The sequence below is a fragment of the Oncorhynchus masou genome, chromosome 1, assembly GCF_036934945.1.
Source record: "Oncorhynchus masou masou isolate Uvic2021 chromosome 1, UVic_Omas_1.1, whole genome shotgun sequence".
Lineage (NCBI taxonomy): Eukaryota > Metazoa > Chordata > Actinopteri > Salmoniformes > Salmonidae > Oncorhynchus > Oncorhynchus masou.
In genome coordinates this window covers 20,647,818-20,719,556 of record NC_088212.1, presented here as the reverse complement: position 1 = coordinate 20,719,556, position 71,739 = coordinate 20,647,818, and the positions used below count along the sequence as shown (strand labels likewise).

Here is a 71,739-nt window from a genome sequence, read left to right as displayed (position 1 = left end):
CTTCTCCGGAAAGTAGATGGGTGTACAATGGTCCCACTGTTTTCTGCCAATTCTGAGCTGATGGCACTGCTGGACATCTTTTGATTGCGAAGGGAGTAAGCACGATGTGTCTTTCATCTGCTGCAGTGAGTTTCCTTGGCCGACCACTGTGTCTATGGTCCTCAACGTTGCCCGTTTCTTGTGCTTCTTCAAAAAGAGCTTGGACAGCACATCTGGAAACCCCTGTCTGCCTTGACATGTCTGTCTGGGAGAGACCTTACTGATGCAGTATAACTACCTTGTGTCTTGTTGCTGTGCTCAGTCTTGCCATCGTTTACTGTCAAAAGTCATACACTGTCTTCAGCAACCTCACCTGATTAGCAGAGTTTGGCTGTTGCTCACCCAGTTTTATTCCCCCTGTTTCTCTGTTTAAGTTAATGATTGCATTTCAACCTACATATTGAATTGATTACCATTAGCACCTGTTTGGCATTTTCACACCTGCCTAAAACTTTTGTACAGTACTGTATGTACCAATAAAGTGTGTCTGCTGACGGTGTGGGACACACCTGCTGACTCATGATTGAGTCACCTGAACACGCAGGTAAGACAGGACCTCCCCCTGCACCAGAACATAGGAACACCTGCGCGTGCAAACACAACACATTTTCCTCTCTGACATCAACGCAAATGCAACCTAAACTCACAAACACATCATTAAAACAGTATCTTGCTTTTAAAACACACCTCAAAGTGATTGGTTTAATTTGAGGAACAAGTTCAACAACAGGTTGAAACGGAGTGAAAAACATGTTGTTTCAAAGCCTAACAACTAAAATGAACAGCGCTTTCTAAGGTGATGACTAATTCAAAACACCATATGCATATTAGAGCTTACGCATCAGCATAGGCCTATGTATGAGCTGATTAAATACGGATTTCTTTAGACCTGGCCAAAATAAATTACAGGTTTATTATGATTGTGTATATTAGACTTTTTAAAATGTAGACGTTCCAAAGGCGCGCATCAATGGCTTGCAAGCATGCAGGCCTGGAGATGCTAAACATGTTTATGATAATTAAGGGTAAATTACCATGATAGAGGCAGACTTTTGCATGACAATAACCGACTGACAACATTTCATGACCGCCACAGCCTCATCTCCAGCCCTCATTTAACTTGCAAGAGAAACACACTCACATAAAACAGACAGCGGCAGGATGCTAAAGGGGAGACATTGAGAGAGAGCTTTTAGATATGATAAATAATTCACGTTCAAAGTCAGTAGGCCCACAGCTTTTTTTAAGCACAAGCCAAACACATCTCATATAGACTATGACCTGTGGGTCAACCACAGGTAAATCACAGTCATGTGGTGAGTCAAGTCTATAATACCTGTGTCAGAAACGATGTATGGGTTTCGCCACTCTAAAAAAAATATATATATATACAGTGCCTTGCGAAAGTATTCGGCCCCCTTGATCTTTGCAACCTTTTGCCACATTTCAGGCTTCAAACATAAAGATATAAAACTGTATTTGTTTGTGACGAATCAACAACAAGTGGGACACAATCATGAAGTGGAACGACATTTATTGGATATTTCAAACTTTTTTAACAAATCAAAAACTGAAAAATTGGGCGTGCAAAATTATTCAGCCCCTTTACTTTCAGTGCAACAAACTCTCTCCAGAAGTTCAGTGAGGATCTCTGAATGATCCAATGTTGACCTAAATGACTAATGATGATAAATACAATCCACCTGTGTGTAATCAAGTCTCCGTATAAATGCACCTGCACTGTGATAGTCTCAGAGGTCCGTTAAAAGCGCAGAGCGCATCATGAAGAACAAGGAACACACCAGGCAGGTCCTAGATACTGTTGTGAAGAAGTTTAAAGCCGGATTTGGATACAAAAAGATTTCCCAAGCTTTAAACATCCCAAGGAGCACTGTGCAAGCGATAATATTGAAATGGAAGGAGTATCAGACCACTGCAAATCTACCAAGACTTGGCCGTCCCTCTAAACCTTCAGCTCATACAAGGAGAAGACTGATCAGAGATGCAGCAAAGAGGCCCATGATCACTCTGGATGAACTGCAGAGATCTACAGCTGAGGTGGGAGACTCTGTCCATAGGACAACAATCAGTCGTATATTGCACAAATCTGGCCTTTATGGAAGAGTGGCAAGAAGAAAGCCATTTCTTAAAGATATCCATAAAAAGTGTTGTTTAAAGTTTGCCACAAGCCACCTGGGAGACACACCAAACATGTGGAAGAAGGTGCTCTGGTCAGATGAAACCAAAATTGAACTTTTTGGCAACAATGCAAAACGTTATGTTTGGCGTAAAAGCAACACAGCTCATCACCCTGAACACACCATATCCACTGTCAAACATGGTGGTGGCAGTATCATAGTTTGGGCCTGCTTTTCTTCAGCAGGGACAGGGAAGATGGTTAAAATTGATGGGAAGATGGATGGAGCCAAATACAGGACCATTCTGGAAGAAAACCTGATGGAGTCTGCAAAAGACCTGAGACTGGGACGGAGATTTGTCTTCCAACAAGACAATGATCCAAACCATAAAGCAACATCTACAATGGAAAGGTTCAAAAATAAACATATCCAGGTGTTAGAATGGCCAAGTCAAAGTCCAGACCTGAATCCAATCGAGAATATGTGGAAAGAACTGAAAACTGCTGTTCACAAATGCTCTCCATCCAACCTCACTGAGCTCAAGCTGTTTTGCAAGGAGGAATGGGAAAAAAATGTCAGTCTCTCGATGTGCAAAACTGATAGAGACATACCCCAAGCGACTTATAGCTGTAATTGCAGCAAAGTATTAACTTAAGGGGGCTGAATAATTTTGCACGCCCAATTTTTCAGTTTTTGAATTGTTAAAAAAGTTTGAAATATCCAATAAATGTCGTTCCACTTCATGATTGTGTCCCACTTGTTGTTGATTCTACACAAAAAAATACAGTTTTATATCTTTATGTTTGAAGCCTGAAATGTGGCAAAAGGTCGCAAAGTTCAAGGGGGCCGAATACTTTCGCAAGGCACTATATCTGCCAATATACTGTTTTACAGCAGGGAAATTAAAGTCACAAGTTTTCACACAGTTCTCATACATTGTCATCCAAAAAAACAATTGTCCAAGAAATATGCTTCAAATGTTGATTTCTTACATTGTGACAATGACACATCATGAGAATGGTGTCCAGAGAAGTTTGCGATGACCTCTTTCACCCTGTGTTGAAAATCAGTCAATGGAATTGTCGCCCGATATCCATTCATTGGTAACAGAGACAGTAGCTGCTTCAAACAGAAATCAGTGTGTAGCATATGAATCAGATTTCCAAAACAGGGAACAGGGGGAGGTCATAGAGGACAAAGGGATGAAGAGAGGAGGAGAGAAATCAGGTCAGTGTGTCCAAGAAACAAAAACCATTGTCTACCATAGCAATAAAATGGATTGTGGAATTTATAATCCAATGAAATCATCTGAAGATGTTAATGTTTTTTCTCCAACTATTCCATCTCTCTAACCCCACCTCCACCCCACCCCTCTCTAACCCCACCCCCATCTCTCTCTAACCCCACCCCCATCTCTCTCTAACCCCACCCCCATCCCACAACATGCATCCTCTATCGTGGGATAATTCGATCAAGCCTGATTCTGTTGTGCTTTTGACGGAATTCCATTTTAAATCTGATTTTCTGAAACAGTCACGGGTGACAGTGTGCGTGTTTCCACAGGACTGTGGTTATTTTTTGTATGTGTGTGTGCAGAAGGAACAAGTAGGCTAAGATGAGGAAAATGGCACAACACACACACACACAGGTAATATGTGTAGGAGGGAGATCAGCAATAGAAGTGAATGGCTACAGTCAAATGGATATGAGATTTGCAGGAGAACCACACAGATGGTAGCAGGCATACATGTTTCTCAGCCCCAGCTACAGTATGTCTGTCTGTATGTCGGCTCGTCCCTGTATGGAAATGGTTTCCTGTTTAACTTTACTCTCAGACCTGTCCCATGGGGGCAAGGGGGCCTACTATATGGAGAAACACTTATTCTCGTCAATGTCATCACAGTGGCAATTTGGGCCCGAGTGACCTCTGTGTTAGTTATCCTCTTCCGGTTTGTGTATTTGAATGTTCCATCCTTTCTCTGACTCATTTGTTTGTCCCTTTGATTTGTTTTCATGATGCAGAAAATAAGTCTGGATTCACATTTATTCCCCCCAAAACTGTGCATAAACAATACGTAGCCTAAACATCTCACATACGCTCGGACACACATAAAAGACTCAGCTAAGAATGAAGGACAGGACAGAGAGGAAGGGTAGAATCTATAGAGGGAAGCGCACCCTGTCTGTCTGTCTGTCTGTCTGTCTGTCCGGGACCCCACCTGGGAACTAGAGCAGAGCTGCCAGTAAAAGCTTGCAAGAGAAAATAAAACGGGAGAGGGGGAAGTCATAGAGGACAAATGGAGGAGAGAAGCGAGATCTGAGGGAGAGAGAGGAGTGTTGGAGACTAGAGGTTATGTGGGGATCGATTCACTGATAGATGGATGGATGGGATGGCCAGAGGGATGGGGAGAGGATCTGATGAACAGAAAACCATTGCCTTGGGGGCGGCCGGGTAGAAGGTTGAGGAGAAAGCCCCTAGCCTACACATTTTCAAACATCCTTTAATGTAACGACAAAGAAATGCTTTCTCCACTTCGCTTTCCAACTAAGGATGTTTAAGCCACGGTGCGAGCTTTAGGTGGAACAATTGTCAGCAACTCTTGGTAGGACACATCAACGTCAAAAACAGCCACTTACTTGCAATCTCACTCCTCCACTATCACATCTGTCCTCGTCCCTCGTCCCCTTACTCACCGTGTCCTGAGTGCATGCCAGGCGGCGTCCACATCAGCGTACAGGTTCTTCTCGGAGGGTTTCCCCGAGCTGGCCCCGTAGCCCGAGTAGTCGTAGGAGAAGACGTTGCAGTTGATGCGTGAGCCCAGGCCGATGTAGAAGCTGCTCATCTGGCCCAGGTCCACCGCGTTGCCGTGTGAGAAGAGGAGTGTGAAGCGGGCGTTGGGTGAGCAGCGCACAAACATGCACGCGATGCGGTTGCCGCGTGAAGTGCGCGTCATGAAGCACTCGATGGCATCCTTCTCACGCGCTGAGTATTGCCAGTCTGCGCGCTCAGACAGGTGCAGGGTCCAGCGGCTCCCGCTCTCATCACACATGAGGGTATAGGTGGGCTCCGGGGGCAGGAAGGCCAGCTTGGAGGTGATCTTGCTGGGGCATGGAGGGCAGCAGAACAGACAGCACAGCTCACTCAGGGACAGGTGGTTCATCCTCAAACACTGCTGGGGGAAGGGGGAATGAGAGGAGACATTACCATTCACCATTACTAATAGGGTATTATTGACATGGCAAATTCAATAGCCTACATTAGCTTTATCTCACCAAGACTGAGGACAAATGAAAGAGGGTTTAAGGTATGTGTGTGCGGTCTGTACGTGTGGTTAGGTTAATTGTCTCATTTCCAGCCCCCGCAGTTATTGACAGCCATTTTGAAAAATATGCTCAGACACACACCGACACACAGCTGCGACTCACGGCAGTCTCGACCACTGATGCATGCCTCCCACAAACAGACCAACAGACTGAGCCACATATGTTAAAGCCTATAACCAGACTTCACCTCAGCTTAAACAGAAACTCCTTATCAGATATAGTCTTATCTAAACACGTTGAGGCTAAAAATGTGTTAGTGCTTCGGGACTCGAGCACGAGAAAAAGCTAGAAAATAGCTTTACTGTGTTTAGGTTACTAGGCTCATCCCCATACTGTTTTTATTTAATTTACTTTTCTGCTCTTTTGCACACCAATATCTCTACCTGTACATGACCATCTGATCATTTATAACTCGTGTTAATCTGCAAAATTGTAATTATTCGCCTACCTCCTCATGCCTTTTGCACACAATGTCTATAGACTCTCTTTTTTTCTACTGTGTTATTGACTTGTTAATTGTTTACTCCATGTGTAACTCTGTTGTCTGTTCACACTGCTATGCTTTATCTTGGCCAGGTCGCAGTTGCAAATGAGAACTTGTTCTCAACAAGCCTACCTGGTTAAATTAAGGTGAAATAAAAATAAAATTTAAAAAAAGGCTGGGGTGCAGCGATTCTCGAAGGTTCTCTGCCCACCCTGTTAGACATATGGACAAGTGGGAAATGCACATGAACTCCTCTTAAGCCTGCCCTTAACACAGAGCTGGTTTTTACATACTCTATCGATTCCCTTCTGCATGCATGGCCTCCCTTGGCCCCGAGATCATTCCACAGCTATAGCACTGATAAGCATTTATTCTGTCTGCCTCAAAGTGTCAATCCTAAATTCAGGTCCATTGCTATATAATGCTTCATTCTATAGCTAGAGGACTTCTGCTTTCACCAGGAGTGATAAGTATCATTTTTTGACTTCATCTGTTGTCTTCATCTGTTGTTGTCTAGTACTATATTTTTGCTAGCTAGGGCCATCTACTTGAAGTGCTGCCTGTCTTCCCAGTAGCCTACTTGGTATGTGAACTAATGCACAGAACGTTCTGTTGATCGTTGACACATCAAATAGGATTAAGGGTATAGGTCGACCGATTAATCGGAATGGCCGATTAATTAGGGCCGATTTCAAGTTTCCATAACAATCGGAAATCTGTATTTTTGGACACCGATTTGGCCGTTTTGTGTGTGTGTTTTTTTAACACCTTTATTTAACTAGTCAAGTCAGTTAATTAAGAACACATTCTTATTTTCAATGGCGGCCTAGGAACGGTGTGTTAACTGCCTTGTTCAGGGGCAGAACGACAGATTTTTACCTTGTCAGCTCAGGGATTCAATCTTGCAACCTTACAGTTGCTTACTTACAGTTACACTTACAACCTTACAGTTGCTCACTTACTAGTCCAACGCTCTAACGACCTGCCTCTCATTGCACTCCAAGAGGAGTCTGCCTGTTACGCGAATGCAGTAAGAAGCCAAGGTAAGTTGCTAGCTGGCATTAAACTTATCATATAAAAAACAATCAATCAATCATAAAATCACTAGTTAACTACACATGGTTGATGATATTACTAGTTTATCTAGCGTGTCCTGCGTTGCATATAATCGTTGTGGTGCGCATTCGCGAAAAAGGACTGTCGTTGCTCCAATGTGTACCTAACCATAAACATCAATGCCTTTCTTAAAATCAATACACAAGTATATATTTTTAAACCTGCATATTTAGTTAATATTGCCGGCTAACATGAATTTATTTTAACTAGGTGTTCTCTTGCAACAGAGTCAGGGTATATGTAGCAGTTTGGGCCGCCTGGCTCGTTACGAACTGTATGAAGACTATTTCTTCCAAAACAAAGACAGTCAACTTCACCAAACGGGGGATGTTTTAACAAAAGTGCATTTGCAAAAAAGCACAATCGTTGAACGACTGTACCTAACCATAAACACCAATGCCTTTCTTAAAATCAATACACAGAAGTATATATTTTTAAACCTGCATATTTAGCCAAAAGAAATCCAGGATAGCAGGCAATATTAACCAGGTGAAATTGTGTCACTTCTCTTGCGTTCATTGCACGCAGAGTTAGGGTATATGCAACAGTTTGGGCCACCTGACTTGTTGCAAACTAATTTGCCAAAATGTTACGTAATTATGACATAACATTGAAGGTTGTACAATGTAACAGCAATATTTAGACTTAGAGATGCCACCCGTTAGATAAAATAAGGAACGGTTCCGTATTTCACTGAAATAGTAAACGTTTTGTTATCGAAATTATAGTTTCCAGATTCAACCATATTAATGACCAAAGGCTGATATTTCTGTCTTTTATTATGTTATAATTAAGTCTATGGTTTGATATTTGATAGAGCAGTCTGACTGAGCGGTAGTAGGCAGCAGCAGGCTCGTAAGCATTCATTCAAACAGCCCTTTCGTGCGTTTTGCCAGCAGCTCTTCAAGCATTGAGCTGTTTATGACTTCAAGCCTATCAACTCCCGAGATTAGGCTGGTGTTACTGATGTGAAATTGCTAGCTAGTTAGCGGGGTGCGCACTAATAGCGTTTCAAGCATCACTCGCTCTGAGACTTGGAGTAGTTGTTCCCCTTGCTCTGCAAGGGCCGTGGATTTTGTGGAGCGATGGATAACAATGCTTCGAGGGTGGCTGTTTTCGATGTGTTCCTGGTTTGAGCCCAGGTAGGGGCGAGGAGAAGGACGGAAGCTATACTGTTACACTGGCAATACTAAAGTGCCTATAAGAACATCCAATGGTCAAAGGTATATGAAATACAAAATGGTAGAGAGAGAACTAGTCCTATAAATACTATATTAACTACAATCTAAAACCTCTTACCTTGGAATATTGAAGTCTCATGTTAAAAGGAACCACCAGCTTTCATATGTTCTCATGTTCTGAGCAAGGAACTTAGACGTTAGCTTTTTTTACATGGCACATATTGCACTTTTACTTTCTTCTCCAACACTTTGTTTTTGCATTATTTAAACCAAATTGAACATGGTTCATTATTTATTTGAGGCTAAATTGATTTTTATTGATGTATTATATTAATTTAAAATAAGTGTTCATTCAATATTGTTGTAATTGTCATTATTACAAATAAATAAAATAAAAAAAATTAGGCTGATTAATTGGTATTGACTTTTTTTGGGCCTCCAATAATCGGTATTGGTTGACCTCCAATTAAAGGGGCAGGGCAATTTGTGACTGTTGTGGTTTAGGTAATCAGTAACAGAGGCTGTCTCGTCGTCAAAACTAAGAACGTCGCCGAAACGAAGACAGCTCTGCTGAGTTATATGAGGAAGAGAGGAAGGCTCCACACCACTCTCTCACTTGAATATCTTACCTAGTTACTTTCAGATCCCATTTTGCTCCATTGTAGCTTTGGCAACTATGTGTGTTTTCTATCCCAGTTTGCTCCTCTCCCTGTAGGCTTTACAGATGCTCCCCACCCCTTGGCTGAAACCCTTCTAATTTAGTGTACCCTGCTCGCAAAACCCATGTGGAATTCCTGGTCTCCGACAGCGTTTGGAACTGCCTATCTGTGGTCAAGAACGCAGAGTTCATCTTAGCCTATGCTAGACCTTTTGGTCCTGATGGAGACATGGAACACCCTAGAGAATACTGCTACTCCAGCTGCTCTCGCTTCATCTGGCTAGTTCTCTCTCATAGTCCGAGCGCATCTGGTCATTGCGGTGGTGGCACAGGGCTGCCCATTCCTCCTAAGCTGAGATTTTCTATTTTCTCCACTCAAGCTTAACATTGTTGTCATCTAACACCCACCATGTGCCCTTAGAGAGAGTTCCTTAACGAGCTTGAGCTCATTTCCTGACAATGGCTTTACTGCTCTTCGTACTGGGCGACTTCAACCTCCTGATGTCTGCCTTCGACTCATTTCTTTTCATCTTTTTATTTCTCCTCCTTGCCTCTTGACCTCACCCATCCCCAGTCCCTTCCCACTCAAAGCAGGCAATACGCTTAACCTCATCTCTACTAGATTCTGTTCGGCTACTAACGTCACGGCAACCCCCCTTCAGGTCTCAGATCACTAAATTGTTTCCTTTTCTATCTGCTTCCTCAACCCTAGCCACTCAGGTTGTCATGCGCCACCACAATCTTTGCTCCCACTCTCCTCTTCTATCCTACCATCTCTCTCTTCTGCTAAATCCTTCTCCCCCTGTTCCCCGATTCCACCTTTTCGACCCTACTATCCTCATCCTATGACTTGCACTGTCCCCACCACTCCTGCTCCGTGGCTGATTGACTCATTGCAAGCTTACAGAACAGAGCTGCAAGGAGATGAGAGAAAATGGAAAAAACTTCTCTTCCTCTGTAACTGCTGCTAAAGCCACTTTCTATCACTATAAATGCCAAGCTTTTGCCTCGAACCCTAGAAAACTATTTTCCATCTTCTCCTGCGACTAGTGACGCCCGACAACCTGCCAGCTTGACCCCCAGCTTGACCTCATCCACTCCTCCAGACCATGTCTGGAGACGTTCTCCCATTCCCCATCGCTGACCAACGGCCTCTTACTTCAAAATAGCCCGAGGCACTCCTCAAGAAGCCAACACTCCACCCCTCTGATGTCAAAAACTACAGACCGGTATCACATCTTTATTTTATTTCCAAAAACACATGCCGTCTCTGACAAACCTCTCTTGCTATCTCGCTCAGAACAATCTTCTTGACCCTAACCAGTCAGGCTTCAAGACTGTTGACTCAACCGAAACTGCTCTGCCGGGGCGGCAGGGTAGCCTAGTGGTTAGAGCGTTGCAAGGTTGCAAGTTCGAATCCCCGAGATGACAAGGTACAAATCTGTCGTTCTGCCCCTGAACAGGCAGCGAACCCACTGTTCCTAGGCCGTCATTGAAAATAAGAATGTGTTCTTAACTGACTTGCCTAGTAAAATAAAGGTAAAATATAAAAAATTACATTCTCTGCGTCAAGGAGGCTCTCCACACTGACAAAACTGACTTTCTCTCCTAGGGGAGTATTTTAAATAATCCCACAGCACCTCCCCTAGCACTCACTTGTCTTTCTTGCAAGCAATCTGGTCATCCAGAATCAGAACAGGTAAAGTTCTACCCCATGGAAGCGCACACATCTTTTTCATGACTAGTCAGTCAACACATCTATAAAAGCAATTTCGATTCTAGGGGACCCCATAACGTTACACATCAGCTAGGGTTTGTTTTAGAGACTATCCAAAAGGCCTGGTTATAGACATCCTGATACATTTAACTACAACGTTAGTTTACGGTGGTAACTGGAGATTTATCAACGCCTGTCAAGTAGTCTGATTAATCAGGCTGTAATACACAATTAATTGGTATATACCGCCTGATTAATCTTTCTAGTCGGGGGTGCTTACCAGAAATTATTCTTAACGATTATATATTAACGTTAAATAAAATAAATCGTAGGGCCATCTTTGCCAGCCTATGATGTCTTAAATGTAAACAGTGGTCGGCAAAGGTACAGCAAACACGTCGTTGTGTCACGGATGTAATCGTTGCTCTGAGTAAAGTAACGGATCGCCAAACGACTTGTGGGAACTCCGTCCCCCTTCTTCACGCGAAGTGATTGAGATGCATAATATCAAATATGTTTACGCCACACCCCTAAACGAAAGAGAAGTACTTCCTAACAGCCAATCATTGACGTTATTAATGAGCTAATAGTCAATAGAACATTTTTGCTAGTAGCTAGCTAGGCTACCCGAAGAGGATCACACACATACCTGGTAATGTTGCGGATTGTAGTTAGTATTTCGATGATTCTGGCGAGTAACTTAGCTAGCTAACTGCCGTAGACAGATAACACGTACACGTAGTTAACGTTAACCAGGCAGGTTGACTCGAAAATGCCTTAGCTTATCTTCCCTTCGTCCACTCTGGTTAGCAGGGTAGCTATGAATCTGTCTACCCAAACCAAGCTCCAACTATTTGACACTCAGTCTTGTCCATGTGGTCCGGATATTAACTTAAATGCCTCCACAAGACACATGTAAACCAAATATGTTATATAATGTTGACTTCAGTCACAGGTTCAATACTTGTAGCTAAACCACTGTTGCTTGCTGACTGTCTTCTGTACCGAAAACGGGGAAGAAGAAAAAAACATCGAAACCGTAGTGACGCCAGTATGATTGGATTGGCTTATAAGAAAGCCAATTAGAAACAACTATTTTCTAACAAAGGCCAATCAGATTGCTCAAGGCGTTACCTCGGTGTAGAATGACGTAATTATTTATTTTTTTGCGGACTGGGATAAGGGAAATACGTTATCTAAAAGAAAAGTGTCAATACGATATTTCAATTAAAACAATACTATATTCACATATGGATTTTTATGCTATCAAACGTTGATATTGAGATTTTAAAGAGTTAAATTGTAACTCTTTATTCGACGTTACTCATGACGAGGCATATTCTTCCGGGTTATTTTGTCGTGCCATGTGTTGTGGGATCTGAGTTCTGATTTTAGCAAAATGAGTTCTCAAAAAGGCAACGCTTCTCGCTCGCGAGGACAGAAACACCAAAACACGACTGCTTACAAGAACGACAAATATGGAGCAAGTGTTCAAGTAAAGGTACGGTCTATGACTGACTGGCTAACGTTAAATAGCCCCGTCATTAGTACAAGACATGATGGCAGTATGTTAGCAAAACAGTTGGCTAGCTAGCAAACCATTTGGTTTCATTCTGTCTGTCAACTATGTCTACCATCAGTATTGATAATGCTGGGCTGATTTTAGGTCTGTTTTACTTTTCCCTGTGTAAATCTGGTGCTGATATTGTTGCAGATAGCAAACTCAAAGGTCCACGACGGGTTGTGCCAACGCTGCAAGGAAGTTATTGAGTGGAAAGTCAAGTACAGCAAATACAAATCCCTCACCCAACCCCGAACATGGTTAGTACGTTACACACACACACACAAAATATATGCACTCAGTATCGTTTGAGAACGTTTTGATCCAATAGAGCCAAATCGAGGTAGGATGTACCAAGGTGCATGCATTTACACCACGTATCTATGGTACACCGTTTGGGTCTTTGCGTATCAAAAAAGATAACTCATAACACAATTCTATTATAGAATGTTGTGTGTGCTGAATTTGCATGTGCAAGCCAAGCGCCACAACAACTATCAGTAGCACTGCCAACGCTGTACAAACAAGCACACACTGGTTGTTTTCAGGTTGGATATTCACACTTGAGCCAGACTCCAAATAAGTATGACATTTGGAAAAATTGTGCACAACATCACACAGGTCTTATTTTCACGATTTGGACATTAATTTCCTTTCTAAATCTATTAAACATGTGGAAATGTGAGCAGCATTTTGTATTCCCAGTTGAATTGGTTAATGAGTGTAAACAAAGTGAGAACTTTTAACATTTGAATTTCAATAGCTCCTTGGTCATGTGACCTGACTTCTGACAAGGTTCAGAATCTACACTCAGTGGGCCTACACATTGCACACCCTTTAGTTTGTCCATTGTCACCTCGCATGTTTTTACATTAATTTTTCAAACTTTGTCATTTCAACAGCTCCTTGGTCATGTGACCTACTGGACTCAACCAAGGTTCAGAATGTCCACTGACTACCATTCTATATTGCACACCCTTTTGTTTGTCCATTTTCATCTCACACAATTTTACATGAATTGCCTGCTCTGTTCCCCTGAAGGACTTACACCCCATTCACTTGGGCCTTCTCCCTGGGGCCTTCCTGACTTCCAGGCAGGCCCCCATTGACCTGGTGACCTCTGACTCCTGGCCTCTAGGCCTACACTCCCTGCCCTGAGCCTGAGAGTGTTTTGCTTACTCCCTGGAACTACAGACCTCCACACCTGCTCTCCCTACCCGGTCAACACCCCTCTCCCTTGGCCTTACACGGACCCCAACCGTGCGCCATCGTGCATACATTTATTTTGTCCCTCTACACCAAACGCGATCATGACACGCAGGTTACAATATCAAAACGAACTCTGAACCAATTACATTAATTTGGGGACAGGTCAAAAAGCATTAAAGCATTATGGCAATTTAGTTAGCTTGCACTTGCTAGCTAATATGTCCTATTTAGCTAGCTTGCTGTTGCTAGCTAATTTGTCCTGGGATATAAACATTGTTGTTATTTTACCTGAAATGCACAAGGTCCTCGACTGACAATTAATCCACACATAAAACGGTCAACCGAATTGTTTCTAGTCATCTCTCCTCCTTCCAGGCTTTTTCATCTTTGAACTTATATGGTGATTGGCATCTAAACTTTCATAGTATTACTACACCGACCGGCAACACAGTTGTCTTTCAATCACCCACGTGGGTATAACCAATGAGGAGATGGCATGTGGGTACCTGCTTCTATAAACCAATGAGGAGAAGGGAAAGGCAGCACTTGAAGCGTGATCGGTGTCAGAAATAGTCAGGACTTTTATTTTAGCCCTTGGCAACACGCATGCGGCGCGAGTAGTGTGGTCAGCCTGAGTATAGCTTTCTCCCTAGAATTACTAAGACATCTATAGTCCCGCTGTCAGGAACCACGTGCTCCTAGTAACCCGCCTGCTTATTCCCGCTCAGAGACTTAAGTCCCCACTCCAACCTCCACAGCCCCCCGAGTCTGAGGTCCGAGGTAGTCCAAGTCAAAGTGTCACCAGGACTCTGAGTGCCCCCCGCCTTGGGAGGCCTCCTCGTGCACCTGGTGACACTTTGACTTCCACAGCGAGTCCCAACCTGAGTCACATTCCCACCAGAGGACGGGCCCGGGCGGATGGGCGACCACCACCTAGCCCCCTACCTATCCAGAGCCAAATGTCTTACAACTTCTACCCACCTGAGCTCTCACACTCTGTCTGGCCCCTGGACCTTCTGCATGCACCTGGTAACCCGTAAGTAAAGGTGGAGGAAGAGGCCTTCCGTCCCAGACAAAAGCTTGGATCAAGGGCTGACTTTCAATAGATCGCAGTGAGTGAGCTGCTCTGCTACGTACGAAACCATGACCCAGAATCGTGTCGTCTACGAGTGATTTAGCACCAGGTTCCCCACAAACATGCAATGTCAGAAGGTGAATTCACCAATTTGTAAGTCGCTCTGGATAAGAGCGTCTGCTAAATGACTTAAATGTAATGCAGTGCGCATCAGGAGAGGGGCGGCAACTCATCCGGCCACACCCCAACCCAGTCACGAACGGCTCTACTCACCTGCCAAAAGAGACGGCTGTCCCCGGCCAACCGAAGATCTGCGGCGCTACGGTATTGTTACGTTAAGGGGGATTCTAACTTAGAGGCGTTCGGTTATAATCACACAGATAGTAGCTTCGCACCATTGGCTCCTCAGCCAAGCACATACACCAAATGTCGGAACCTGCGATTCCTCTCGTACTGAGCAGGATTGCTAATGCAGCAACACATCAGTATGGTAAAACTAACCTGTCCCACAATGGTCTAAACCCAGCTCACGTTCCCTATTTGTGGGTGAGCAATCCAACGCTTGGTGAATTCTACTTCACAATAGTAGGAAGAGCCGACATCAAAGGCGCAAAAATGGATGCCGCTATGAATGCTTGGCCGCCACAAGCCAGTTATCTCTGTGGGAACTTTTCTGACGCCTCCTGCTCAAACCCCAAAAAGTCAGAAGGATCGTGAGGCCCCGCTTTCACGGTCTGTATTCAAGCATTTCGCTACACTCGCATTAACATCTGCTAACCATGTGTATGTGACAAATAAAATTTGATTTGATTTATTCATACTGAAAATCAAGATCATGCGAGCTTTTGCCCTTCTGCTCCACTGTAAGTTTCTGTCTTCCCTGAGTTCGCCTTAGGACACCTGTTACTGTTTGACAGTTGTACCGCCCCAGTCAAACTCCCCACCTGTGACTGTTCCCGGAGTGGGGAGAACCGAGTGCTCGCTCAGGGCTTGCCTCACCGGGTAAGTGAAAAAATGATAAGAGTAGTGGTATTTCACCGCTGGCCGAGGCCTCCCACTTTTTCTACATCCCATGTCTCTTCACAGTGCCAGACTTGAGTCAAGCTCAACAGGGTCTTCTTTCCACGCTGATTCCGTCACGCATGTTCCCTTGGCTGTGGTTTCGCTAGATAATAGGTAGGGACAGTGGAATCTCGTTCATCCATTCATGCGCGTCACTGATTAGATGACAAGGCATTTGGCTACCTCAAGACTTAATTATGTCTTTCTGTTTACACCCCGAAGGTGGTGTGAGTGTGGCCGCGAAGGGTAGCATGCAACAGTCAGATAGCATCAAATTGACATCCAGTCAAATCACGTCCGGCGGTATCAGAGGCTTTTCTGTCTTACAAACTGGACATTAGTTGTCGCTACAAACCTTCAGGGGACTTTAACTTCTTTTTTTATACTCCCAATCGACATCAAGTGCCAGTGCAATACTTATAGGATTGAAAACCAAATACCTGTTGCAGTATCTAGTGGCACCATCAACCGGGTGTTGGAAGAAGCAACAGAAAATAATCATCCCCTTTCAATCATTTACTTTCCCAGTCAGCCGCCTGGGACACAGCCATAGGAACCAGCTTTACCAGCACTTTATCAATATTCCTCACTTCACATGAGGGGATCACATGGGTGATTTGAGTCCGACCGCGACAGGTGGGTACGCTCCTTTTGAATTTAATCAAGTTGACATTCAGTGATCCATGCCCAGTAGGAACCTAGGCTTCTTCCATCCAGTTTTTGGGTCCACAACAAATCGCTGGGTGTGGATGGTACTACCCACATCAGGCGTAGGGCTCCCTCCCCAGACAAGCTGGAGATGCCTCTCCCCACTTCGTAGGGCATGAGCCAGATCCATGCAAAATTTTGTTTTTATTTTTTTATTTTTTATTTTATTTTATTAGGCAAGTCAGTTCAGAACAAATTCTTGTTTTCAATGACAGCCTAGGAACAGTGGGTTAACTGCCTGTTCAGGGGCAGAACGACAGATTTGTACCTTGTCAGCTCGGGGATTCGAACTTGCAACCTTTCGGTTACTAGTCCAACGCTCTTACCACTAGGCTCTCCAGCCGCCCCCCCTAGTTTACAAGAGCCCGACAGCAAATCATTGTCTGGTGGAACCGCCCTCACATTTTCATGCTTGACCAAAAGCCCCACATTCCAGGACCGAGAGCTCACAGGACACCACAACGCTTTCCAGGGCATGGGCCCCTCTCTCGGTGCAAAACCATTCCAGGGCGCCCTGCCCTTCACAAAGAAAAGAACTCTACCCGGAGTTCCCGTAAGCTTCTCCTGGATTGGTCACGTTACCTCACTAGACGCCTCAACCCGCCAGTCCGTGGACATTCTGAAAGTAGTTTGAGGTCAGTAAGTCACATGACCAAGGAGCTGTTGAAATTAAAAAGTGTGAGAAATTCATGTAAAAACATGTGAGATGAAAATGGACAAACTACAAAGGGTTTGTAATACAGAAGTGTAGTCATTGGACATTCTGAACCTTGTTTCAAGTCAGTAGGTCACATGACCAAGGAGCTATTGTCATTTGAAAAATTAAATAAATAATTTCAAATAGTGCGAGATGTAAATTGACAAAAAAAAGTGTGTGCAATGTGTGTCTATGCCAGTTTGAAAGTTTTAGGAGTAATTGTTAAAGAGCTATTGCAATTTGAATAATGTGATTTGTCACTATGTTGAAAGTCCCTAACTGCTGTTTGTGGACATAAGGAAAACTACAGGTGAATATCCATCCTGAATCTGTCTTTACCTTGGTCCACGAACAATGTTTACAATACCGTGTTGGTAATAAGGCATTATTTGTTCCACCGCTACTTCTGGGGTAGCTAGCTAGCTTTAGCTTGGTACCTAGCGCGCACCAATACAACCAGCCTGAAAACAATGACCAGTAGAAACTGCAGTCATTTCAATATTCTTAGCAATGATTTAGGAATCCTTGTAAGTATTAGATAGGTAGCCATTTGTTGTTCGCCAATTGAAATTGAACTTCGGTTCATAAAAATAAATAACTAGCCAACTACTTAGCTTTGGGCAACATGGTTAACATTATAAGCAGCCAGCTAGCTTCATCTGGCTCGTGAGGCTGACCGGACATTACATTACATTTAAGTCATTTAGCAGACGCTCTTATCCAGAGGGACTTACAAATTGGTGAATTCACCTTCTGACATCCAGTGGAACAGCCACTTTACAATAGTGCAACTGGGTTATATGTTGTGAAGCTAGCCACAATAAGGAGTAGGCACAATAGTGGAATTTGCAGTTTGCCTTCTGAATAAAAGCACCTCTTTGAAAGTGGTGCAGAATTTTACAATTGGTGGAATCATGCCATATTTAGACTAGATAATGTAAAACCAGGTTGGAATGTGAAGCAATGAAATTGGGTATCAGTCTACTTGGTGACACCCACAGAACACAACTGTGAAGAGTTTACACAAATATTACTGTTGTAGCACTTATCGTGGGGCTGTGACTGTGAAATCACCTCCCCAGTCAGTTTATTGTGTGTATTGACATTCATATTGCACTGTACAGCTTTACATAAGGATTGGGTATCAGTCTACTCAATACCCAAGATATTTTTTCCCAACGTCCTCAGTTATCAGACTCAAACATGCAGTATTGTTTTTCATCGGGACTCAAATCAAATTTATTTATAAAACCATTCTGACATCAGCCAATGTCACACAGTGCTGTACAGGAACCCAGCCTAAAACCCCAAACAGCAAGCAATGCAGGTGTAGAAGCACGGTGGCTAGGAAAAGCTCCCTACTAGAAAGGCTGGAACCTAGGAATAAACCTAGAGGAACCAGGTTGAGGGGTGGCCAGTCCTTTCCTGGCTGTGCCGGGTGGAGATGATAACAGAACATGACCAAGATGTTCATAGATGACCAGCAGGGTCAAATAATAATAATCAGTGTTATAAAGGGTACAACAGGTCAGCACCTCAGGAGTAAATGTCAGATGGCTTTTCATAGTCAATCATTCATAGCATCTCTACTGCTCCTGCTGTCTGTCTCTGGAGAGTTGAAAACTAATAATGTTCAATACACATAGTAGGTTGATAAATGTTGCTCAATGAAGTTGTTTCAGAGTCCAGCAATAAGAGCTACAATGATAATGTTCTCTGGGTGTCACGGAGTAGACTGATAACCCATGTTATCAGATCCACAATCTGTAGGTAAGGCTGTACAGTGAAATAAGTATGCCCCCATTACAATTCCAAAGTCGAATACATCCAGTGTGATTTCAACAGATTTTTTGTCAAATGAACCAATAGTATTTGGTTGATTTTTATATAACATTCCAACCTTCTTTATTATGATCTATTCAATTATGGCATAATTCTACTGTTTGTATTCATTTGCATCACTGTCAATGACATATTTTAATTTTAAAGGCTAACTGTAAAGTCCACTATTGTGGCTAATCCTTATTGTGGCTAGCTTCACATAAATGGGTCCAACAACCATTAATCAAGTAAGAACTGTCTTATAAATTAGGGTTACTTTAGAAGACACCTAGCTATATGGTTAGCGGGCTACTACTCCAAATCAAAACCAAACATGCATGTCCAATTTAATTGTTTTAGTAGGAAGACCAGGGGAAGCTTTTGGGGATATGTATGGGTGGAATGTTGGCTAGTGAAGGGGTGTGAGAGGAGGACATGGGTATTCAGCGAGTGTTTCTATGTGTTTCAGTGTGAAATGTTCTCTGAAGACCGTGAAGGATGCGTATCACGTCATTTGTAAACCCTGTGCCCTGAAGCTGGAGCTTTGTGCCAAGTGTGGGAAGAAAGAGACCATCGTAATTCCGTGAGTGTTCCTACTTCCTACACTATGGTGTATGTGTGAGTCTAAAGCCCACAAGTAGTGGGCTAAGCTGGCAGAGGTGTTGCTTGGGAACAGGGATGTCTGTTTCTACTGCCGTCTACTGGGTAAAAACATATAGTACACATTTACCTTAGTTATTATTTAGCTTACAATGAATATGTTCTCATTTAGCATGTAATTTGTTGTTTTGAATGACCCCTATCAACACCATAATTACAGCGTTTCGACTATACAGAAGTCTTTGTCAGATAAGTCATGATAACACAGATTATTATGAAATGATTGAGAATTCTGGCAATTTTTAAATGGCCTTCAGTGGTGAAAACCCTTTGTGTTCAAGTACTCATGAATTTGAGTACTCATGTTAGCACTTTAAATCTGAATCAAATAATTTTATTTGCATGTCTATAGCACATTTCGTACAACAAATACATTTCAAGGTGCTTAACAAATAGAAAATAAATTAAATGGGGGTGAAGGCAAAAAGTACTGTTCCGATTACTAAACTTATTTTCACTGCACTTGACATGAACACATCTTAGCGTTTGAAATTGTCTGTTTATAAATGTAACCTAGTAGTAATCCCTAATAATATGAGTGTGTAGGGAAAACCGGGGAAATAGCCTGTCAGTTTCAATATCGCCAATCAGGAACGAGCTAGAATCATGTGATTCACTGTGCACATGCTCAGTTTAGTTACAAAGTCATGTGAAGAGGCAAGTCACTGCCACGCTCAGCAAATTTTATTTCCCAAAATAGTTTTATGTTCAATAAAAATCCATTCATTCTTGAAATGCACGTGTTAATTATAGGATATTTTTTTAATGTTTCATTTTACCACAAACACTTACAACTGAGGGTCAATAGTAACATACTGTAACTCTCCTTGTTTAAGACAAAATTATGCTGTCTGTTTGCTTTAAAATGATGATTACAGTTGAAGTCGAAGTTTACATACACTTAGGTTGGAGTCATTAACTCGTTTTTCAACCACTCCACAAATGTCTTGTTAACCAACTATAGTTTTTGCAAGTCGGTTAGGACATCTACTTTGTGCATGACACGTAATTTTTCCAACCATTGTTTACAGACAGATTATTTCACTTATAATTCACTGTATCACAATTCCAGTGGGTCAGAAGTTTACATGCACTAAGTTGACTGTGCCTTTAAAGAGCTTGTAAAATTCCAGAAAAGTATGTCATGGCTTTAGAAGCTTCTGAGCTTTTGAGTCAATTGGAGGTGTACCTGTGGATGTATTTTAAGGCCTACCTTCAAACTCAGTGCCTCTTTGATTGACATGGGAAAATGGAAAAATCAAAGGAAATCGGCCAAGACCTCAGAAAAAAAAATTGTAGACAAGTCTGGTTCATCCTTGGGAGCAATTTCAGGTACCATGTTCATCTGTATAAACAATAGTACGCAAGTATAAACACCATGGGACCACGCAGCCGTCATACTGCTCAGGAAGGAGACTCGTTCTGTCTCCTAGAGATGAACGTACTTTGGTGTGAAAAGTGTTAATCAATCTCAGAACAACAGCAAAGGACCTTGTGAAGATGCTGAAGGAAACAGGTACAAAAGTATGTATATCCACAGTAAAACGAGTCCTATATCAACATAACCTGAAAGGCCGCTCAGCAAGGAAGAAGCCACTGTTCCAAAACCGCCAAAAAAAGCCAGACTACTGTTTGCAACTACACATGAGGACAAAGATTGTACTTTTGGGGGAAATGTCCTCTGGTCTGATGAAGCAAAAAATTGAATTGTTTGGCCATAATGACCATTGTTATGTTTGGAGGAAAAGGGGGTGGCTTGCAAGCCAAAGAGCACCATCCCATCCATGAAGCACGGGGGTGGCAGCATGATGTTGTGGGGGTGCTTTGCTGCAGGAGGGACTGGTGCACTTCACAAAATGCATGGCTTCATGAGGGAGGAAAATTATGTGGATATATTAAAGCAACATCTCAAGACATCAGTCAGGAAGTTAAAGCTTGGTCGCAAATGGGTCTTCCAAATGGACAATGACCCCAAGCATACTCTAAAGTTGAAGCAAAATGGCTTAAGGACAACAGTCAAGGTATTGGAGTGGCTATCACAAAGCCCTGACCTCAATCCCATAGAGAATTTATGGACAGAACTGAAAATGCATGTGTGAGCAAGGAGGCCTACAAACCTGACTCGGTTACACCAGCTCTGTCAGGAGGAATGGGTCAAAATTCACCTAACCTATTGTGGGAAGCTTGTGGAAGGCTACCCAAAACGTTTGACCCAAGTTAAACAATTTAAAGGCAATGCTACCAAATGCTAATTGAGTGCATGTAAACGTCTGACCCACTGGGAATGTGATGAAAGAAATAAAAGCTGAAAATCATTCTCTACTATTATTCTGATATTTCACATTCTTAAAATGAAGTTGTGATCCTAACTGACCTAAGACAGGGAATTTTTAATAGGATTAGATGTCAAGAATTGTGAAATACTGAGTTTAAATGAATTTGGCTAAGGTGTATGTAAACTTCCGACTTCAACTGTACATCAATTTGTAGCAGACAATTCTCATTGTTAGTATCACATTTTGAACTCAACTGGCCAAGAAGTAAAACAAAAATGTACAATTAATCCCGATCCACTGTTAGTTTAATAGGCCTTTGTGTCTAAACAACAACGTGTGCTATTGGACTACTACTTTCAGGCTGTAAAAATCTAAAGGGTTACATTTTTCATGATTTTTTTTTTCATTCTGCTTTCACCTAATAGGGTTGACAAACAGAAGCAGGAAGAGGAGGAAGAGACCAATCAAAAGAAGACAGGATGCACTCTGAGGAAGAAAGACTTAGATGAGTTTGACAATGAGGATTTTGGCAACTTGAGCAGTGACTCAGGTCTTGAGAATTTAGGAGGCAAGGCCCCTATCGCTGATGTGGCACATGTTAGTTTCAAAGACTAAAGACAGCCAAACCAAGACCACCATAACTGTACCTCTACTGTATTAATATACATTTCCTCTGATTATATGTACTTTTGCATAGAAGCCTCTTCACTGTAGATTTCACCACTCATACAATAGCCTACTTGTATTTGGGGTTGGAACATTAAATGAACAAAGCCCACTTTCAGTGAACTGTTTTGTAATAAGTCCTATGGGATATCAATTGTCATGTTTTGATAGGTTTAAGGAAGTGTTATCCTGTCGTGTTTTAAAGTACAATTGACAAGCATTATGGTGACCCCCGCAGCATTTCCCATTGAAAAAAGATAACGAGTGCGTTCGGTAAGTATTCAGACCGTGACTCTTTCCACTTGTTACGTTACGGCCTTATTCTAAAATGGATTAAATTGTTTTCCAAATTTCACATTTACAGAAGTATTCAGACCCTTTACTCAATACTTTGTCGATGCACCTTTGGCAGTGATTACAGCCTCGAGTGTTTTTGAGTATGGCGTTACAAGCTTGGCAGACATGTATTTGGGAAGTTTCTCCCATTCTTCTCTGCAGATCCTCTTAGTTGGATGGAGAGCGTTGATGCACAGCTATTTTCAGGTCCTTCAGAGATGTTATAATTGGGTTGAAGTCTGGGCTTTGGCAGGGCCACTCAAGGACATTGATACTTGTCCTGAAGCCATTCCTACATTGTCTTGGCTGTGTGCTTAGGGTTGTTGTCCTGTTAGAAGCTGAACCTTCGCCCCAGTCAGGTCCTGAGCACTCTGGAGCAGGTTTTCATCAAGGATCTCTCTCTGTACCTTTCTCTGTTCATCTTCCCTCGATCCTGACTAGTCTCCCAGTCCCTGCTGCTGAAAAACATTCCCATAGCATGATGCCACCACCATGCTTCACCATAGGGACGTGACGTGACGCTTGGCATTCAGGCCAGAGTTCAATCTTGGTATCATCAGACCAGAGAATCTTGTTTCTCATGGTCTGAGATTCCTCTAGGTGCCTTTGGGCAAACTTCAAGCGGGTTGGCATGTACTTTTTACTGAGGAGTGGCTTCCGTCTGGCCACACTACCATAAAGGCCTGATTGGTGGAGTGCTGCAGAGAAGGTTCTCCCATCTCCACAAACTAACTCTGAAGCTCTGTCAGAGTAACCATCGGGTTCTTGGTCACCTCCCTGACCAAGGCCCTTCTCCCCCGATGGCTCAGTTTGGCCAGGCATCCAGTTCTAGGAAGAGTTTTGGTGGTTCCAAAATTCTTCCATTTAAGAATGATGGAAGCCACTGTGTTCTTGGGGACCTTCAATGCTGTAGATGTTTTTTGTGTGCCCTTTTTAAGCCTTGAGACGGATTGTGTATGTGTGCCGATCAAGGGGTGAATGAGCAAGACAAACGATTTAAGTGCTTTTGGACTGGGTATGGCAGTAGGTGCCAGGCGCATCTGTTTGTGTTAAGCACTGCAACACTGCTGTGTTTTTCATGCTCAACCGTTTCCTGTGTGCATCGAGAATGATCCACCACCCCAAGGACATCCAGTTAACTTTACACCACTTTGGGAAGCATCGGAGTCAACATGGGCCAGCATGCCAATGGAACATTTTCAACACCTTGTCCTGACGAATTGAGGCAGTTCTGAGGGTAAGGGAGGTTATTATATATTGTTATTTAAGCTCTTTGCTTCCCTCTGTTGGCCATGGTGGGACTGTTACGTTCCCCAGTTTATGTGTTGTAGTTTGTATGTGTTTATTTCAGGAAATGGCTTCCTGAAATCCCTCAAGCAGCTGATTGGTCGACTCCAGGGCTAATTGGAGAGCTGACCCCGCCCCCTCGTCAAGACAGCTGTCTCCAATTACCCATTCAATCTGAAGCTATATAAATGCCAGTGTTCTGTTCAGGAGGGAGAGATTTGTCTTTCTAGTTTGATTTGCTTTGGTTCCGTCCAGCCCCTTTTCCCCATATTACCGTGTGAAGGAATAAAGTCCTGGTAAACGGTACCACATTCTGCCTGTTGTCATTCTTTCTTGCACCTACAGTCCATACCTTTTTCACTTCACGGAGAGTTTAGTTGTAGCAGGGTGTTACGCACGCCTCTATGAAGAGGGAACGCAACAGGGACATTGTCTCTGTTCTCTCACTTTCAGGATAAGGCTATGGGGACATTGAGTCATACTAACTTGTTACCGTGCTATTACCAGAATTCATTGATGATCTCAGAGTGGGTTTTATTTAGTACCTTTAGTAATGCTCACATGGGTTTGTTCTGCTTTTTCAAACTTGCGTAATTGAAAACGCATGATCAAAAGTCCAGTGACATGCTCTAACTTAAGGGGACAGACCCAAATAAAACTGTTTCTTTACCTTGAAAGCATAGTCTAATATGCAAATGCAGTCCTTCCTTGAGCACAGTCTGTTTTAAAACACTACAGTGACTAGTCTGTTAATGTTAGGAAGGCTGTCTTGCTATCAATTGAAACCTTAGTGTGCATGTGCTTTGAAATATGAATAGTGTTTAAATTTAAGAATACTATTTTATTTACATTTATGAATGATAAAAATATAACCAATGTTTCTAAAAGGCACCGTTACAGGCTTTGGTTTTCGATTTCGTTTGGCACAGGTGATATTCAAGAGCTGTACAGCCCATGCTTCAGTTGGCATAAGAGGTTTAAAGAGCTACATAGCTATTTAGCGCTTCCTCTTTAAGTTAAAGCCTTTTTTGTTTTGTATCCCCTGTTTGGCCTGCTCCACGTTTTGTTTTTATTCCCTCAATGTTTTTGTTTTGTTTCCCCTGTTTGGCTCGCTCCACGTTTTTGTTTTTATGTGTTGAAGCGGTGAGCTTTTAGTGCTGAACCAGCAACTGTTTGAAATGGTCTGGATTATGACATACGTTGCTTAATATCTGTCTTTTGTGTCATTTCATTTGAAGATATTGGCTAATTTACATGACCTATTGGGCCATATCAAGTACTATTAGTCATTTGTAGAATACCAATCTCTTGATAGTTTCAACCATATTTTGAAGGAATATAATTTGTTTTACAAACATGTTTAAGTAACCTAAAATGTATAGTTATGACGGGTTTAGTCATATGAACTAAATTCACAAGGTAGTTATAAGTGATATCCTTTTGAAACCAAGTGGCTACCATTGGGATGTTTTTCAAACTATGTAGTTGGCATTTGTTTATTAGTTTGACCATTTAACTGGGTATTCGATGTCTTTAACACACCATTCGGTTCCCTTCCTAAGTCATTGGAAAAGCTCTTTGGTTGATTATGGGGGTATAAGCCTATTTTAAAAATCAAACTTGACTAATGAACTAATTTAGGCTTCTGCAATAAAGGTGGTGAATATTATTCAAGATGTTTCTTTACCTCACTTCCCATTTTACAATTTTGTTTAAAAAAAAATCGAGGTAAGTCTATAGTATATAGGCTATACCTCACACTCCTCTCACCTGTTACCATGTCTACGCACCACGTGGAGAACACGTCTAGGCAATTCCAAAAATTGCTTACGGAGACTGGAGAGCGACACTATGATACGAAAATGATTAGTGCACCATTGCTCATGCATAATAACCTATTTTGATAAGCCTGCTATAAGCTAATAATAACAAAATGAATGGCATAAGTTTCATTATTTTACAATTAACATAATTTGAACAACTTCTTGCGGCGTAAACTAAATAGTTGTAGGTTAGATGTTGATTTGGGAGTGTAATGTCTTAATAGCCTCATTGTACAAGGATTTGTTTATTGTAAGGCGACTACATCTTGACGATCTGTCAACAAACGAACGAGGGGATTCTGCCCCGGGTGATTCGCGTTAGCGTTGATTGCATTCGTTTTGGAACCGCCTTGCCTCCCGGGTGTGAGCCAGGTGTCCCGTTTTGGACTGCGAAATCGGCTCAAAACAAAAGTTCTATAGAGTGTGTAGGATTTTGTGTTCACACGCAAAATAGATTGCTTAGGATAACCACTTAAACTGCCTTCCCAATGAAAACTAGATTGAAAATGCTATTGTATTTTATGGAAAATATATGTACGTTTACGAAAGCTGCATCATGCTGCCTTGTTGACAAATTACCGAGTGGAGCAGATTAGCCTATACTGTTCGAATTGAGATAGGCGCTCCTCCCTCACCGCTTTTATCCGTTTGTCACCGGCCATAGCCCGGCGCACTTAATCACGTCCCTCAATATGTGGAGAGAAAAAAACGCTATGACTGTCCATGCGGGCGCACGCTTATTGGCTAGTCCCACTGTGCCTACAGGTGGAGTCCCTCCTTGGTGCGCAGAAAACTGCCTACTATCATCGGCGAGTATAAAGCTTTGACGCGATTAATTTTATTATCAAACTGCCCGAACCTGCCCTTTGCCATTGAACAAAGATGAGCTCCAACGAATCCGCTGCGGGAATTGCGCACGTCTACAGGGGAACATTTGTGCACGCCACCTATCACACAGCCGTGGAAATTCTGGAGGATGGGCTACTGGGAGTCGACACCGAGGGAAAGGTCTGTCACAGAAGGAAATTGTGAAACTGTATTTTAATATCTCTTACGAGCAGCATACATTATGTCAATTAATTTAGAAATGGGCAGGCAAAGGTATGTAGGCATAAATAACTTTTTAATTTTAAACTTGATTAGCCTAATTTACATAATACGCTTCAATGTTTTTCTAGTCTTGTATCCATTATGTATTTGTTGTCCGAGTCTGTACATTTTACAAACATGCATAGGCTCTGGAAATATTTTCAAAATACTCTGACAGACTTTGGCAAACACACATTCCCCCAAACCAAAATTGTATTTAGCATCGTGTGATCTACACAAATAACATTTTCTTACAATTAAACTGGTTTGTCGTCTTTTTATCTAATTGTGCAATGTTTTTAACTCCAGTATAACTATGGTTACCCATGAGCGGAAGATGTATAGGCGCCAAAGGACCTGTGTGAAATGTAGTCAAGACTTTGTAACCCTGTAACCATGGAGGGTTTTGATGTGTAATCTAATGCATTTCTTAATTGCCTCTGTGTTACAATAGCTTACTTAACAGTATATGGATAAATTATATTTAAATGAATTGAACACCTTGTTGAGTCTAGCTGGCTCTGTTGCTCTAATCTCTGTTTGGTTCTCATGCTGACAGATTGCTTTCATTGGGAGTGGGAAGGAAGTGGACCGTCTGTCACAGGAGTGGGGTTTTGAGGCCTTTGCTGTTACACAGCTTGGACAGCAGTGAGTGAAGAGTCTTTCCTATGAGAGTAACACTGATTCCAAATACTTCACTACATCTGTTTGTGACAGAACACATCCCAGTTATTACCCTGAAGCCCATTTCGTTGTCATCAATGTCTGTAGTGAGTTCTTCATGCCAGGGATGGTGGACACCCACATCCACGCATCTCAGTACAGCTATGCAGGCACAGCCCTTGACATGCCCCTGCTACAGTGGCTCAACATGTACACCTTCCCAGTGGAGGCCTGCTACAAAGACCTGGAGTTCGCCCGCAACGTCTACACCCATGTTGTGGTGAGCTTTCTGGGCCACAGGAACACACTTCAGCCCATAGAAGTCATCAGTGCCCCAATCAGAATGCAAGAAAACAAACAGAGAAGGGACTACCTGAACTTGTCTAATAAGAAACTCACTAAATGTTTTACAACGTATGCCATTGCACATCCAAATGAGCACAACCCACTAGTAGATTTCAGACCCTAGACAATTATTATCCCCATTTCATATTCTAAATGTTTGTAAGACTAACTTTATAATTTTAAAGCCTTGTGTGGCAGAGGTTAATATGGCAGTGACAAAGGCCATGCAGGAGCAGTAAACATTTCTCGCTTTTCGGAATTCACTGCTGCGCAGGGAGAGGAACACACGTGTGTTGTAATTCGTTGAAGTCGGGGCATAGGAAGGCCAATAACAAATGGCTAAAGGTTAATAACGTGATAGTTTTTGCTTCAAAGCTGGTTTGTTAAATAAGCTAAAACTTCACAAAAGTAAACTATCACTGCACTATGGGCTCGATTCCCGACGTAGAAATTCCGCCTTTCTTACACATTCCGCCTTTCCTAACCACTTCTCAGTATTTGGTATTCAGACTTACCTTTATGAAGGTGCGAAACAGGCTTTTCAGATGTAGTTCCCTTGCACGATGAGAATATATGTAAACCCTTCCACTTGATGGCTAACATATTTTCTCAGTTTTCATTCAATTGGGTTTTCAGTACATTTTTCTTAATTAAATCATCCCTTTTTAAATACCTTTCTAGTTTGAAGTTTGTCGACAGACTCACTAGAATATATGGAGAGAACGGGTTCAGAATATCAGGAATCAATGAAAGAAAACCATCTAAATGTATGCATATTCATCTCCGATTTTTAAAAAAAGGCTCTGGTTTTGTAGATGATTTAGGGTTAGGAAAGTATTTTTAAGAATCATAAACTGGTTTGGAGAGCCTTTATGCACTAAGTGGTTTGATTCATTCTGAAAATTGCCACATTTTTTTTAACCCATGGCGATATTGGAAGATTAGTGTACATATAATTAAAATAGGGAGAATAGTGTACTATAGTAGGCTATACCCTCTTATATTGCCTGCACTAACCATTGTATGATGAAAAGTACTGCGCCATCGTCGGGTTCAAACATCCGTCGGGTTCAAACTGTTAGTTTATCCTCTGCGCCATAACGATTATATTAGCCTACCTGTCATAATAAACAAAAATATCAACCTTTACTAATGATCCTCAGCAACAAAAAAACCACATGGCTGTAATAGCGTTTAGAGGATGGAAAATTAAGGAAAATTAAGAAATGGAATGAAAATATAGCCATTAACAACTGAAGGGGACTAACAGTAAATTCACAGTTGAATGTGTTTGGTTATTAGCCCTACTGACGGTCGATACTGATGGTGGCTAATATTTAACATGATAGAAGTAGGAAACAAAGTCGGGGTAGCCTATAATTAAGACATCCGAGCGTGCCCATCCCTGCAAGTTAAAAGGCTGTAAAATGTTTATTCTGCATAATAGCACAGTATATAAAATGTAATGTGGGAAAGTTTGCTGCTATATGACTGGTTTCACATTTGTCTCCAGCGCCTTTAAGATAAAAATGTCTTTAAAAAATGTGTCATTTTTATTTACAATTATCCAAACGGATTACTAATTTACCTAGCTGTTAGCAAGTTCTGAATTACAGTGCATGGAGAAAGAAATAACACCAATCTGAAAACATTAAGTTGATGCTTTTTACACTTGGAACCAACCGGTAGGTTCGCTAGACCTTTTTCATGGTTTCCTTATGTGTAAAGTGGTGGAATTGTGTCAGAATGAGGTGTATCTGTAGACACCTCCGCCACAACTTAATTTATGCGATCTCCGCCCAAAACGAATAGCAGGTGAATAGCATGATATTCTAATACTTATGTTTAGGGTCAGAATACACATAGAGAGAAGTGCATAAAAGGGAATTACCTTCCATTTCCCAGTGCTTAACTCGGGTTGGAATTGGCCCTATGCCTTTTAAGGTTGCTTCCTTGGCTACCAAAAGGAAAGCTCACAGAGTGGGACAGTGGCATAGAACATCTGAAATCCAGATACATTGTTATACACAAGCTTGGGCAGGTGACATTGCAGTGAGAGAGGGGTGTGAAATGGTTTGAATACTAATGCAATACCTGTCTATTTCAGAAAAGAACCCTGAGAAATGGTACGACTACGGCCTGCTACTTTGCCACCATACACACCGATGCTTCTCTCCTTTTGGGCCAAATCGCAAGTGAGAACACATAAGCAGTGCACACACACTCTCTACTGCTCACTCGTGCTCACTTGCACAAGGACCCAGGCATGTTATATAGTTAGAGTATAGGAGGTTATTGAACTGGACCTAAACATTAACCTTAGTCACAAAGTGTACAACTGTACCTGGAATACACACACGCCTCCGCTGAGCAAGTTATGTCAAATAGTATCAATCCCAGTCTCTTGTTTAAAAGGGAACTTGAACTCCACTGCTCATTCGTATGTTTTCTTTAGACAAGGAAAGTAGGTAGACCGATAGCAGGGGATAGACAGAATCAAAGATGGCAGTGTGGGGTTTCTTAACACTCGCTGCAGGAGTATACAAGTCATCTGGAGGCAGCTGTCTTGACCGCTAGGCCAGCCTCTGGCGCACATGCTTTATGTTTTGTAGTTAAGTAATTGGCAATGTTTCATTTCTTATGTCAGTGTGAACTGTCAGTTAGGGGAATCTAGTGTGAACGTTTTGTTAATTTGCTGCATGCTGTCATTATGGTTACCCGCTGTAAAGAAAAGTACTTTTACGAACACCAGCTCAGAACAAGAAATTATCATAGGGTTTTGTATGTGGAAGAGTAAGTAGAATTTAAACAACAGGCTTATAGCAAATGCAGCCTATGGCATACATTTTTCACATGCAAATAGCACTTTTCAGTAGTGCTCAAAGCATGTCATTCTATGAGCAATATTTCTCGAAACAGAGACCAATCAATCCTCCATGAAAACAAGATCATATAAACAATAGGATAGGCTAATAACAATTTGGCTAATCTATATTTCCAAGTCCTATTCTTGAAGATCAGTGGGTAATAAATGAATTATTACTGGAAATCTGTCCGACTTTGGTTTTTAATGTAAATATATAGCCTAATCTTATTATTTTCTTTAGTAACAAAAATATGGGTTAGAAGAAGCCTATGGCAAGCTATGTAAACTCTAACATTGATTTATCCTGCAATAGATGTCGTCCAATTGGTAATATTAATTTTTGGCTTCTTCTAATGCTTCTTAAGGGGAAGTAACAAAGTAATCAGATTACGTTACTGAGTTTGTATAATTCCAATGTTACTTTACTGATTTCAATGTTTGTCAGGTAACTAGTAATTGTAACGGATTACATTTAGAAAGTAACCTATCCAAACCTGTTGGTTCAGAGCTAATTTTGATATTTTAACCTACGTCAACCTACGTCTCCTGATAAGGTGTGGGTTGGACAAAATCAACATGCGCACGCGTGGTCTGGTCAGCATGTTAGCTTTAGTTTATTATGTAAGTTATTCCACGATGCCTAATGAACAACATCACAAAGGTCACTTCTGAGTCCAGTCTGATACAGTCATGACAAGTGCTACTCATCATATCGATTTTGGTTACCTTTGCCAATGTTTCTTGTCAATACAGACGATTTTGGACAGCGTGCCCTTGTGGGCAAGGTGTGTATGGACACAAACAACTTTCTCCCACATTACAAAGAGACGCCAGACGAGTCCGAAGGGGAAACTAACAGGTAGGTAATAAACTCAGCAAAAAAAGAAACCCTGTCTTTCAAAGATAATTTGGAAAAATCCAAATAACTTCACAGATCTTTATATTGTAAAGGGTTTAAACACTGTTTCCCATGCTTGTTCAATGAACCATAAACAATTAAAGAACATGCACCTGTGGAACGGTCGTTAAGACACAAATAGCTTACAGAAGGTAGGCAATTAAGGTCACAGTTATGAAAACTTAGGACACTAAAGAGGCCTTTCTACTGCCTCTGAAAAACACCAAAAGAAAGATGCCCAGGGTCCCTGCTCATCTGCGTGAGCGTGCCTTAGGCATGCTGCAAGGAGGCATGAGGACTGCAGATGTGGCCAGGGCAATAAATTGTAATGTCCATACTGTGAGATGCAGAAGACAGCGCTACAGGGAGACAGGACGGACAGCTGATTGTTCTCGCGGTGGTAGACCACGGATAACAACACCTGCACAGGATCGGTATATCCGAACATCACACCTGCGGGACAGGTACAGGATTTTTATTTTATTATGGCAACAACAACTGTCCGAGTTACACCAGGAACGAACAATCCCTCCATCAGTGCTCAGACCGTCCTCAATAGGCTGAGAGAGGCTGGACTGGGGGCTTGTAGGCCTGTTGTAAGGCAGGTCTTCAACAGACGTCACCGGTAACAACATCGCCTATGGGCACAAACCCACCGTTGCTGGACCAGACAGGACTGGCAAAAAGTGCTCTTCACCGACGAGTCGCGGTTTTGTCTCACCAGGGGTGATGGTCGGATTTGCATTTATCATTGAAAGAATGAGCGTTACAAGGAGGCCTGTACTCTGGAGCGGGATTGATTTGGAGAGCCATGGTCTGGGGCGGTGTGTCACAGCTTCATCGGACTGAGCTTGTTGTCATTGCAGGCAATCTCAAAGCTGTGTGTTACAGGGAAGACATCCTCCTCCCTCATGTGGTACCCTTCCAGCAGGCTCATCCTGACATGACCCTCCAGCATGACAATGCAACCAGCCATACTGCTTGTTCTGTGCGTAATTTCCTGCAAGACAGGAATGTCAGTGTTCTGCCATGTCCAGCGAAGAGCCCGGACCTCAATCCCATTGAGCAAGTCTGGGACCTGTTGGTCTGGAGGGTGAGGGCTAGGACCATTCCCCCCCCAGATATGACCGGGAACCAACCTTTGTTCAGGGACACATTATTCCATTCCTGTGGAACTTGTTCAGTTTCTCTGTTGTTGAATATTATTTTCATACTAATATTTACACTTGTTAAGTTTGCTGAAAGTAAATGCAGTTGACAGTGAGTTTATAAATGGGGGGCAAGCTGTATGCATAAATAGCTAAATGATTAGAGAAGGGAGAGTTTATGGACTCACTGCATCTGTGTTAGAGGCGTCACTACAGACCATGGTTTGACTCCAGGCTGTATCACAACCTGCCGTGATTGGGAGTCCCATAGGGCAGCGTGGCGCACAATTGGCCCAGCGTCGTCAAAGTTAGGGTGTGGCCAGGGTAGGCCATGATTATAAATATTAATTTGTTCTTAACTGACTTGCCTAGTTAAATAAAATGTATTTAAAAAAAACACTCAGTGGCCTTTTGACTCTCTCATGACTCAAGACCTTAACCGTAAGGTGTCACAGAAAAGAATTTCCTCGGAGGAAGAGGGCGATTAACTTTTCTTTACTATTTCATAATATTGTATTCTATTGTATTATATTCTATGTATAAGCAGGCGATGGAAGCCTACATTGTGTGCACTACTCTTGAATGCTCCAAGCCTTTTTTGCATAAAAATTAAACCAATGACTAAGAATAACATCATTGCGTCAGATGGCTGGCTCGTTCTTCACTCCAGTCTGCATTGCATAATGATTCAAATAGGCGACATGTCTCAAATGAATGCACAACTAATATGATCTACTATTGCTAGCGATCATCAAGAACAACCACACGAACGTGACAGAGGAAAGAAAGCTAAACGAACGGTGTAATGGAATGATGCAAAATGTAAGGAAACTAACACTAAAGTCACAACGGATATAAATGCATGTGGGTATAAATGACGGTGGCTACCAATAGTGGCTAATATTAAACACGATATAATAAGACATTAACCCTGTGGGTTTGGCGCTATACTGTTATTTGCTTATGGCTACAGAAGCCTATAGCGTGGGTCTCCCAAATCTTTCCCTAGTTATTAATCCAGCATTTTATAGACTTTATTGTGGAAAAGGTGGTATGTTGATATGCTTCAGTTTGCTGCAATATGACTGGTTTCACATTAGTCTCCAGCGATCATACGGTCAAATAGATCCAAAAAAATGCATCTATATTTCCAATCCCATTATCTAAACAGTTTACTTATTTACTTAGCTCTCATCAATATATATTAGAAATAATACCATTGCAACTTATAAATTGATATCAGAAAAAAATCAAGTAGATGTTCCGCTTGTAACCGACAGGTTGCTAGACCTTATTAATGGTTTCATAGTGTGTAAAGGTAGGGTATTTATGAGGGAATTAAGTTACGGTCAGAATACGGTGTATCTGTAGACACACCTCCGCCACACAATTTATTTGATCTCCACATCAAACAAATAGATGGTTAATTTTCTCATGCTTAAATTCATAAAAAACGGAATTAGGTTCCATATACGCAAGTTTAACTCGGGTCGGATTTCCCCCTAGGAAGCAAACCGAACGAAACGGGGAGGGACCTACCTGAATTTGTACAATAGAAACATGTTTTTGTTGTAAAAACAACAACCGTTTGGAGTAATTGGTGTCTGTTGCACCATTTTCTGCCATGGTCAAAGGTTTTTCTAATTTGCAACGGTGCAACATTTGCGCGACTTATAATTACTACACCTCAGCAGTCTCAACTCCTGGCAAGAGTTTACTTGGTGTGTAAACACCAAGGTGTCTCGTAATACAGCATTCTTTTGACAAAGGAAAAACACTTTGATATATTGTTTTGTTGGTCTAGGTTCATTGGTGAGCTCTTGAAGAAGAAGGTAAGACTCCTTTGCCTCGCTAGAACATAATCTAAGAGAACATGTACAAGTCAGTGGCAAACCCATGTAGGCATTGTATCCCATTCCCTCAATACAAAACCAAAATGGCACAAGCACATTTGTGATCACAATCTGTAAAAGGAGCTTTTTATGGTGTTTCTCACTGGGTGTATTTCTGTCTTGTTTGGGGCAGTACCCCCTTGTGAGGCCAGTGGTGACCCCGCGCTTCGCCCCGTCCTGCTCCGCCACTTTGCTGGGCCACCTGGGAGAGATCGCCCAGAACAACGACCTGCACATCCAGGTGAGCCTTGCTCACATGTTGTCACGGCAACCAAGTCAAGAGGATCCCATGGAGTGTTGCTTTGAAGATACTTTATTTGTTTACCTTTCTCTTGCTTTCATACACATTGATAATCACCTGAACATTCAAACAATTAATTGATCTTCTCTGTGATCCTCAGAGTCACATCAGTGAGACGAAGGAGGAGGTGAATCTGGTGAAGGAGCTGTTCCCAGAATATGACTCCTACACAGATGTCTACCACAGACACAACCTTCTCACAGACAAGGTTAGCCTATTGCGCACACACCACCTCACCACAAGGACATTCTATTGATAATGAAAATAATAATATTGCTAATGATGATAATGATGGGGGCGACAGTTCGAAGGATCATGATGATATTGGTGATAGTGAAAATGATGACAATGATGAATAGTGCATTCGGAAAGTATTCAGACCCCTTCACCTTTTCCATGTTACAGCCTTTCATTTTTTTGGGGGGGGAATCTCATCAATCTGCACATAATCAATACCTTATGACAAAGCACGAACTGGTTTTTATAAGTTATTACAAATGTATTAAAAAACAAATTTAAACGGATCAAATGTACATAAGTATTCAGACCCTTTTCTCAGTACTTTGTTGAATCACCGTTGGCAGCAATTACAACCTCGTCTCTTCTTGGGTACGATGCTACAAGCTTGGGCCTCCGACCGCAAGGCAACTGCTCGGGCCTCCGACCGCAAGGCACTACAGAGGGTAGGACGTACAGCTCAGTACAGCACCGGGGCCAAGCTTCCTTCCGTCCGGGACCTCTATACCAGGCGGAGTCAGAGGAAGGCCCATTGTCAGACTCTAGACACCCTAGCCATAGACTGATCTGTCTGCTACCGCATGGCAAGTGGTATGTTGGTTTTGTCAAACCAATGAATCTTGTTTTTCATGGTCTAAGAATCCTTTAGGTGCCTTTTACTGAGGAGTGGCTTCCGTCTGGCCACTCTACCATAAAGGCCTGATTGTTGGAGTGCTGCAGAGAGATGGTTGTCCTTCTGGAAGGTTCTCCCATCGCCACAAAGGAACTCTGGAACTCTTGTCAGAGTGACCATCGGATTCTTGATCACCTCCCTGACCAAGCTCCTTCTTCCGATTGCTCAGTTTGGCAAGGCAGCCAGCTCAAGGCAGAGTTTTGGTGGTTCCAAACTTCCATTTATGACTGATGGAGGCCACTGTGTTCTTGGGGACCTTAAATGCTGCAGAAATATTTTGGTACCCAGATCTGTGCCTCGACACAATCCTGTTTCGGAGCTCTATGGCTTGTTTTTTCCCCTCTGACATGCACTGTCAACTGTGGGACCTTATTTAGACAGGTGTGTGCTTTTCCAAATCATGTGCCATTCAATTGAATTTACCGCAGGTGGACTTCAATCAAGTTGTAGAAACATCTCATGGATGATCAATGGAAACAGGATTCACCTGAGCTAAATTGAGTCTCATAGCAAAGGGTCTGAATGCTTATGTAAATAAGGTATTTCTGTAAAAACGGGAAAAAACACTTGTTTTTTGCTTTGTCATTATGGGGTATTGTGTGTAGATTGATGAGGAAAAGAATATATCCATTTTAGAATAAGGCTGTAACGTAACAACATTTTGAAAAAGTGAATGGGTCTGAATGCTTTCCAATGCACTGTAATGGTAGTAAGGATGATGATATTGATGATGATGGTTCCCAGACGGTGATGGCTCATGGTTGTCACCTGACCGATGGAGAGCTGAAGCTGTTCAGGGAGACAGGGGCGTCCATTGCTCACTGTCCCAATTCCAACATCTCGTAAGTGTTTCTCCTTCCACACCTAAAGTCTAGGCTCGGCCTTAATTTAGGTGGTCTCTGACACCTGGAGTTGCATGGGAAGTTGTCCCTGGTCTTCCTTGTACTCCTGGACAATGGCAAAGGATTAGTCAGCCCTTCGCCCTGAGGGGCCAAAATGTATCTCCGTTACAGTATCCAGAGGACTGACTATTGAATAATCCTATAGTATCCATGTTTGGTATCTATCTGAAACTTGTTCACTGAGGATAACTCTGATGCTATCTTGAGTGATGATATGATATTGAGTATCACTGCTGAGTTCTTAACTGGATAGGGTAAAATTATATAAAATAAGAATCTGATTTATTTATAAATCCTCAAACATTGTCTTTCACCTGTCCACATTCTGTTTCTTTCTTTCTCTCTCTCATTTCCCTAAATGTTCCTCTCCAGGTTGTGCAGTGGTATGCTAGATGTCCGCAGGGTTCTGAACCACAAAGTAAAGCTAGGGCTTGGCACAGGTGAGTCCATGACAACACACGACAAAACAGATAATTTTCATTTTACCTGAGAGCACAGTGATCTGTATAGTTAAATAAAATATGTGTACTGTATCCCAAAAAACTATTACAATGTTGAAATATACAGTTGAAGTCGGAATTTTACATACACTTAGGTTGGAGTCATTAACTCGTTTTTCAACTGCTCCACATTTCTTGTTAACTATGGTTTTGGCAAGTCAGTTAGGACATCTACTTTGAGCATGACACAAGTAATTTTTCCAACAATTGTTTACAGACAGATATTTCACTTATAATTCACTGTGTCATGATTCCAGTGGTCAGAAGTTTACATACACTTAGTTGACTGTGCCATTAAACATTTTGGAAAATTCCAGAAAATGATGTCATGGCTTTAGAAGTTTCTGATAAGCTAATTATCATAATTTGAATCAATTGGAGTTGTACCTGTGGATGTATTTCAAGGCCTACCTTCAAACTCAGTGCTTCTTTGCTTGACATCATGGGAAAATCTAAAATCAGCCAAGGCCTCAGAAAAAAATTGGAGACCTCTACAAGTCTGGTTCATCCTTGGGAGCAATTTCCAAATGCCTGAAGGTACCATGTTCATCTGTACAAATAATAGTACGCAAGTATAAACACCATGGGACCATTCAGCTGTCGAACTGCTCAGGAAGGAGACGCGTTCTGTCTCCTAGAGATGAACGTACTTTGGAGCGAAAAGTGCAAAACAATCCCAGAACAACAGCAAAGGACCTTGTGAAGATGCTGGAGGAAACAGGTACAAAATTATCTATATCCACAGTAAAACAAGTCCTATATCGACATAACCTGAAAGGTCGCTCTGCAAGGAAGAAACCACTGCTCCTGAACTGCCTTAAAAAAGCCAGACTGCTGTTTGCAACTGCACATGGGGACCAAGATTGTACTTTTTGGAGAAATGTCCTCTGGTCTGATGAAACAAAAATAGAACTGTATGGCCACTGTTTGGCCATGGTGTTTGGTGGAAAAAGGGGGAGGCTTGCATGCCGAAGATCACCATCCCAACTGTGGGGGTGGCACGGGGGAGGCAGCATCATGTTGTGGGGGTGCTTTGCTGCAGGAGGGACTGGTGCACTTCACAAAATAGATGGCTTCATGAGGGAGGAAAATTATGTGGATATATTGAAGCAACATCTCAAGACATCAGTTCGTAAGTTAAAGCCTGGTTGCAAATGGGTCTTCCAAATGGACAATGACCCCAAGCATACTTCTAAAGTTGTAGCAAAATGGCTCAAGGACAACAAAGTCAAGGTATTGGAGTAGCCACCACAAAGCCCTTACCTCAATCCTATAGACAATTTGTGGGCAGAACTGAAAAAGTGTGTGTGAGCAAAGAGCCCTACAAACCTGACTCAGTTACACCAGCTCTGTCAGGAGGAATAGGCCAAAATTCACCCAACTTATTGTGGGAAGCTTGTGGAAGGCCACCTGATACGTTTGACCCAAGTTAAACAATTTAAAGGCTATGCCACCAAATACTAATTGAGTATGTAAACTTCCGACCAACTGGGAAAATTATGAAAGAAATAAAATGTGAAATAAATAATTCTCTGTACTATTATTCTGACATTCGCATTCTTAAAATAAAGAGGTGATCCTAACTGACCTAAAATGGGATTTTACTCTGATTTAAATATTAGGAATTGTGAAACTGAGTGTGTATGTAAACTTCCGACTTCAACTGTACCTGAACTTTCCATGTTAGCAATTTGCAACTAAATCAAAGCAATCGTGATTGTGTTATATGATCTGATGTGTCCAAGTGCTCCTCAAGATTTATTTTTCAAGTGACACAGATTATTTTGATTAAACGCTTTATGAAATATAGGCTTACGCTCATATTCTTACAATTAGTTTTTTTTACATTCGGCATTAGAGAACCTAGACGAAAGTTGACGATTTCTGTTATCAAACTGGCTTGACACTGTAACATTAGACTGATAGTTTATTTTAGCACACAGGTGCATGTAATCTCCCGTTAGTATAGTTTTAAGAAAAACATGCTTTTATCTGTGTATGCACCCGTGCGTGTATCTATGTCCGGCCTTGTAGATGTGGCAGGAGGATACTCTCCTTCTATGTTGGATGCTGTGCGGAGAACAATGGACACCTCTAAAGCCTTGACCATCCAGGACACCCAGTACCACACGCTCACCTTTGAGGAGGTCTTCAGACTGGCCACACTGGGAGGCAGCCAAGGTGGGAGACTTGTCTGGAGGGGGGTGAGGTGGAAGGGCTGTTATCACCGTCATTAAATCAATACATGATTTATGAATTGATACAGATGCATGCGCTCAAAAGTTACTTTACAAAACGCCTGTGCTGGAGCATCGCTACATCGACAAACTGTCTTGCAGGGGGACGTCAAGCAAACAAAAATGTTTGCAATCATCTAAACTGCAATAAAATACATAGGAGACATTTCTGAAATATGACGGTGCAGGTATATCCACTTTGCGCTACAGTCAAACATTTGAATGCACCCAATGGTTTATTTGTTTCATTATTGATCAATTATTAATAATGTATTAATATTCTGAGCCCTGGCTTGATTGTTTGATTTGTAGCCCTGTCCCTGGATGAGAATACAGGAAACTTTGATTGTTTGGTTTGTAGCCCTGTCCCTGGATGAGAATACAGGAAACTTTGAGGTGGGGAAAGACTTCGACGCTCTGCGGGTGAACACGGATGCTGCAGGAGGACCCATTGACCTCATCAATCACGGGGAGGGGCCTAAGGTAGAGACCAATACATAGAGCAATCCTTTGGCCTCCAGTGGTGTGGACATATTGAGTCATTGTATCTAAACCAAGTCAAACCAGGTCTTATTAAATGTGTGACTCGTATCAGACTTAAATCCAAATGACAGGATTCTAATTCACAACTCAGAAAGTGACTGATTCACTCACCGGACATAACATTCATCTTGGCTCCATGTGATTTCAGGTGCTCCTGGAGAAGTTCTTGAATTTGGGTAAGTGTTTCATCTCTGTTACTGTCTCTCTCACACAATAGGTTGCATGTATTCAGAGTTTGGTATTTGGGGCTATGACGTGCCATGGAAGTATTTTGGCAAATTTGGGGATTGCCCCATCCGGGACTAAACTGGGTCCTTGATTTCCAAAACTCTTGATGAGGTGATTAAGTGTAAGGTCTTTTTTATTTCCCCCTTTCTATTCCTTCTTCAGGGGATGATCGTAATATTGTGGAGGTGTACGTGGCAGGGAAGCGAGTGGTCCCATTCGTAGAGAGACCATAGATTTGGGATTTGTTGTTGGCTTGTTGTCATCTGTCCCAGTCAGAACCCTCTACCAGTCGACCTGACTGCTTTTGTAACGGGATATGAGGTGATTGGAAAATGTGTTCAACTGGAGGGATTATTACGATGCGTGTTCAATCATTATATGTATTTACATACAGTACAATCCAATAGATGGTATTGCTGTTAAGTGATACTTGCAAGAGCATTGTGCAGGTTATGGTTTTCTTTTAAGTTGTTACATTGTTTCCCATGCACCTGGGTCTTTTTTTACATTTCTAAGTCCAGAAAAACACACACACACACATTTTCCTTAATGCATGTGTAGCTTTGTATGTGTCCAGCTTAAATTCTTCTTAAACCTAAAACCCACAATGTAGCTTTAGGAGACATTCTAATATATTGAGTCTAATAAATGTATAATGTATCCTTGTTGATTATGATCATTGACTGTATTTAACTCTATGTACTTGTTTTTATCCTATGTTTTGTGTCACTGCTGTTCTGTGCTACAGTGTTGAGTTTTGTAGCAAAAGCTACAAACTAAAAAGGGGAAAAGATTTTAGAAATATTTTATTAAAGAGTATTTGCAAGATTTTAAGTCTAAATTTGTCTCTTGTTTCTTTACATTTAACACATTATTGATAAGTCGCCACAATAAAACAATCAATTATATTAAAATATACAATGCCCCCAGACCCTCCTGCAGAGAGGCTGGTCCCCTGTAGCTCAGTTGTAACTCAGTTGGTAGAGCATGGCACTTGCAACGCAAGGATAGTGGGTTTGAATTTTGCACCCACAAATAAACAGTATTGCCTACAAGGGGTCTAATCCTGAATAGTTAAAACCGCATTCCAGCTGGTGTCAATTCCACAAGTTACCACCAGCTAAATCTGACATTAAAATGCCTATTTACTCTGTTCTATCCGACTGCACAATCCACTAATCTCCACATTATCCACATTTATTTTAGACTAACATTTCGTTTTCTACAGCAGATATATTGTATGAACTTTGCAGTCTGTCTCTGACATGTGCAACATTGTTTCAATATTCAAATTCGAGCTCTAGCTGTCCCATAGTAGTGAACGGAGTCAGGATGAGACAGACCAGCGTTTCTCAGTCGAAATCATGAATCAGCTGGCACTTTTAATGGATATATACAGTACAAAGACATGTAGATTGAAAAGTCAAACAAAACTAAGTGCAGCTAGTTTGCAGTCTTTCTGGGCCCAGTTTGAAGTGTGTTAGCTGTGTTATTGTCTAGCTCCTCCAAACACTGGCTTCTTGGGCATTATCACTTAATTGTAGGTTTGGTCTATGAATGTGCTGTTTGTTGGCAACGGTAGCCCTATAGTCAAACGTTTATTCAATGTAGCCTGCAGTTGATACATGTTATATTATGGACTTGTCTGTATGAAGTAATGTGTAAGGCTATTGAAAGGTGTTTGTGTAAACTGTAGAGTTATTGGAAAGTTATGCTGTTGGAGAGTGTAATATTTTCAACACCTGCAAGAACATAAGTGCCATTATTCTAAATGACATCTCTCGAATCAGCGAAACACCAGCTGAGTTAGATGTCTCTTTTGAGCTTAGGGCTGAGAAACGGGGAGTGAGGAAGATTGGAGGACGAGGGTGATGATCACCCCTCCCCCATTGACCCAGCTGTGTCTAGATTATCATAGGTATGACCTGGCGGAGAACATGAAGGAAGTATGGGTCAAAGACTATGCCGACAACTACATGGATCAGTACTCCTTCAGATGCATCATGGGCAACTTTTAACTTGCTGCGTGAGTATCACGGGAACTGGAAGCGATTGTGTATGCTGCCAAATCTGTTCATTTCTAAATGTGCACATGATTTGACCAGTTTGCCACCTCAACCTGGTCCCGTAGTGGTCTCTATGGAGACGGCGTCTGGCCTGATGACCGCCAGCAGGCTTCTGAGCAGCCTGGAACTGAGCGGCTGCTGGGCAGGGAGCCCGGACAAGATGAGACAGTTACAGAGGATAGACACCAGGAGGCGACGTATCACTTGGACATGTGTTTACACAGCCCTCATTCACACATACTATGTTATTGTAGAACAGTGGTTCCCAACCTGGGGTACTTGGCCTATCCACAGGGGTTACTTGAGAAGACTCATGAGACCATATTTCAGGGCAGAGCAAAATTCAGTTAACGATAACCAAAAAAGCTTGGGAACCACTGTTGTAGAATACTGTAGATATCCACTGAACACTATAGTTCGTTATAAAAATACATTTTAAACAATTTCTTTGTAGCTTTTTAATGACTCATATTGCATGAAATTAAATTCTAAAATGACAATACTGCACTGAGTCTACAATACATTCAAATATATTTTTCACCTTAAATTGGAGGTTTATTACTTGACTTTCGCTGCTGCCGTGACTAAGTCAATTCAAAAGTAAACTGAATTCCAATTTTTTCACATTGAAGAGAATTGGAATTTCACCCCAACCCTGGTTACCAGTTTCAAAGGTAGTATGTCAAATGCAATATCCTTGCGTCAACTCCTTCTCAAAACCGATTGGAGAATAAGGTCAGAGGGGTGGGACCTCATTCAATGGATTTTGAGAAGGAGATGAGTATGCAATTGAGATCTTCCCTATGTCAAGACGAATAGCACATTCCTTTATTTCTCCAGTCAGTGAAGTGTTGACCTCTGACCTTTTCAATCATGTTATTTTCCCATACACTGATTTGTCTACATTTATTCCTTTTGTCAATCTTCCGCTCTTTCTAGCTCTCAATGACATCCTGTGACCACTTCTATAATTTCAGTGGGAGAATCTTAATTGCATAGTCCTCGCTCTTCACCTCATTCTCAAAACCCATTGGAGGTCAGAGGAAGGACATCTGGCTCTCACCCGAAGGGTTTTTAGGAGACGAGAATGCAACAGATTCTCCCAGTGACTAAAAGGAAGCTTCCTAGATGGCTACTGACATCCAATCCCTAAACCCTCCTGTAGAATTGAGGATTGTGTAGAATGTCATATTGCTTCGATTCTAAAATGCAAGACGAAGCTATTACCATACTGCTTATCCAATCCCTTCAGATCTACAGGAGTGCCTTGGGTGTAGAGGCTAGGGGTTGATTTGGAACAATCTCCTGTCGTAGTTCCCCTAGCAGTGTTCTTAGTCTGTGGGGAGTTGAGGTGCATTCATGTTAAATCCACATCTGTCACACTGAGCCAGCTTTCCAGACATATGCACACTCACTAACACATGGCAAGTGAAGCAGACACACAAGACATTAGGGGTAGATGTGTGTCTGTCCCAACCCTCAGAGGTAGGCTACGGGACCTCCCCAGCTGTTCCTGGGTCAGGTTGAACAGAACACGTTGGTTCTCTGATCCTCCTGCTCATGTCCCACATCAGCTGTCCTCTTTCTTCTCCCTGCTCAGACAGAGGGGTGACGGTGAGGTACTGGGGGGCTTAGTAAGCTTAGTCTTCCTCACCCTCTCCCAGCCTCAGCTGCCAGCATGACGCCATCTGCCAACACACTTTCCCAAGCATGTGACAGGTGTGCCTCCAAACAGTCTGACTGGCACACATTCACCTCTACCCAGGCAATCATTTTTCCTTAACCAACCTCTACTTGTAATGCTATAGCAAAGTTGACCTCACAGGAGCAATAGGAAACACACACTGATGTGGGATCCTGATCCAAATGACGCTGTAATCCAAACCACCAATACCAGGCCTTGTGTTGTCTCTCTGTACAGTCTTTATTTACATGATATGCTGCTGTAATGCTGGGTAGCAAGATATATGTAATACATACGTTTTTTGTACAAATTTGCATATAAACAACATTTTTCAAACCATAGCTCTCCTGTAGCTTGTGCTGTTTAACCCATATTGATTCAGACTAAGGGAGGGGAGCCACACACTGACCACCATGTGCTCACTCAAACTCACTCTTAACACACACAAGCATGGCTGGCTCACGTAGCCTAACTCCGCAACTACACTGAATACATGTGCTAATGTCAGTAAATATAAATAAATGTCTGAGGATAAAAAATAAAAAACGACCGAGCACTAATCGAGTGATGGCAATTCATTCAGATATTTTACATAACTGCATGGGTTACGCTATCCCATTAAACACCCCCCCCCCCATATATCATATAAAATAGACGGGTAGTGTCCACCAGTGTACGCAACCCTCTGCTTGAGAGCCAGTTGGGAGATTCTGATAAAAGGTTCAGGCCCACATGACAGCTGGTTAATTAAGCGTTTTTTTCCCCGTTCTCACACATCTTATAATGACTGTCGGTCATTTGATCAAAAGGAAACAGTGCCCGATGACCAGGTTACCTAAAAATGGCCTATCAAGGTAACCCCCTCACCTGGCAATAACGGAGTGATAAGAGAAGGATTCACATGCACAATGCAATGAGGAGAAACATGTCCTGCTGCGAGGTAGGCGGGTTGGAGAAGCTTACGCGTCTTTGTCATGCAAGACAACACCGTGTATAGACAGAGCCCTCCTCCATGTAGCCTTTTGTGTTCAACACAAATTAGTGAACAGCTGTTTTCCCATGAATATGTTTGCAATTGCATGCACGCTCGGGTAGCAGCTGTGAGAGAGCGCTGTGGCAAGGAAGCAGTCACACAGAAGTTTCTGAAACAATAACCACATGCATTTTGGAACAGCTTTGCAGTTCGAGAGGTCATACCTTTCAGACAACTGACCCAACCAACTGATATGAACGGAGAGGAGAAATGGCGACAACTGAACTCTGCACGTGAATACAACTTCTGACAAAATGTCCATTTGGCAACAAAGTGGCCAAACAGCTCAGGGGCTGTATTCAGTGGGGCACAACGTTGTGATGGAACATCCAGATAGAAATAGGTTCCACAGAACAGACATGCCTCTGACATGTTGAGGGGGATGGATCATGTTGGCTCTATTCATGGCATTTCTATCCATCTCCAACATTCACTACGTGTCATCGACAGGTACCCTGGGCTTCTTTTTAAAAGACAAACTGAAAATCAGCAAAGACACAGGAAAAACAAACATAATATATTATAAAAATAAAAAAAGACAAATAGTGATCGTTCATGCATCTCCCCCTCAGGCAAGGACTCTTCCACTTTTCTCAAGGTTGTGATTTTAAAAACGAGTCCGATATCCTTTTGCCACTCATGCCAATGTTCATGTCGAGGGTCCAATGATACTTCAGTCTTTGTGTGGATGCGTCTTAACCCTATATTCTCTGAATCTTGTCGGCGACCACTACAGGGTTCTCCTTGCGGATCTTGGCAGCTGCCTCCGCCTTGTAGTCGTAAGGGCAGTTGTGTTTGTCGGAGTACCGATGGAGCCCGCAGAACAGGTTCCCACAGCGACAATCAAACCCTGGGATAGAGTTAAAAGGTCAGAGATTAGAGGGAAACCACTGTAGGAACCAAACACCAACTCAAAAATTTTAACCTTTTAATAAGACCAGACACGGGAATAAGAGTTATTCTAAACTGCCGACATTGCAGTTTCCTTGTGCAGATCATTAGATCAATATGTGACATTGATGGGGTTCCTGCCACATTAGACACTACTTATACAGTCAAAGATCTGAGACCATCACAAATGTAGAAGTAGTGTTTCACATTGCATGAATCCCATCAATAGTCCATTTGTGCGACTGCAGTGTATGCGGCCTGGAACATGGCCAATCTCTTCAGCAAAAACAGCATTACGTCGTACACATTGCTCAAATCCTGTCATCCCATTGCTTTGAAAAAGCACCACGTCCTGCTATGGCACGCTCACCTGTTAGGCCCACCCTCTTGCGGCACATGAAGCACCTATTCTTCTTGGGATTGGGGGTGTCTCCCTTAGCCTCTTCACCAGTAGCAGGGCTAGAAGCAGTAGGCTCAGTCACAACTGAAGGAGAAAACAGAAAAGCACTTAAATATACACGTCAGTCTGGAGATTCAAATGAAGAGTTCCTGTGTGTTAGCACACTAGTGCAAGGACTAAGTCAGGGTCTGAATACACTGAGTGTACAAAACATTCAGAACACCTGCTCTGTCCATGAAAGACGACTGAGTGAAAGCTATGACCCCTTATTTATGTCACTTGTAAATCTTCGCAGATGAAGGGGAAACAGGTTAAAAATTATATATGTTTAAGGCTCGAGACTGAATGGCACACATGCACATTCTGAGGGTGAATGGACAAGACAAAATATTTAAGTGCCTTTGAACAGGGTATGGTAGGTGCCAGGCACACCATTTTGTGTCAAGAACTGCAACGCTGCTAGGTTTAACTCTAAACAGTTCCCCATGGACACTACCGGTCAACAGTTTGGGGTCAGTTATAAATGTCCTTGTTTTTGAAAGAAAAACACATTCTTTGTCCATTAAAATAACATCAAATTGATCAGAAATACAGTGGAGACATTGCCAATGTTGTAAATAACTATTGTAGCTGGAAACAGTAGATTTTCAATGGAATATCTACATAGGCGTACGTCAACGATGAAGAGGTGACTCCGTTGAGACTGGTGTTTTACGGGTACTATTTAATGAAGCTAACAGTTGAGGACTTGTGAGGTGTCTGTTTCTCAAACTAGACACTAATGTACTTGTCCTCTTGTTCAATTGTGCACCGGGGCCTCCCACCCTTTCTATTCAGTTTGCACTGTTCTGTGAAGGGAGTAGTACACAGCGTTGTACGAGATCTTCGGTTTCTTGTCAATTTCTTGCATGGAATAGCCTTAATTTCACAGAACAAGAAACTGACGAGTTTCAGAAGAAAGGCTTTTGTTTCTAGCCATTTTGAGCCTGTAATCGAACCCACAAATGCTGATGCTCCAGATACTCAACTAGTCTAAAGGCCAGTTTTATTGCTTCTTTAAAATCAGGACAACAGTTTTCAGCTGTGCTAAAATAATTGCAAAAGGGTTTTCTAATGATCAATTAGCCTTTTAAAATAATAAACTTGATTAGCTAACACAACGTTCCATTGGAACACAGGAGTGATGGTTGCTGATAATGGGCCTCTGTACACCTATGTAGATATTCCATTTTTTTTTTTTTAAATCTGCCTTTTCCAGCTACAATAGTCATTTACAACATTAACAAATGTCTACACTGTATTTCTGATCAATTTGATGTTATTTTAATGGACAAAAACAAGAACATTTCTAACTGACCCCAAACCTTTAAACGGTAGTGTATGTCAAGAATGATCCACCGCCCAAAGGTGCTTGCCAAACTTGACAACTGTAGGAAGCGTTAGAGTGAAAATGGCTTGCTTTCGACACCTTGTATTGCCCATGCCCCGACGAATTGAGGCTGTTCTGAGGGCAAAGGGATGGGTACTCTATATTAGGAAGGCGTTTTGTACACTCAGTGTATACGCTAATGCTAAAGTTGGTCAAACAGAGCAATGTTTCCCTCTGGAAGTGCGTTTTATACCGGGCTCTAGAAGTGTGTTTTATACCGGGCTCGAGAAGTGTGTTTTATACCGGGCTCGAGAAGTGTGTTTTATACCGGGCTCGAGAAGTGTGTTTTATACCGGGCTCGAGAAGTGTGTTTTATACCGGGCTCGAGAAGTGTGTTTTATACCGGGCTCGAGAAGTGTGTTTTATACCGGGCTCGAGAAGTGTGTTTTATACCGGGCTCGAGAAGTGTGTGTTTTACCAGGCTCTGCTTTATCCTCTCTTGAGATGCTCATCTCTGTCATTTGTTGAGTCACTGGAAGAGAGCCTTGAATAGTTCTGCAGAGGGGGCAATTGATAGAAAAGAATAAGTTAAGGACATGAGCAAAAAGTAATGAGACATCCATTGTATCACATGCACGCACACACCTTACCTAGCCATGTCTGCAGCAGAGCCAGCTGAAGGGTCTACTTTGGCTAGACTGGCCTCTAGTCGCTGGATGGCTGAGGCATCAGGGGTAGGACTACCAACTGTCCCTGAGAGACAGCAAAAGTAAAACATCAACCTCAGGAGAAGATACTTTTAGGTTCAACAGTTCTCTCAACAGTGCAGCTGGCCCATAATATGTATGCTAATTTTAGCAGACAGCAATAACTTCCCTATGCAATGTAATGCAGCTTTGGTGAGAGTCTGGTTTTGGGGAAGACGATGAACTGTTTGGAGTAGATTTGTGTGTGTGGTCAGTAAGAAACAGGGTGGATGGAGAACTTACCCATTGGGCTAAGTTGGCTCAAGCCATGGGTACTACTCTGCTGACGGTTCAGGTGCTCCTTGTAGCAGACCGAGCACATGCCGTTGTTCCTGGGGTTGCCATAGAAACCACAGCCAGTGTTACAAAGCACAGGCGTCAGGCTTGGCTTAGTCTCTTGGGCCATCGCTGTTGACAAATGGGAGCAAGGTATCTTGTTAGTGTGTCTGTGTGCATGTGTGACAGCACGTGTCCAAACTTTTGACTGGTACTGTAGGTGACTAAATGTAAGTGTGGTGGTTGGGCACATATATCTGAAAATAACATACCAGAAAGGAACATTAAGACTAATAAAGAAACCGGGGGGGGGTCAAAAGACATCGCCTGAAGCAAGGATTCTACTACCAAAGGGGCGATAAGCAGCTGAAAACAAAAGGTTCCCACTGCCGTTTCAGTAAAAAGCGGGGAGGGGTGGGCCTGGAGAAATGTAATCACTCAAATCCAAAGACAGAGCTATGGATGCTAGGTCTGACCATCCATGATATCAAAATTAGCTTTAATCATGTTGCGGCTATAAAGTGCTTGTTTACAAACATAGGAATAAAACAGGTTATACTTTGGGTTGATGGGGAATGACAGTTGAACTCAGCTCATGAGGCATAAGTTTTATATTCTTAAGGTCCATAATCAATTTCTGAGGCCTTTGAAGCCCCCTCCATCTGTGCAGAGGTCATTACAATACAGTAACCCCTGGATTCATCTCTATTTTGAACTGATATGCAGTCAGGACACTTCAACTGGAAATGATCTCAATAAGAAACAATATTGTTGCTACGATCACATCAGAAGATATCCTCCCGCAATCTCCAAAATACAACAGCCACAGGACAAATTTGTCTGGAGGTCGTAATGGACCATTTGTCAAAACTGAAGAAATATAGCTAGCTAACGATCTCCTTTTCCGCATGGAAAATAAAAAATGGACAGAGACTTGCTAGCTGGGATTTTCTACAAGGAATCTTCTTCCCCAAAAAACTTCTCCCAAGTGAGTGTGACACCTACTCCCGTTGCCTGCTTCTTGCATTCCACCTGGCAACCTGTTCACCATCTGCCCTGGCCTGCCTCCCCATCTGGGAGGTATCCCCGCCACACTCCCGAGCTTACAATGGCCCCAAGTCATTATGTTTTTTTCTTGCACTTTATGCAATTTGCCTCATGACTCCTGCGTGCATTTGTTGACCAAGAACTTGCTTGTTTCCCCGAGTGTGGGAACAAACAGCCTTTCCCACAGTTGGGTACTCTGACTCTATATTGGTTACAGACTCTTGGCCTCCTATCCTATTCTAACCACCTCGCACCAGCTTTGTATTCATGTTACCTGACGAAATAGCTGTACAATATGATCTTGTTGCCATCCAATGCACATTCAAATGTCATAAATCAACACTGCAGAGCACTCACTGTCCTCTGTCGTGCCCTGATTGTATTACTTCTGATGATATATGGAAATGTACATGTACACCCTGGCCCATCTACTGTTGCTAGCCCCAATTCTGCCTTAGATATCTGCTTCACCGATTTCTGCTCTCGTAAAAGACTGGGTTTTCTGCATGTTAACACTAGAAGCTTATTACCTACAATTTATCACAGTTTTAAAAATGTGGGTTTACAGCTCTAATCCAGATGGGTTGGTCATTACTGAGATGAGGTTAAGACAATCTGTTTTGAACACTGATGTTAAGCTTTCTGGTTATAACCTTTTTCGGCATGACAGATCTTCCAAAGGCGGTAGAGTGGCAATATTTGCCAAGGATCACCTTCAGTGCTAGGTTGTCTCCACCAAGTCTGTTACAATTTGACTAGCTGGTTTTAAGCATTAAACTTTCAAATAGCTCTTTGCTGACTGATTGTCCTCCATCAGCACAGGCCTGTACCGTACCTGCCCTAAGCGCTCTCCTGGCCTTTTACACTAAGTCTGAATTTGTCTTAAACTGGGACATGCTTAAACCACCATCCTAAAGCAATGGGACTCCCTAAATCTTTTTCAGATTATTACCAATCCCACAAGGTATGACACCAAACACCCAGAAAAGGCTACTCTCCTTAATGTTATCCTCACAATCAATCCTGATAGGTATCCGGCTGGTGTTTTCTGTAATGATCATTGTTTACAGTTGGTGTTCGTAATGGCTGCTCAATGAAACAACCTGTTCCGATTTGTCATAGACGTTCGCTAAAAATCTTTAATGAGCAAGCCTTCATGACTTGGCCTCTGTAAATTGGTATCGAATCAGCTTGATCCCTGGACCTTTTTTAATATTTTCAGTGGTTTTGTAAACAGGCCCCCGTATAGAGTTACTCCAGTTCAAGAATTCCATTTGGATAAAAGGCTCAGCACACACATACTCTGGCTGACGTGCTCTCGTTAGGGCAAATGAGAAATAAGTGCACTCAGGCTATTCGGAAGGTCAAAGTCAGTTACTTTAAGGAGCAGTTATCCATGTGGGTCTAACCCCAATAAGTTCTGGAAAACAGTTAAAGACCTGGAGAATAAACCCTCCTCACCGCTGCCCATGTCTCTTAATGTTGATGATATGGTTGTTACTGACAATGAGCACATGCCTGAGCTCTTTAAATCATCACTTCATAAATCAGGATTCCTACTTGACTCAGCCATGCCTCATTGCCCATTCAATATTTCCTCATCTCCCACCCTTCTAATGCGACTAGCCCCTTTTTCCCCCCTGCCACGCTACAAACTTTCTCCCTGAAGGCGGTCACAGAGTCCGAGGTGCTAAAGGAGTGCCTTAAACTTGATCCCAAAAAAGCATCTGGGTCAGATGGTTTAAACCCTTCTTTAAGGTTGCTGCCCCTTTCATCTCCAAGCCTGTCTCTCCTCTCTGGGGAGGTTCCCATTGCTTGGAAGGCAGCCACAGTGTGTCCTTTAGTTAAAGGGCAGATCAAGCTGATCCTAACCGTTATAGGACCATTTCTATTTTGCCCTGTTTATCAAAAGTGTTGGGAAAAAAATTGCCAATAATCAACTGACTGGCTTTCTTGTGGTCTATAGTATTCTCTCTGGTATGTAATCTGGTTTATATGTCAAATTGATGAAATTCCTCTTTTTTATTTTACCCTTATTTAACTAGGCAAGTCAGTTAAGAACAAATTCTTATTTTCAATGATGACCTAGGAACAGTGGGTTAACTGCCTGTTCAGGGGCAGAACAACAGAATTGTACCTTGTCAGCTCGGGATTTGAAATAGCAACCTTCCGGTTACTAGTCCAACGCTCTAACCACTAGGCTACCCTGCCGCACAAGAAAACAGGAGAACAAACAGTGACAAGAACAAATTGAGACTTGTTCTCCTTGGCAGGAGCGGAGCATGTCAGCAAGACACTCAAGGTAACGAACAACCGGTAACTTCTCCAAGATGAAATAGGCTTCAACGCTTTGCAGGGAAATTTACAATAAAGATATATTATAGCGCTCACAAAAATAAGGCTAAAATGAAACAGGTAGCACTTGACACCTCCAGTCCATAGGGGAGCTTATCCCATTGTTGTCATGACCAAAACATGTCAAATGCCCTGGCCACAGCCACCTATACTCAAAACCTTCTGAGATGTCAGTGTTATTGTGACCATGCGATCAACAAACAATATGCCCGTCAGCCTTTGCACTTAAGCACACGTGTGCTGTAGTCTCCACCCCCCACACGCGTGTGCTGTAGTCTCCACCCCCCACACACGTGTGTGCTGTAGTCTCCACCCCCCACACGCGTATGCTGTAGTCTCCAACCCCCCACACGCGTGTGCTGTAGTCTCCAACCCCCCACACACGTATGCTGTAGTCTCCAACCCCGCCCCCCACACGTGTATGCTGTAGTCTCCACCCCCCCCCACGTGTGTGCTGTAGTCTCCACCCCCCCCCACGTGTGCTGTAGTCTCCACCCCCACGCGTGTGCTGTAGTCTCCCCCCCCACGCGTGTGCTGTAGTCTCCCACCCCCCACACGCGTGTGCTGTAGTCTCCCACACACCCACACGTGTGCTGTAGTCTCCCCCCCCACACGTGTGTGCTGTAGTCTCCCACCCCCCCACACGTGTATGCTGTAGTCTCCCACCCCCCCACACGTGTATGCTGTAGTCTCCCACCCCCCCACACAAGGGTTTCCTCAGAATTCATGGCCAAACCACCCAGTTTATCATTTAAATCAAACACCAGCTAGGCTAATTTGTTTCGTGACTTTAGCCTATCCGACAGTTCATCACACCACTTGGGGAAAATGGCTTGGCACAATGTGTTTTTTATTCACGAGGATAGACCTAACCAAGGCTGCACAGATTTTCCTGGCTTTACCTCAAATGTCGCGAATACAACTAACAAGTAAGGTCTACTACAGATAATCGAATATGAGCAGTGCCTTGTTTCGTTAGGTCAACCGTCATGGAACACTTTCAGGATGTTCACCAGCTGGCAAAACGCAGTATCTAGATTTTTAAATCAGGCTAGGCTATCCAATGACTCATATCATGGTTAGTGACATTAATCAACAACCTCTTAAGGAAACAAACAAAACACTGAAACACATTGGATGTGGCCCAAAATAACCGAGTCACGCTACAGTACAGCCATAAAATTGCTATCAAACAAGACCAAGCTAGACAAGCAACATCGCCGAGACCAAAAGCAATAGTGCTTGCAAGCCATCTTGTCGCACACAATGTATTGTAACTAGATTAGTGAAGTAGCTAGCTAGACATCAATCAGCCACGTTTCGACCCTTGTTCTTTTGTGCCTTTGTCTGCTACTCATCTCTTCCTGTTGTTTGGACGTCGTTTGATAGCTCCAATAACGTTACTAGTTACCCAGAATGACTCTTTGCATACAATGTTAGCAAGGTAACCAGACAAAGAATGTCTACTCAATGTCGTGTTTAATGGAACATTAATTTTTGTCGTTCAAATCTAACATGTTACTCATTTCAAAATCAGTCAACTCATTCGATCAAAACTCGAACAATTCGGTTAGTAATAGCAACTAGTTAGGTAGCTAGCTGATAACGTACGTATTATTTTTAAATTATTTTTAGACAAACCACAAATATTTAATCACCAGTTTACCATTTTAAAAAATATATAGAAAACTGATAGCATAACGTTCGGTTGCTGTAACGTCAGCGACCCTCCTCCCGGTCTTGTTTTTCCCCTGGCACAGCTAGACTAACACGTTCGAAGGCTTGTGATATTGCCAGTGAGGAACTTTCGCTCGCTAGACCTTGTTTACCAGGCATAAAGGATAACTAGGCTATCTCCTCTACAATACACAATAAAGTTAATTGATATAAATAAAAATCCTTACGAAATTCCATGTTACGTTGATGTTGATCCAATTTTCGGTGTCCCCTTTTTTCTGTCTTCAACCATAAACCAAGACAACCCGTTTCAAATATCGATTCTCACCTGTACAATTTGATCGGAATCACACAATATGTATGGTCTGGTTAAGCAGTCGTTTTTTAAACAAATCGTGTCCCCAAAATGTATTTATCGTTATTTTCTCTGACCGAGGATGTGCCTTCTTCTTTCCCCCTCTCTCTGCACCCTCCAGTTGCTTTCTCGGTAGTTTCATTCTATAGTAAGAGGAGTGGCAGATGTCACAGGGAAAATAACGTACTGTGATTGGCTACACGAGAACCCCTGGCCCGCGTGTCTCACACCGTACGGTACAAGGGGTTGGGCATTCATTCGTCATCCACCCACGTACAGTCTGTAGGTATCGAGCCATAACATGAACTTTATTCATGAATGTGTCTAAATTAGTAATTCAAATAATGTTGACAGGCTTGTGATAACATATGCGTGTTTATTATGTGAGAATATCACATTTATTTGTCCACTACAGACAGCTTCTTGAAGCATTGATTTGTGTCGAAAATAGGCTATTTACTCGAGTCTTTGGTCAACATAGTGTAGGCTAGTGGCACATGCTGGTCAAAATAATATAGAGAAGATAAATTATAGATCACGTCCCACACACCGGAGCTCGCTTTTTGTCTTCAACTGAAACCAATATCAAACAATTTAGGTGGTTGTTCGACAAAAACGACGCTTCGGACGTCATTGAGCACGTGCTTCTGGCAAAGCGATACAGGCATCCTCACACTGCTTCGCAGTAGTCTATACACTGTAAAGCCAGTTCCAAGTATTACTCAGTGCTCCGGTATCATACGTAACGTCACAAGGTGTGTGGGTGTTGCAATACGGGCTCGTTTCCTCTCCCCACCCCAGTCAAGAATCAAGAAGAACAGCAAAACAAATCTAGGGGTGACATACCCATCTGACACACACTATATGTTTGTCTGGAGGTACTGACTTCATTGCTCTTTCATGATAAACTTGTCTGGTATGTGTAGTGAGCGTAATTCTGGAGTGAGATCATCTTGCCAAGGAGGTTGAGATCCTATAGTCTGCACACACAATGAAACCAAAAACAGCATTAGACACTGGGCTATCCAGACATTGACACACTACATGGCCTACCACTCTGCCCCTATGTGAAAACATGTTTGTGGTTTCAGTGGATGTGTATTTGAACATAGGGTCAGTGTGTTTGCCCTGTGGCTACACACCTTCTGACATGCAAAACATTACTCCTACTCTCAGCATACAGAACGTCCGGGCTGAAGAAAAACGTTGGGGTGGGATATTATGTGTTTGTGTTAGGTGCTCTTTGCTGGAACCCTAGATTGGTGGTGAGGGGAGTGTGTTCAACCAGGATTTATCATCACACAAGCTGTAACACACAAACAAGCAATGATAGATTAAACAGCACAAATAGACTCCCACCCAAATACATAAATAGGGGAACAGACTCAAACCTCTCACAAGCCCCATTCTGGCCATATTGTAAAGTAAATTAACATTTTTTTCTCCCTGAAAACTGTAAATAGTTGGGTGTATTTACAAATCATTTGCGTCATGTCATTTGAAGACGCTGAGGAACATCAGATGAACAATATTGTGGGACAACAAGAGTTTAATAAAAAATGCTTGGGAAACAAGACCAACGATTGAAATTTGCTTCTCTAACGTTTGCCTTTCAAGGGCCACTGGGTCCAATACGGAGACTGATAATGTGCATTTATCATACAATTGTGGTGTTGTGTGCGTACACTGAGTCTCCCATTCCCTGACAATAAAACAAAATATGTTTGTGCTCACGCCCTGTTTATGTGTGTGCCTGGGACATACAGTACATGTGAGACACAGGAGGCTACTGAGGGGAGGACAGCCCATAATATTGGCTGGAATGGAGTCAAGGGAATGGTATCAAACACATGGGGGGAAACCACTTATTCGATGTGTTCGATACCATTCCATTAATTCTGTTCCAGCCTTTACTAAGAACCTGTCCTCCCCAATTAAGGTAACACTGGGTCACTGTGGTGTGAGATCTGCGTTTGCTCAGTCCTGAGAGTTGCTCAGTCCTGAGAGTGCGAAAGCAGGAACATATTTTCGCCTTAAAAGTGATTTAGGAGGGGTTTTGTATGTGGAGGTTAAAGGGTAAGGTATAGAATATTCTATCCCACCCCAACCCCCCAATTTTGACAGGGGCATGTGAGAATCTGTGAGTTGACAACGTAGCAGTGACAACAACAACATACAGGTGTGTCTGCGTGTATGTTTGTACAGTATCTGGAACTGCCTGACACACAAACAGGGAGAAAAAGGAAAAGAGACAGGGCAGCGGTCTTATGAAACATTGTGTCAATGTCCTCTATGTGTTTATGTATACAGTGTGATAGATCTACTGTTTTTAATGTGCATGATGTTCAAAATACACATTCAAGTTATATTCTATTCACACACACAGAGAGATACACACATAGGGGTACACACACACAGGGGGAGATACACACATAGTGGTAGACACACATACACAGAGGGGGATACACATAGAGGTACACACACACACACATAGAGGTAGACACACACACAGCTTGTCTGTCTAGCGTCAGTGTATAACACTGTTGATCAAGAGGTTGGTGAAATGGCAGCTTAACCATGTTGTGTTGTGCACAATAAGCTCTTTACTGCACAGGACAAATGCCGCTGCCACAACAGTTCATCCACACCCCACTCTGTCTATGAAGCCTCAGTCTGAGAGGGGTTATAGGTGGTGGGGACACACTAAAGGAGGTGCAGAAAGGTTTAAATATGTTTAAACAGATTACAGAGGGGGTCTGTTCATTTTGATCATTGGCCTTATGAGGGAGAGCTTGGTTTTTATAACCAAGATGTTCTCCAGTGCATTTTCCATTCAAGTTTTTTTTATTCTTGCACAACAAAAAGGTTAGACATTACTTGTTATGACAAAAGAAAAGAAGAGAGCGCTTGTAAGAGTGAGAGAGATAGCCAGTGAGTACATGTGCTTGTGAAAGAGAGATGAGTAAAGAGAGGAGAGGGGGATACAATTATATCTGAATGTGAATTGCTGACTCGGCACCACTTGATCTCTCTCTCTCTCTCTCTCACTCTCTCTCTAGAAACAAACAGCAGAGTTTGTTTGCCTGCTGGGCTGAAACCCTCCCTGCTTCTTCATGCTTAGTGTCAACAACTCTTTAGCACAGCATTCCACAGTGAAAGGTCACTGGTTATGAGGTCCCTAACACGCAAAGAAACACTGCCACACAGACTCACGCATCAGCCCGACACTGCTTTAAAGGCAGCAAATGGAAAAAATGGACTGAACCAGGGAAGGACAATCTTAACATAAACTAGAAGATGCTCATTTTTTTTCATGGCAAAATGTTTCCTAAATTTTCAGTTGTGTGCCCTAATGAACACCAACCTGTTTTCTTTTAATCTGTGTACACCACACACCACCTTTTTCTGTTAAAGTTTATTCAAGAAAGAGATCAAAAGTTGTTCTTCCCCCCTCCAAGGAATAAATATGGCCTTTTCAGAAAAACTAGACTGGTTGTAATCCAATCCAAGAGTTTACTCTGTTAGAGTTAAGTGTCTGTTTGGGAAAATGCCTAAAGGGTAAACTATTCCCTGTAACAGTTCTGTTGACACTTTTAACGCCTTGAATCAGTCCACTGATGACTGCATTTTGTTTTTCTATCGATCTCACTAAGATGCAATATTCAAAATATTGACTGTGTCGTTGTGATGGATTCTATTGCCATTGTGACCCATGTCATGAGATATGCGGATAACAGACAGTTAATCTGAGTGAAATCTGTTGTTTGAATCAATCACCACATTCATTACGCAGTGATCACTACCCCCTTAACCCGCTTATATGATCTAATGATTCACAATTTATCACTTGCTAGCTTACACACACACACACACACACACACACACTTGATGTATAGTAAAAATTGTACAAATAAAGAAAAACGCTTGAATGTGTAGTTGTGTCCAAACATTTGACTGGTACTGTATGTATGTGTGTTTTGTATTTGGCTAAGGTCATGGGGGTTGTTGTGGGATAAAGGGCTAAAGGGCTCAGGTTGCATTGAGGACCCCTGCTCAACCTCTCCCCTATGTTTGTAGCTAAGTTTACCTGCACACAATCTCGCCAACCAGAGTAATAAGAAACCTTTTAGCCTACATACTCATGCAACATCATAGTACGGTCCAGAGGTGTGTTTTACAAAGCACAAAACAGTAGGTTACATACGAAGTTCAAGGATAGGTTCTTTGTTCTATCATATCTACACTCAACACAAAAGGTATTTGTACAGAGAAGCTAAAATATTAAATGTCTCTCTATACTCCAGTATTTTGGATTTAAGATCAAATGTTTCATATGAGGCGATAGTACAGTGTAACGACGGGTGAGTGAAATGAGTGAGGAGTCAGATGCAGAGAGCGAAATGAACGCTTTAATGTCCTTCAAGTCATAACAGGTCCAAAACATGGGTGAAAGCCCAAAACACTGGCGCAAAACCAACCCAAAACCTAGACGCACACTGGACAGAGAAAAACCAAAAACCAAAACACGATACATCACCAAACGTAGCAACCAACAAGCCCGCACAAACACCAGCGGGCAAAACAAACTTAAATAACACCCATCCCAAAACCCCAACAAGGAACAGGTGAAAACAATTAGACAAAAACAAACAAAAAGGAAAAAAAGGGATCAGTGGCAGCTAATAGACCGGCGACGACGACCGCCGAGCGCCACCCGAGCAGGAAGGGGAGCCACCTTCAGTGGCAGCTCGTAGACGGGCGACGACGACCGCCGAGCGCCACCCGAGCAGGAAGGGGAGCCACCTTCAGTGGCAGCTAGTAGACCGGCGACGCCCGAGCAGGAAGGGGAGCCACCTTCAGTGGCAGCTAGTAGACCGGCGACGACGACCACCGAGCGCCACCCGAGCAGGAAGGGGAGCCACCTTCAGTGGCAGCTAGTAGACCGGCGACGACGACCACCGAGCGCCACCCGAGCAGGAAGGGGAGCCACCTTCAGTGGCAGCTAGTAGACCGGCGATGACGACCACCGAGCGCCACCCGAGCAGGAAGGGGAGCCACCTTCAGTGGCAGCCAGTAGACCGGCGACGCCCCATTAGGAAGGGGAGCCACCTTCGGTGGTATTCGTGACATACAGATTTCACCTTTTTTGTTGTATTTTCATACATACAGTACCAGTCAAAAGTACTCATTCCAGGGTTTTTCTTTATTTTTACTATGTTCGACATTGTAGAATAATAGAGAAGACATCAAAACTATGAAATACCACATATGGAATCATGTACAGTAGTAACCCAAAAAAGTGTTAACACTTTAACGACAGTCCATCATTACTTTAAGACATGAAGGTCATTCAATCCGGAATTTTTCAAGAACTATTAAAGTTTCTTCAAGTGCAGTCGCAAAAACCATCAAGCGCTATGATGAAACTGGCTCTCATGAGGACCCCCACAGGAAAGTAAGACCCAGAGTTACCTCTGCTGCAGAGTTCAAGTATCCCACAGAGTTCAAGTGACAGACACATCTCAACATCAACTGTTCAGAGAAGACTGAGTGAATCAGGTGATACGCCATCCCATCTGGCTTGCGCTTAGTGGGACTGTCATTTGTTTTTCAACAGGACAATGACCCAACACACCTCCAGGCTGTGTAAGGGCTATTTGACCAAGAAGGAGAGTGATGGAGTGCTGCATCAGATGACCTGGCCTTCACAATCAATCAATATTTATATATATTTTTGGGCGCAGCCACCTGCCCAAAACCCCAGATAAACCTCCGGTAGTAGTTGGCAAACCCTAAGAACCGCTGCACCTCCTTTACAGTGGTTGGAGTCGGCCAATTACGCACGGCTGCAATCCGTCATCCTCCATCACCAACCCCGATGTGGAAATGCGATACCCAAGGAAGGAGACGGCCTGTTGGAAGAACAAGCATTTCTGAGCCTTGACGTACAGGTCATGCTCCAACAGTCGCCCAAGTATCTTGCGCACCAGAGACACATGCGCGGCGCGTGTAGCGGAATAGACCATAATATCATCGATGTAAACCACCACACCCTGACTGTGCAGGTCCCTGAGAATCTCGTCCACAAAAGATTGGAAGACTGCTGGAGCATTCTTCAACCCGTACGGCATGACGGGGTACTCATAATGTCCGGATGTGATACTAAACGCTGTCTTCCACTCATCTCCCTTCTGTATATGCACCAAGTTATATGCACTCCTGAGATCCAGTTTTGTGAAAATCCGTGCTCCGTGAAATGACTCAATCGCCGTGGCAATGAGAGGTAGTGGGTAACTATACCCCACCGTGATGGAATTTAGACCTCTATAGTCAATGCACGGATGCAGACCTCCCTCCTTCTTCACAAAAAATAAACTCGAGGAGGCAGGTGAGATGGAGGGCCGAATGAACCCCTGCCCCAGAGATTCAGATATGTATGTCTCCATAGCCACCGTCTCCTCCTGTGACAGGGGATACACGTGACTCCTGGGAAGTGCAGCGCATACCAGGAGATTTATCGCAAAATCCCCTCATCGATGAGGTGGTAATTGGGTCGCCTTCTTTTTACAGGTATATTCTGAGGGAATGTGCATGGTGGAGACTTGGTCTGGACTCTCCACCGTTGTAGCACCGATAGAAACTCCTACACACCTGCCTGAGCACTCCTCCGACCACCCCTGTAGAGCCCTCTGTTGCCACGAAATCCTGGGGTTGTGACGGGCCAACCAGGGGATCCCCAACACCACCGGAAACGCAGGAGAAGCAGAGGAAGAGACTAATTATCTCCTCATGACCCTCCTGCGTGACCATACCCAGTGGAGCCGTGGCCTCCCTGACCCTAATGGTCGGCTATCTAAGGCGTGCACTGGGAAGGGTTTGTCAAGCTGAACAAGGGGAATCCCGAACCTGTTCGCTAAACCGCGGTCAATAAAATTCCACGCCACGCCTGAATCTACCTAGTGTCTTATGCCGGGAAAATTCAGGAAAAACAATCCATATGTAACAGTATAACTTTAGACCGTCCCCTCGCCCATACCCGGGCGCAAACCAGGGACCCTCTGCACACATCAACAACAGTCACCCATCGCTCCACAAAGCCACGGGGAAGGGGAACTACTACTTCAAGGTCTCAGAGCAAGTGACGTCACCGATTGAAACGCTATTTAGCGCGCACCGCTAACTAAGCTAGCCGTTTCACACCCGTTACTAACACACACACACACACACACACATACATACATACGTGACCAACAGGGGGCTCTGGGTGAGCCTGGTGCCGACTCACCTGAGGTGTCCGGGCAGTGCTCGGCCTGGCGTCTCGACTCCCTGGAGGACCTCCCCAGAACCGGTCAGCAGTGTGCCCTCTGCGACCACAGCTGGCACAGGAAAGGCCCCCCTCCTCCGGTCGCCCTCACTGCAGCACCTCCTAGCTCCAGAGTGGTGGAGCTGGGGGATGGAACTGACAAGAGCCCGATCTGGACGTCCGCAGGTCACCAGCAAGTTGTCCAACCGAATGGACATGTCGATCAACTGGTCCAAGGACAGGGTGGTGTCTCTACAGGCCAGCTCCCTACGGACGTCCTCACGCAAACTACACCTATAGTGATCGATCAAGGCCCTGTCGTTCCATCCCGCGCTAGCGGCCAAGGTCCGGAACTCTAGAGCAAAGTCCTGAGCACTCCTCTTCTCCTGCCTCAGATGGAACAGCCGTTCACCTGCCGCTCGACCCTCAGGTGGGCGATCGAACACGGCCCGAAAGCGGCGGGTGAACTCTGGGTAGTGGTCCCTCGCCAAGTCAGGATCGTTCCATACCGCGTTGGCCCACTCCAGGGCTTTACCTGAGAGGCAGGAGACGAGGGCGTTCACGCTCTCACCCCCCGAAGGAGCTGGACGAACAGTCGCCAGGTATAGGTCCATCTGGAGTAAGAAGCCCTGGCACCCGGCCGCCGTCCCATCGTACTCAGGAGGGCGAGTCGAATCCCACTGTGCTCAGGCAATGAAGGAGAGGGTAGTGGTACTGGTTGGGGTGTGGCTGATAAAGGTGTGGGAAGGCCACCTCTCTCCCATCTCTCCATCGTCACCATCACCTGATCCATGGTGGTCCCCAGCCGGTGTAACACTGCCGTGTGGTGTTGAACTCGCTCCTCCACGGACCCTGGGAGTGCGTCTGTTCCTGCTGACTCCATAATTCGCTGGTGCAGGATTCTGTGATAAGGTGCGTCTTGGTGAGAAGTGTAGGAGTCAGGCGCAGGAGAGCAGGGATTTCTGAGAAGCGTGTTTAATATAGCTATATGTATACATATATATACACACACACAGTCCACCAATACAAAATTGGCACAGATGAAAATCCAAAACTACGCTCTCGAAGGAACAGTAATTCGTGTCAATACACAAAGGAACAACCACAGTTCCGACACTACATACACGTACGTAATAGCGAAAACAATTAACAGCATAGATAATCGAACGCAAATACCCACAAGCTTAATCCTGCATGAATTAAGGCAGGCAACAGGTGCCCTATATACACACAGAAATTAACGCAATTGAAACCAGGTGTGAAAAGGAACACAGACAAAACAACCAGAAAAGGAAAAAGGGATCGGTAGCGGCTGCTCCAAGATGGTGTAGCAGTAAGACGAGTCGTGTCGTGTCCCTATGTATATATCGTCTTTTTTCGTTTTTACATATTTTTCTTCGCATATCTTTTAAAACATTTAGCTAAACCTCAACTTCCAAATATTCTCCTGCAACCCGCCTCACCCAATGTAGCTATTTTTCCTAAGTATTTATATTTACTTCGGAACCGGAAACCCTCAACTGAAGCTAGCCAGCTAACTACCAGCTATGCTAGCGGTCTTCAGCTAACCGGTCATCAGCTAACCTTTAGCTCGGAAAGCTCTCGCCAGTTCAAACAACGCGACTCTAAGCAGAGCATAACGGACCCATTTATTTTTTATCCCCGGATTCCCACCGCAAACGGAACATCTTTCAGCTGGATCTTCACAACTAGCTATCTAGCTAAATCGCAACCCCGGATGATTTACTCCTGGCTAGCGTTTCCACCCACTTAGCTTGAAGCTAGCTCGGCCAGAGCCCCTGTGCCACCACCGTAGCAGACTCCTGGGCTACAATACCTACCACCGTAGCATACTCCTGGGCTACAATACCCGGACCCACGACCGGTCTGTCGATGTCACCGCATGAAGAGGAATAAACAGACTCACCCCATCGCGACGTCCCCCAAAGGCTAACTCTCTAACCCTTGCTATCTCCTTGCTTGCTATTTCGGGCTGCTAACTGCCAGCTTGTTTAGCCCCGGTCCGCTAACTGCTACCTTGTTTAGCCCCGGCCTACTAACTGTTAGCTTGTTAGCACAGGCCTGCTAACCGTCTGAATCGCCACGTCCCAAACACTCACTGGACCCATATTTACTCTCTATCTCTTTTCGATTTGTAATTTGTTTATACCTTGCCCTAACCTGCCTCACCCAATGTGATACGGAATCGCTATTATTTTTAAAACACACTCAAGAACCTCCAGAAGCTAACCAGCTAACTATTTAGTCATTGTTAGTTTTTTTAAACCTGGTTAACACTCACCAATCCAGCTTCCCTGCCCCTGGACACTGATCACTTGGCTACATAGCTGATGCACGCTGGACTGTCCATTAATCACGGTACTCCATTCTGCTTGTTTATGTTTTATCTGTCGGCCCCGTTGCCTAGTCAACGCCATTTTACCTGCTGTTGTTGTGCTAGCTGATTAGCTGTTGTTGTCTCACCTACTGTTTTAGCTAGCTTTCCCAATTCAACACCTGTGATTACTGTATGCCTCGCTGTATGTCTCTCTCAAATGTCAATATGCCTTGTATACTGTTGTTCAGGTTAGTTATCATTGTTTTAGTTCACAAGGGAGCCCCTAGTTCCACTCTTCATACCCCTGATACCTCCTTTGTCCCACCTCCCACACATGCGGTGACCTCACCCATTACAACCAGCATGTCCAGAGATACAACCTCTCTCATCATCACCCAGTGCCTGGGCTTACCTCCGCTGTACCCACACCCCACCATACCCCTGTGTGCGCATTATGCCCTGAATATATTCTACCATGCCCAGAAACCTGCTCCTCTTATTCTCTGTCCCCAGTGCTCTAGGCGACCAGTTTTAATAGCCTTTAGTCGCACCCTTATACTACTCCTTCTCTGTTCCGCGGGTGATGTGGAGGTAAACCCAGGCCCTGCATGTCCCCAGGCACCCTCATTTGTTGACTTCTGTGATCGAAAAAGCCTCAGTTTCATGCATGTCAACATCAGAAGCCTCCTCCCTAAGTTTGTTTTACTCACCGCTTTAGCACACTCTGCTAACCCTGATGTCCTTGCCGTGTCTGAGTCCTGGCTCAGGAAGGCCACCAAAAATTCAGAGATTTCCATACCCAACTATAACATCTTCTGTCAAGATAGAACTGCCAAAGGGGGAGGAGTTGCAGTCTACTGCAGAGATAGCCTGCAAAGTAATGTCATACTTTCCAGGTCCATACCCATACAGTTCGAACTACTAATTCTGAAAATTACTCTCTCCAGAAATAAGTCTCACGGTTGCCACCTGCTACCGACCCCCCTCAGCTCCCAGCTGTGCCCTGGACACCATTTGTGAATTGATCGCCCCCCATCTAGCTTCAGAGTTTGTTCTTTTAGGTGACCTAAACTGGGATATGCTTAACACCCCGGCAGTCCTACAATCTAAGCTAGATGCCCTCAATCTCACACAAATCATCAAGGAACCCACCAGGACAACCCTAACTCTGTAAACAAGGGCACCCTCATTAGACGTCATCCTGACCAACTGGCCCTCCAAATACACCTCCCATGTCTTCAACCAGGATCTCAGCGATCACTGCCTCATTGCCTGTATCCGCTACGGAGCCGCAGTCAAACGACCACCCTCATCACTGTCAAACGCTCCCTAAAACACTTCTGTGAGCAGGCCTTTCTAATCGACCTGGCCCGGGTATCCTGGAAGGACATTGACCTCATCCCGTCAGTTGAGGATGCCTGGTCATTCTTTAAAAGTAACTTCCTCACCATTTTAGATAAGCATGCTCCATTCAAAAAATGCAGAACTAAGAACAGATACAGCCCTTGGTTCACTCCAGACCTGACTGCCCTCGACCAGCACAAAAACATCCTGTGGCGGACTGCAATAGCATCGAATAGTTCCCGCGATATGCAACTGTTCAGGGAAGTCAGGAACCAATACACGCAGTCAGTCAGGAAAGCTAAGGCCAGCTTCTTCAGGCAGACGTTTGCATCCCTGGACCCAACTCCAAAATATTCTGGGACACTGAAGTCCATGGAGAACAAGAGCACTGACCATCCTCCCAGCTGCCCACTGCACTGGTTTCCGGCTAGTAACACGGTCACCACCACATAAATCCATGATTATCAAAACTTCGATAAAAGCATTTCTCAACGGCTGGCCATGCCTTCCGCCTGGCTTTCCAACCTCGGCCAATCAGCATATTCCCCCGGCAGACTCCTAGCCTCGGTTTTTCGGATGCCCCTCCAGGTTCTCCTTTACTTTGCAAATCAGATTCAGATGTTCTGAAAGGAGCTGCTGTCCTGGACCCTACAAATCAGCTGGGCTTGACAATCTGGACCCTCTATTTCTGAAACTATCCGATGTTGCCATTGTCCCTGATCCCCTATTACCAGCCATGTTTAACCTCTCTTTCATATCGTCTGAGATCCCCAAATGATTGGAATGCCATGCAACAGTCATCCCCCAACTGCTCTTAAAGGGTAAAACCAAAGGCATGACACCCTGCCTGCACCCAAACTGTTACAGACCTATATCCATCCTGCCCTGCCTTTATCTTTAAGTCATTTAGAAGAGCCAATCAACCAACAGGTCACTGACCATCTCGACATCACACCGTGGAACCTTCTCCGCTGTGCAAAATCTGGTTTCCGAGCCGGTCACGGGTGCACCTCAGCCACACTCAAGGTACTAAACGATATCATAACCGCCATCGATAAAAGACAGTACTGTGCAGCCGCTTCATCGACCTTGCCAAGGCTTTGTTCCACTCTGTCAATCACCATATTCTTATCGGCAGACTCAGTAGCCTCAATTTTAGGGATGACTGCCTTGCCTGGTTTGCACCAATGTACTTTGCAGACAGAGTTCAGTGTGTCAAATCGGAGGGCATGGTCTTGTCCGGTCCTCTGGCAGTCTCTATGGGGGGTGCCACAGGGGTTCAACACTCGGGCTGCTCGTTTGGATGAGTCTGTATATATCAATGATGTTGCTCATGCTGCGGGCAATTCCCTGATCCACCTCTTACGGACCTGACACCATTCTGTGTACTTCCGGGTCGTCCTGGACACTGTTGCTATCTAACCTCCAAACGGGCCACCGCTTCAATGCCATACAACACTGTTGTCCGTGGCCTCCAACTGTTCTTAAAACGCTTGTAAAACCAAATGCATGTTTTCAACCGTGATGCTGCCTGCACCCGCATGCCCCCGGGAGGAAGCATCACCACCCTGCCGATGGTTCCGACCTGGTGAATATGTGGACATCTATAAGTACCTAGGTGTCTGGCTAGACTGTAAACTCTCCTTCCAGACTCATATCAAACATCTCCAATCGAAAATCAAATCTAGAGTCGGCTTTCTATTCCGCAACAAAGCCTCCTTCACTCACGCCGCCAAACTTACCCTAGTAAAACTGACTATCCTACCGATCCTCAACTTCGGCGATGTCATCTACAAAATTGCTTCCAACACTCTACTCAGCAAACTGGATGCAGTTTATCACAGTGCCATCCGTTTTGTCACTAAAGCACCTTATACCACCCACCACTGCGACTTGTATGCTCTAGTTGGCTGGCCCTCGCTACATATTTGTCGCAAGACCCACTGGCTCCAGGTAATCTACAAGTCCATGCTAGGTAAAGCTCCGCCTTATCTCAGTTCACTGGTCACGATGGCAACACCCATCCGCAGCACGCGCTCCAGCAGGTGTATCTCACTGATCATCCCTAAAGCCAACACCTCATTTGGCCGCCTTTCGTTCCAGGACTCTGCTGCCTGTGACTGGAACGAATTGCAAAAATCCCTGAAGTTGGAGACTTTTATCTCCCTCACCAACTTCAAACATCTGCTATCTGAGCAGCTAACCGATCGCTGCAGCTTTACATAGTCTACTGGTAAATAGCCCACCCATTTTCACCTACCTCATCCCCATACTGTTTTTATTTATTTATTTTTCTGCTCTTTTGCACACCAATATCTCTACCTGTACATGACCATCTGATCATTTATCACTCCAGTGTTAATCTGCAATATTGTAATTATTCGCCTACCTCCTCATGCCTTTTGCACACAATGTATATAGACTCCCCTTTTTTCTACTGTGTTATTGACTTGTTAATTGTTTACTCCATGTGTAACTCTGTGTTGTCTGTTCACACTGCTATGCTTTATCTTGGCCAGGTCGCAGTTGCAAATGAGAACTTGTTCTCAACTAGCCTACCTGGTTAAATAAAGGTGAAATAAAAAATAAAATAAAAAAGTAAACTGGCTACTCCGAGCGCCGCCCAAACAGGGAGAGGAGTTACCTTCTGTAGAAGTATACTGTAGTACAGTACAGTGCATTGTAGGCTGTATACTGTACAATGGACAAATTGTATGGCCCTGAACATTGTACTTTCCATTTATTAACAGCACAATATATTTTGACTGGTTGCAGGTTCATATCAACAAAGAACAAGAATTACAGGACAAGGACAAGTTTGTGAGATGCAGGGTACAGTACTGAAAAATAGGGGTACAAGGAGGAGGAAGAACAAAAAACAAAATTGCAAAGAGCAAAGCAGAGTAGTAATTTCAGATCAATTTTGAGCTACTATGATAGAACATGTTTTCGTTCATCAAAAGACAATGACGGAAAAATATGAATATTTTTTTTGATTAAAAATTTACTTCTCACTGAGAATTGTATGTTTTGAACAATGTGTTTTCTATTTTTCGGTGTATTGTTTACTGACTGCTTGAGAGTGTATATGATTTTGATCACTTTGTTTATGATTTGAGAGCAGGGTTTGATTTTGAACACAGATAAAACTGTTTTCAGGCGAATGTTTCATTTTGTGAGAGGAATCAGAGGTTAAGTAAATACTGCTTGAAGATGAGGTTTTGTGTTTAATGTTTTCAGGAAATGGAGCAAGGTTTCAGAAATTGTGTTTTAGCAATTGAGAAAAACTGTAATGCTACCAGTTATCTATGATCCTTTACAACACAATTATAGTCAGCAGACCTTTGTGGGATCTAATTCATGACATTGCTAGTTTTGCTGTTAGAAATGTGTTAAGTTTCAGCGGATGGATGGTCCAACTTGGGTCATCATGGAGTTACAGTCAAGCCTTCCAACTTCTCCTGTATCACTCTTGTGCTCCCCACTGCCCATGAACCTTGGAACCCATGTTTTGAATCCCATTGTCAAGAACTCCCTTAAATCTGGTCCCAATTCCGAAAGCACTTTAGCCTTAAAAAGCAATTTGCTTCTACCATTAACATATTATAGTTTCTTCCCAGCGTCACAGATTGACAGATTGATCCAATTCTGGCATAGGAATGGCCTGGTGACCTATTTGTCGATAACACATAAGTATCATGCGATACTCTGATGGTTGACCATAATATTCCCAATACCCACTTTTTTTTAGATACCTGCAAACTCGCAGCTTCGACCAAACATATTCCACTCAAGCCCACTAAGTGTCCAGTTTGGAGGTGCTTAGATCTTAACCCATATCTGAAGGGCACAATCTCCAGATTATATGACATAATACAAAACATTGATCAGCCTTCCTTTGCAAATAAAACATCCGCATGGGATCACGACATGGGTGGCGAGCTACCTGATGATATATGGCAACACAGTATTGAGCGTATCCACACCTCATCATTTTGCATAAGGAATGGTCTCCTTCAGTTCAAAGTTTTCTACTGTCTCCATTACTCAAATGACACGATTGGCAAAAATATATCCAAATGTTGACCCCAGGTGTTTGAGATGCCACCAGAGTCCAGAGACTGCGGGACACGTTTTGGTCATGCCAATCTTTGAGTGGCTTCTGAGACCCCATTTTTGAGGCACTCTCACATATGTGTAATACAACTGTTAGCCCCAACCCATTCACTGCCATTTTTGGGGTACTTCCCCTAGACAAGAATGCTACCGCACATCAGCTATAAATAGGCCCTAGAGGCGAAAATAATTACAATTTAGCATTAATACTGGAGTGATAGATGTGCAGATGATGATGTGCACGTAGAGATACTGGTGCAAAAGAGCAAGAGGGTTAGTAATAATATGGGGATGAGGTAGTCGGGTGTGCTATTTACAGATGGGCTATGTACATGTACAGTGATCTGTCAGCTGCTCAGAAAGCTGATGCTTAAAGTTAGAGAGGGAGATATAAGACTCCACCTTCAGAGATTTTTGCAATTCGTTCCAGACATTGGCAGCAGAGAACTGTAAGGAAAGGCGGCCAAAGGAAGTGTTGGCTTTGGGGGTGACCAGTGAAATATACCTGCTGGAGCGTGTGCTACGGGTGGGTGTTGCTATGGTGACCAGTGAGCTGAGATTAGATGGGGCTTTACCTAGCAAAGACTTATAGATGTCCTGGAGCCAGTGGGTTTTTGGCGACGGATATGTGGTGAGGGCCAGCCAACGAGAGCATACAGGTCGCAGTGGTGGGTAGGATATGGGGCTTTGGTGATAAAACGGATGGCACTGTGATAGACTGCATCCAGTTTGCTGAGAAGAGTGTTGGGGTCTATTTTGTAAATGACATCGCCAAAGTCAAGGATCGTTTTACGAGGGTATGTTTGGCGACATGAGTGAAGGAGGCTTTGTTGTGAAATAGGAAGCCGATTCAAGATTTAATTTTGGATTGGAGATGCTTAATGTGAGTCTGAAAGGAGAGTTTACAGTCTAACCAGACACCTTGCTATTATAGTTGTCCACATATTCTAGTTCAGAACCTTCAAGAGTAGTGATGCTAGTCGGGCGGGAGGGTGCGGGCAGCAATCGGTTGAAGAGCAGGGAGGTGTGGAGGGATGGGAGGGAGGTGGAGGGAGGAAGAGAGAGGGGTGGAGGTGTGGAGAGAGGGGTAGAGGGAGGGAAGGATAGATGGGAGAATGAGAGGTTGGGGGTTGGGTGGAGGGATGGGAGGGAGGGAGGGATGGGAGGGAGTTGTGGAGGTGTGGAGGGAGGGGTGGAGTGATGTGAGGGAGGGGTGGAGGGAGGGGTGGAGGTGTGGAGGGAGATGGGGAGGGAGGGTGGAGGTGTGGGAGGGAGGAGTAGAGGGATGGATGGGAGGGAGGTGTGGAGGAAGGGAGGGTGGAGGGAGTTGTGGAGGAAGGGGTAGAGGGAGGGGTGGAGGTGTGGAGAGAGGGGTGGAGGGAGGGAAAGATAGATGGGGAATGAGGGGTTGGGGCTGTTTTTATGTTCTCATATCTGAAAATCTATAAATAAAGTAAAAAATATCATGATTGGGCCCAGTTTTTTGTGTGACTTGGGTGTGGACATGATATAAACATCATTTCCTCATAGTTGATCATACACAGACATTTAGTATAACATATTTTATATGTATTTATAAATGAGGCCCCAGGCTTTTGAAGCACCTCAAGGACCTACAGATACTGTAACTCTAACTTGATTTATTTCTGTCTCTGATGGGCAGGCTGTATGGTAGCATACACAGAAAGACTGTCACTAGAGTGGAGGAAGCCAAAGCCATAGACTTTGCTGTGTTATGGGACTTTGGGGGTCATTCATAATTTTTTTCACTTGTGTAATGTGTTCACTGTGTAACGTTACCACTAACATGACTCTTTTAATGTGTGTTCACCACACAGTGCGCATGCTTTGTTTTTTAAGTTGTCGAGAAGTTTGAAATCTGAATCATAATTGTGTGTCCCAGGGCTACGCCCAGTATTCTGTACTCTTCTATATATGGCTAATACAACAGCCAGCGCACCATCAGCTGGCTCAAGTTCGGCATTCCCCTCTCCTACTTCCTGGTTGCCATGGGAACTGTGGCCTACAGCTACATGGTGGTGATAAGGAAGTGAGTACCTTTATGATTACTGCTCTCACTGGTCCTCAAAGTGGTCCTCAAAAATAAAACAAATGTACTCATTAAAATAATATATTTAATGAAAACATGTCATCCATCATTTTATTAAATGTTGGCAACCATTTAGCCTAATTATAAAATGGGTTGTTTGGATGCTGGATGCTGATTGGTTGATAGCAAGGACTTGTCCGTGATAATCCCTGAGTAATGCCTGCTTACAGTTCCTTTTGAATTATTAATGCAAAATGTTCTTACATGTCTCTGTGTTTGAGTGTACATTCATTTATTAATGTATAGAGAGCAATAGTGTCTTTTTGTAG

At 43.3% G+C, this 71,739-nt stretch overlaps 4 protein-coding genes across 7 annotated transcripts in view; 2 read left to right on the top strand and 2 right to left on the bottom strand.

The window, feature by feature from the left end:
• Window positions 1–11,679, bottom strand: part of LOC135531300 (alpha/beta hydrolase domain-containing protein 17B) — a 16,371-nt gene extending 4,692 nt beyond the window's left edge. Inside the window, exons 1-2 of one of the 2 annotated variants that reach the window (XM_064959428.1) lie at window positions 11,307–11,679; window positions 4,872–5,350 (exon numbers count right to left, since the gene is read on the bottom strand). In XM_064959428.1, coding sequence (XP_064815500.1) covers window positions 4,872–5,338 — 467 coding nt within the window. In that variant the 5' untranslated portion in view covers window positions 5,339–5,350; window positions 11,307–11,679. The remainder of the gene's footprint in view (window positions 1–4,871; window positions 5,351–11,306) is intronic. The other variant, XM_064959465.1, reaches the window with a different exon arrangement.
• A 35-nt stretch (window positions 11,680–11,714) lies between these two features.
• c1h9orf85 (chromosome 1 C9orf85 homolog) lies at window positions 11,715–24,321 on the top strand. Of its 2 annotated transcripts, XR_010454071.1 has the most exons (5): window positions 11,715–12,158; window positions 12,372–12,478; window positions 19,260–19,373; window positions 22,152–23,965; window positions 24,080–24,321. XR_010454071.1 is itself a non-coding variant. In XM_064959541.1 (4 exons), exons 1-4 carry the CDS (start codon window positions 12,057–12,059, stop codon window positions 22,339–22,341), a joined length of 513 nt encoding a protein of 170 aa, XP_064815613.1. In that variant the 5' UTR covers window positions 11,715–12,056; the 3' UTR covers window positions 22,342–24,321. The 2 variants fall into 2 exon arrangements, 1 of the variants encoding a protein (XP_064815613.1); XM_064959541.1 differs by having other exon boundaries at window positions 22,152–24,321.
• Window positions 24,322–26,639: 2,318 nt separating this feature from the next.
• On the top strand, window positions 26,640–41,190 carry LOC135531187 (guanine deaminase-like). 2 transcript variants are annotated; one of them, XM_064959332.1, is made up of 14 exons: window positions 26,645–26,846; window positions 27,487–27,575; window positions 27,699–27,870; window positions 30,043–30,130; window positions 31,555–31,660; window positions 34,652–34,679; window positions 34,873–34,980; window positions 35,141–35,248; window positions 36,695–36,792; window positions 37,225–37,292; window positions 39,387–39,533; window positions 39,951–40,072; window positions 40,281–40,308; window positions 40,523–41,190. In XM_064959332.1, the coding sequence occupies exons 1-14, from the start codon at window positions 26,721–26,723 to the stop codon at window positions 40,591–40,593; spliced, it is 1,359 nt and encodes a 452-aa protein (XP_064815404.1). In that variant the 5' UTR covers window positions 26,645–26,720; the 3' UTR covers window positions 40,594–41,190. The 2 variants fall into 2 exon arrangements, 1 of the variants encoding a protein (XP_064815404.1); XR_010453985.1 differs by lacking the exon at window positions 40,523–41,190 and having other exon boundaries at window positions 26,640–26,846; window positions 39,902–40,072.
• Window positions 41,191–44,642: 3,452 nt separating this feature from the next.
• Window positions 44,643–54,399, bottom strand: zfand5a (zinc finger, AN1-type domain 5a). Its single transcript, XM_064959238.1, has 6 exons — window positions 54,132–54,399; window positions 48,793–48,957; window positions 48,454–48,556; window positions 48,282–48,358; window positions 46,405–46,518; window positions 44,643–45,993 (listed from the first exon to the last, which is right to left on the bottom strand). Exons 1-6 carry the CDS (start codon window positions 54,139–54,141, stop codon window positions 45,845–45,847), a joined length of 618 nt encoding a protein of 205 aa, XP_064815310.1. The 5' UTR covers window positions 54,142–54,399; the 3' UTR covers window positions 44,643–45,844.
• Window positions 54,400–71,739: the final 17,340 nt, after the last annotated feature.

Bases quoted from the DNA above. Each gene is read 5' to 3' on its own strand.
- c1h9orf85 (XM_064959541.1), top strand. From the start codon at position 12,057: ATGAGTTCTCAAAAAGGCAACGCTTCTCGCTCGCGAGGACAGAAACAC. The intron at 12,159-12,371 runs GTACGGTCTATG...ATATTGTTGCAG, and splicing joins GAGCAAGTGTTCAAGTAAAG to ATAGCAAACTCAAAGGTCCA. The intron at 12,479-19,259 runs GTTAGTACGTTA...TATGTGTTTCAG, and splicing joins CTCACCCAACCCCGAACATG to TGTGAAATGTTCTCTGAAGA.
- LOC135531187 (XM_064959332.1), top strand. From the start codon at position 26,721: ATGAGCTCCAACGAATCCGCTGCGGGAATTGCGCACGTCTACAGGGGA. The intron at 27,871-30,042 runs GTGAGCTTTCTG...TGTCTATTTCAG, and splicing joins ACGTCTACACCCATGTTGTG to AAAAGAACCCTGAGAAATGG. The intron at 36,793-37,224 runs GTAAGTGTTTCT...GTTCCTCTCCAG, and splicing joins TGTCCCAATTCCAACATCTC to GTTGTGCAGTGGTATGCTAG.
- zfand5a (XM_064959238.1), bottom strand. The intron at 48,359-48,453 runs GTAAGGTGTGTG...CCCCCTCTGCAG, and splicing joins TCTGCTGCAGACATGGCTAG to AACTATTCAAGGCTCTCTTC. The intron at 46,519-48,281 runs GTAAAACACACA...TTTCTCCTTCAG, and splicing joins AGAGGATAAAGCAGAGCCTG to TTGTGACTGAGCCTACTGCT.